Source organism: Nicotiana sylvestris, chromosome 11 (assembly GCF_000393655.2).
Source record: "Nicotiana sylvestris chromosome 11, ASM39365v2, whole genome shotgun sequence".
Lineage (NCBI taxonomy): Eukaryota > Viridiplantae > Streptophyta > Magnoliopsida > Solanales > Solanaceae > Nicotiana > Nicotiana sylvestris.
In genome coordinates this window covers 110832167-110904255 of record NC_091067.1, presented here as the reverse complement: position 1 = coordinate 110904255, position 72089 = coordinate 110832167, and the positions used below count along the sequence as shown (strand labels likewise).

Genomic DNA, 72089 nt, shown 5'->3' with positions numbered 1-72089 from the left:
GGTTAGCTTTAACATACCCGGAGTAGGGAAAAATCTGTATAATATTCTTGGAAAAGGTTTTACCGTGCTCTCTTAGAATCACAAGATCCCGTTACGATTACATAGTGTAACTTTGTATGAAAATTGGCCCCAACTCCGTCACTTTGCTAAAAGTTAGTTCACGTTTCTTGTGAATTATAAGTCTTATAGATCCTTGGAATCTCATGTAAATTAAAAAATAGAGATATGATTCTTATGTATTTTAGACATATAATGTTTCTGTCTCTTGGAATCTCATGTACATTAGAAAATGGAGATATGATCCTTATGTCTTTAAGACATATAATGTTTCTCTTTTTCCAAAGTGATATATGACTCACTTTATAAGACTTGTCCAATTCCTACAATTTAGTCTTGCCACCTATTTAAATTACTTAAGAGTCATACAAGGGATGGAGGGGGGCTGCCATGTAAGCGGTCACAAGACTTATCCAAAGTCATCCACTTAATTCCTTAATCACTTCATTAATCCTCCACTGGTCCAATAATTAACCAATTATCTACATAATTAAGAGTTATCTCAAATACATAAAATTATACTCACTTTTAATACACTTTATATACCTTACTATCATGGCCATGGGGGTACTATGTATGGTACTAGTCCATAAATACCGGGTATTTTAGCTTGGTCCGTATTTTACCCCAAAATGTCAAACTTCGACAAAATTCATTTTCTTTGATTTGCTTACCCTCTCACCTTCATGAATTTACTCGTCACTTGTTTGAAAAAGCATAATACTTATAATCTCCAAATAATCTTGTCCTTGAACTGATGTCAATTATCTTACGACAAATTTAACGTACATTACTGCATGGCGTAATAATGTTGTAATATAATACTGTAGGGCGTTACATCATCGTAATGTAATACTGCAAGGCGTAACATCATCGTAATATAATACTGCAGAACGTAACATCATCGTAATATAATACTACGGGACGTAATATCGATGTAATATTGCGGGCCATAACATCATTCCCCCTTTGGAACATTCGTCCGCGAATGTTGACTGATGCTCTTATTATTTTCATAACTTATAGCTCTTGTGAATACATTAATACTCTCCTTGCCATTTACGTAGTTGTTCTATGAATAAATCTAAAGGCCAGGGCATTGCCCCTTTAGGTCTCTTTCCCATGCCATGACTTGTGATCGAATTCTTTCAAATCTCGTAACTGTTGCTACCTTCTATCATGCTACCTCTACGATACTGAACTTGTAAGTGTGCCTATAAGACTCTTCTATCCTTTTTCGTCCAGTTTTTAGCCAATCTCTAGGCCTTGCTTTGTAAACATATACAAGGCTTAATAGGATTCCTCTCTGGGCATCTACAGGTGTACTGAAGTTCTTCGCTCGGTACTTTGTAGAACTTGCAAATATGCCTATATCTTATTTCATAGACCTGATTATCCATTCGTATGATTTTACTGCCTCTACATTGGTCACACTATACTATAATTCTTACTTCGATTTATCATTACTGAGGTCTGCAACCAACTCCAGGTTACTCTCGTTGCTTATCCTTAAAACTGATGGTGTAACCTAACCTCATACTATTGGACTTTTATCAATCTACTGTTGATTCACCTTAAGTTGACTCATTATCTACCACTGATAACTTGATCTTTTATGTAACACCGCCACTAGGGCTCGCGTCTCATCGGGGACATCAAGAGTAATTAGGTTGATCCTAGGGGTGATACTATACTTCCATAACCGCACTTTATAGCATCCCAATGTGACTCACCTTATATGGGTATTTTAGCCCCTTACAATTTATGCAATCCTCTTCAAGTCATTACTCAATCGAAGGCCCGAACGTTATTCTTTATCTATCACAATTACGCCCTTATTCCACTACCAGGGTAGCATTCTATCTCTTCTAAATGCTACTAGTTTTAGACTCCTTTGAGTTCATTCTGGCTATACTGAGCCTTCTATAACTTAGAGAATCCATCATCTCTCTTATTTTCATGAGCTTAATCTCAAGAACTTATCCATTCTTATCACCTTTTCACTTACCTTTTCTTATCCTTACTCCTGTTTTCCTAAAACTTTATCGTTCTATCATACTTTAGCTTCGATTGATTCTCTTATGCTTTTCTGGAACATCAAGCGAGACATTGAATCATCTCTAAATCTTCTTTTACTCTCTGATTAGACCTTTCGGTACTTAAAAACCGTAGGCTAGAAGATATGCCACTGACAACGTTGCTATCATTCTTGGGTACTAAATCCCAACACTTCTAGTCTTTTACTTGAAGTATGGACCGCTCTCATCCTTCTATACTTGAGTATTTCGTACGTTGTTTACTTTTGTCGTACTTACTTTAAAATATCACCTCATATTCTTCTATCTCTCTTCCTCCCACACATGTATAAATCATGTCCACCATTTGAAGCTCTATTATAATACTTGCACCTCTGGTGCCTATACATTCTGGTGGGAGCTCCATACTGAATTCTTATGAGGCTGGTATTTTTAAAACTGGCTTTATCGTAGAGCCGTTATAGAATATGGTTGTTGTGCTATCTTTCTTGCACCTCTAATAATAAGAGTGATTCTTCTATGTTCTCAATCATGATTCCTATAACTTCTGAGTCCAATAATCGGATTCATGATTTACTTTGTTGATGTAACTCTTTAGTTTCCTCCTTCTTTCGATCGACCTTTATGTCGGCTTAAGTTATCTCCCGTTCTGTGTTTCATGGTATTAGTTATTACTTTAGCCTTCCATGGACGCTATGGAATACCCATGATACAATCTTCTAACAATTCATTCCTTTGTCTATGACCTGGGCTCAATTCTTTCTTTTAACTTATACCAGAATCTTTTACGGCTGTATGATTGTCGACATATATGTTTCTTGGATAATACTCCGAACTCTTAAGTGCGTTCATAACGTAACCAACTCTGGATCACTGATCGAATGATTCTTTCGTTCCTTCTCAGTTTTCTTTAAACGTAAGCTATTACTTTTCCTTATTTTTCTGCCCTCTTGTTGCGTCAATACTTAGCTTATCTTAGTGCCCATATATTCCAGAGTTTTTGTGTAACTAATATGATCTCGAATATTACTTTTAATTTTACTTCCCGTTCATTAGACACGGTAGGTGCACTTTCCTTTGGAGTGCTTACAATGTTGTTGTGAGACTGTTGTTATAAGACCATTTCCTCTTTAGGTCACTGAGTTTAGGTTGTAGCCTTATTCCTTATTTTCCTTAGCTAGTCTTTCATTGTATTACTTAGGGAGGACCCTCCGACTCTTGTAAAGCTGTGAGCTTACTACATTGTCTACTCAATGAACCTTCTGATGTCCTTCCTTGCCTATACTTATCCGTAGTTACTTACTTCCACCACCTTGTGCTTGTAGAGTTGCTTCTGAACTTGTTATTTTGGACTGTCTTCCCAGTGGCACCTTTTTTTTTCCAGTAACACTCATATGGTACCTTTATCTACCCCGACTCCTTATCTGAATATTTCTCAAGTATTAAAATATCATTACTGCGGGGCTGAATTCACTATATTAGGCTTTACTATATTTATCTTGCACAACCTGCTGATTTGTTGGTATCCTCTTGACTAGCCATAACTAGGCTCTTCCTGAATCAACTACTAAGTACTCGTTGGCCCATTCGCATATCATTACTCTTCATAATCTTTATTGAGTTATTTCCTTTGTCTTAACTTACATCTTGCACTGGCTTCTTACTTATCAATGACATCCTAGGCATAAACCTCGACTTCATTTCCTTAACATCGTGCTTGCATAACGTTCTGGAATTATAACATATCTGTAGGATTTGAATAAGTGCAATCTCATCCCTTTCATTTTTATCGCATTCTTCCTTTACCATTCCATAGTTACTAGAACCACTTAATTTTGACTTAATGTCACATCACTCCATATTCCCCCCTTTAGGGGAGTACTAAGATCTAGAGCTATGATGATTTAAGTGTAGATATTTTACTTCATCACCTTTGGCGTCTTTTCACATCATCGATGACCCTTACTCGCCTTGCGGTAATCCTTCTGTACCAAGGATAACAAATTTCCTTAATCACGAGGGTGACACTTAGTGTAATTGGCACACATAGTCCCTTAAGCTTAACTTTGCTCACATTGGTTGCTTTAGGAAAGGGTCTTCCCAAATGACCTTTAAAGATTATTCTTTTGTTGTCCATTCTATTATTACAGAATGCAATACCTGAAATTCTCATGATGCCGACTATTATAAAATCACTCGGTCCCTAGTTCATGTTTAGTATATCTTGTTCACCAGCCCATACTGATTTCCATCACTCTTGGGTCTAAATTTTCCTTCTGGTAATCACATTAGAGTCACGAAGTTATTTCTCGAAATGAAGATATGACTTTATGGCCTATATTCTTTTGTTGTCTCGAGGCTTGTCACCTCTCGTCTCTCCCTTCACTTGACTATAGATTCTGTGTCAAGACCCAAAGTCATGTCAATTTAATATTCCGGTTAATCCTTTACAATTCAAACCATGTATCAGGTAAGTCATCAATAATAATTTCACATAAATATCAGGAGCAAGTCATGGTCGACGGCCCGATCCAACATAAAAAGAAACTGTACACTGCCAGAGGGTCGAATGACGCGAACTATAGATGCATTTATTTCTACCGAGGCGGTTGGCCTGATCCATAAATATCAATTATCAATAGAAAAGTATAAGAAGGCGCATTTACATTCAATTAAACTCTTTCAAGTGCTTAATACAACATATCTTCACTTATGTTCATTTCAAATTCTCCAGCATATCCTAAATGATCACATTATTAAGAAGACATATAACATGGGCAAATATAGCATGATACGGGTCCTAAACTACCCGGACAATTACATGATAGTAGCTACGCACAGACTCTCGTCACTTAGTGCGTACATAGCCCCCGCATTTAGTGTCAAATTATACAATTTTTACTCATATGGGTACAATTCTCTCTTACAACATTAGAAAGGAGACTCACCTCGCTCCAAAGTGCACTTCCAATACCAAGAACGAGCCCGAACTTCTCAATTTAGAGCCGAACGATACAAAACTAAATAAATGGGGTAAGAACTAGTCAATATAAGCTCACAAGATCACATTCTAACTATTAAAGCAATTTTCCAACCTTAAACACAAGTTTCCTAAAATCCGACCTCAAGCCCACGTGCCCGGATTCCGAAATATTTCGAAGAAAGTTGTTCTTTATAACCCAAGGATCAATAATATATGATTTCTAATTCATTTCATAGCAAATTTCGTGGTCAAATCTAACTTTTGTCAAAACCCTAGATTTTTGCTCTAACCCCATGATTTTAAATCATTGTGTGTTAATCTACCCAAGACTCAAGTATTAAACTAGAAATATATAGGATAAACTTACCTCAAAATGGTAGGAGAGGGTCCTCTCTCAAAAGCTCAAAAATCACCCAATGGATGAGTGAAAAATGGCCAAAAATGACTTGGAGCCCGCAATAAATGAAGCTCACTGCTTCAGTGATTTCCGCATCTGCGGTCAGGGGACCGCATCTGTGAGAAGGTGGCCACATCTGTGGAATTGGCCAAGCAGGGCTGGGACCGCTTCTGCGGTCTTGAAGCTGCTGTTGCGGCTTAGGAGCCGCTTCTGCTATTTTGGGCCTGGCCTGCCTTGGCCGCATCTGTGAGAGGATGACCGCTTTGGCGGTCTCGCACCTGCGACTGACTAACCGCAGGTGTAGTTATGACAGAAACCAGATGCTTTAGCTCTTTTCAACTTTTCCAACTTCACTCGAGCCTCATCCTATTGACGCTCGGGGCTCCCGAGCCATGCCCGAATATACCGACAAGTCTGAAATCATGAAACGGACTCGCTCGAACCTTCGGAACACCCGAAACAACGCTAAATCTATGAATCACCCCCTAAAACCAATTGAATCAAATTTATGAACTTCAAGTTCTTAAATTCACTTCTAACGTGCCGAAACGTGCTTATACTACTCGGATTAACACCAAATTTTGCGTGGCGGGTCTTAAATGTTATATTGGACATGTGCTGGGCTCCAGAACCAACATACGAGCCCGACACCAATGGGATCAATCATTATTTAGTTTCTTTAAATCCTTAGAATTTCAGTTTAACAAAATCTAATAATAATTCATTACTCGGGCTAGGGACCTCGGAATTCGATTTCGGGCATATGCCCAAGTCCCATATTTTCCTACAGATCCTTCGGGACCGTCAAAACACGAATTCGGGTCCGTTTGCTAAAAATATTGACCAAAGTCATACTTAGCCTTTTAAGAAAATCTTAAGGAATCAAATGAGCATATTTCAACCCAAATTCATTCCAAATCTCAAACCAACAATCCCGGCGGGTCGTAAATTAGTTAAAGCAAGCGAGGGAAGTTTTTTTTTAGGGGGACGGGGTTCTAAAAAGCAAAATGACTAGTCGGGTCGTTACATTCTCCACCTCTTAAACAAACATTCGTCCTTGAACGGAGATAGAAAAGTAAATGAGGTGCTTAATAACTGTGGGTATCTGCTCCGCATGTCCTACTCGGACTCCCTGGTCGCCTCCTCGACTGGTTGGCCCCTCCACTGGACCTTTACCGCTGAAATCCTCTTGGATCTTAACTGGCGATCCTGTCTATCAATAATGGAAACTGGCTCCTCGTCATAACTCGGGCTCTCATCCAACTAAATAGTACTGAAGTCCAACACATGGGACAAGTCGGCATGATACCTCCAAAGCATAGACACGTGAAAAACTGGGTGAACTCCCAATAAACTGGGGGGTAAAGCAAGCTCGTAAACAACCTCCCCAACTCGCCTCAACACCTCAAATGGGACAATAAACCTTTGGCTCAACTTGCCCTTCTTCCCGAACCTCATAACACCCTTCATTGGAGAGACTTTCAAGAGGACCTTCTCGCCATCCATGAATGATACATCACGCGCCTTTTGATCCGCGTAACTCTTCTATCTGGACTGAGCTGCGTGAAGCCTCTCCTGAATCAACTTTACCTTGTACAAGGCATCTTGGAACAAATCTATACCGTATAATTTACCCTCACTAGGCTCAAACCACCCGATAGGAGAACGACACCGCCGACCGTATAAAGCCTCAAATGGAGCTATCTCAATGTTGGACTGATAGCTGTTGTTGTAAGAAAACTCTACCAAAGGCAAGAAGTGATCCCACTGTCCTCCAAAGTCAATCACACATGCTCTGAGCATGTCCTCCAAAATCTGAATTGTCCGCTTCGACTACCAGTCGGTCTGAGGATGGAATGCTGTGCTAAGTTCTACAGGGGTCCCCAACTCACTCTGAACGGATCTCCAAAAATAGGAAGTGAACTGAGGGCCCCTATATGATATGATGGAAATGGGCACACCGTGCAGCCTGACTATCTCCCGAATGTAAATCTGGGCCAACCTCTCTGAAGTGTAAGTAGTCACAACCAGAATAAAGTGCGCCGACTTGGTCAATCTGTCAATAATGACCCATACCGCATCAAACTTCTGCAAGGTCCGGGGCAATCCAACTACGAAGTCCATAATAATGCGCTCCCACTTCCACTCTGGTATAGGCATCTGCTGAAATAGGCCACCCGACCTTTGGTGCTCATACTTAACCTGCTGGCAATTCAAACACTTAGCCACATACTCCACAATGTCCTTCTTCATTTTCCGCCACAAAAAATGCTGCCTCAAGTCACGATACATCTTCGTCGAACTAGGATAAATGGAATACCGTGAACAGTGTGCCTCCTCTAATATCCTCTCCCTCAGACCATCAACATTAGGAACACATAGGTAACCCTAGAGCCGCAAAACCCCATCCTTGCCAATAGAAACCTCCTTGGCACTGCCCTTGAGCACGGTCTCTCTGAGAACCACCAAATGTGGATCATCAAACAGCTGGGCCTTGATCTGCCCCAATAATGAAAACTGAGCAACAACACACGCGAGAACTCGGCTGGGCTCTGAAATATCCAACATCACAAGTCTATTAGCTAATGACTGAATGTCCAAAGCCAGTGGCCTCTCCTCTACTGGAATGAATGCCAAGCTACCCATACTCTCTGCTTTCCTGCTTAAGGCATCTGTGACCACATTTGCCTTGCCCGGATGATAAAGATTGGTGATGTCGTAATCCTTCAGCAACTCAAGCTATCTACACTGCCTCAAATTGAGATCCCTCTGCTTGAAAAAGTGCTGTAAACTGCGATGATCAGTATAAACATCATATGATACCCCGTACAAATAATGTCTCTATATCTTAAGAGCACGAACAATCGCGGCCAACTCCAAACCATGCACAGGATAATTCTTCTCATGGATCTTCAGCTAACGTGAAACATATATAATAACTCGCCCCTCCTGCATCAATACACATCCCAATCCAATGCGCGAAGCGTCAAAATATACCGTATACATCCCCAAACCGTAAGGCAACACAAGAACTAGTGCTATAGTCAAAGCTGTCATGAACTTCTGAAAGCTCGCCTCACAATCATCGGACCAATGGAAAGGAGCACCCTTCTGGGTCAATCTAGTCAGAGGTGATGTAATAGATGAAAAACCCTGCACGAATCGTCTGTAATAACCTGCTAACCCCAGGAAACTCCTGATCTCGGTCACTGAAGTAGGATGTGGCCAACCCTGAACTGCCTCGATCTTCTTGGGATCCACCTTAATACCCTCTCCTGACACCACATGCCCCAAGAATGCCACCGACTCTAGCCAAAACTCACACTTGGAGAACTTAGCATATAGCTTATGCTCTCGCAAGGTCTGAAGCACTACTCTCAAATGCTACTCATGCTCCCCCAGGGTACGTGAGTATATCAAGATATCGTCAATGAATACGATGACAAAGGAATCAATATAAGGTCTGAATACCTATTCATCAATTCCATAAATGCTACTGGGGCATTAGTCAAGCCAAATGACATCATCAGGAACTCATAATGGCCATATCTAGTCTGGAATGCGGTCTTCGGAATATCCGAGTCCCGAATCCTCAACTGATGGTACCCTGACCTCAAGTTGATCTTAGAGAACACCCTAAAACCTTGCAACTGGTCAAACAAATCATCGATGCGAGGCAATGGATACTTGTTCTTGATGGCGACTTTGTTCAACTGGCGGTAATCAATGCACATCCACATAGTCCCATCCTCTTTCTTCACAAATAACACTAGTGTACCCCAAGGCGATACACTGGGTCTAACAAACCCCTTTGCTAACAACTCCTCAAGCTTCTCCTTCAACTCTTTCAACTCTTTCAGAGCCATTCGGTACGGTGGGATAGATATAGGTTGGGTGCCTGGAGCCAAAGCAATACAGAAATCAATATCATGATCCGGTGGCATACCAGGAAGATCAGAAGGAAACACATCGGCGAACTCTCGAGCTACTAGAACTGAATCAATCGTCGGAGTCTCTGCGGTGGTGTCCCGAACATAAGCCAAATAAGCCAAACACCCCTTCTCGACCATTTGCCGAGCCTTCAGGAAAGACATAACTCGGCTAGATGTATCAACTGTGGAACCCTTCCACTCCAACCCTGGCAACCCTGGCATCGCTAAAGTAATGGTCTTGGCATGGCGATCTAGGACATCGTGATACAAAGATAACCAATCCATGCCCAGGATGATCTCAAAATCGATCATATCGAGCAACATGAGATCTGCTCTAGTCTCGAAACCACAGAATGTGACCGCACAGGACCGATAGATCCGATCCACAACCACAGAATTACCCACAGGAGTGGACACATGAATATGAGTACCCAAGGGCTCAGGAGCAATAACTAGAACACGAGAAAATAGAGATGACACATACGAATAGGTAGACCCTAGATCAAATAATATCGAAGCATCTCTACCGCAGATAGAAATAATACCTGTGATGATGGCATCTGAGGCCAATGCATCTAGCTTAGCTGGAAGAGCATAAAATCTGGTTGGAGCGCTAGCTGGATGGCCTCCACCTGACTGAGCAGTAGCTGACTGACCTCTCCTTGCCTGGCCTCCACCTCTAGGACAGCCCCTACTAGTTTTCCTTCCACCTCTAGGTGGTGGGGAAGACGATGCTAAAATCATAGGCAGCTGACCTTGCTGTATGCCTTGCCCCAAAGCCTGGGGAAGTATCTCCTCATATGACCAAGGTCTCCGCACTCGAAACAACCCTGTGGTGCGATGACCTACTGCCTTGATGGCTGATCCTAATGTCCTATAGACCCACTAGAAGAAGCCTGAATAGTCGGTGGATGGTATGAGCTCTCCGGCATAGCACTGAAATAAGAACCAGAAGAACCCCGAGGACCTCAATACCCGCCGAAGGAACCCTGAATAGCTGGTGGGCGGTATGAACTCTCCGGTATCGCACTGAAATAAGGTCTCACTAGACCACCTCGGGGAGGTGGTGGTGGTGCTGAATACGGGGACCTGCTGGCCTGACCGCTCCTTGTGTTTCCCATACCCCTGGCTGGGGCACCTCTGAACTCTCTAGAAAATCGGGCCCACTTTTCCTGCTGAAACTGCTCTCTATCCCTCTGGCGATAACCATCAATCCTGCGAGAAATCTCCACTACTAGTTGATACTCAATACCCATCTCTACCTCTCGGGCCATGCTAGCTCGAATACCGGGGTGCAACCCCGGAACAAATCTCTGCACTCTCTCTGCATCCGTAGGAAGTATCATGAGTGCATGGCGAGACAACTCAGAGAACCTCGCCTCATAATCGGTCACAGACATCTGACCCTGCTCAAGATGATCAAACTGATACCGTAGCTCTTCCCTCTCAGAGGGTGGAATATACCTATCCAAGAATAACTATGTGAACTGACCCCAAGTGAGGGGAGGAGAACCTGCTGGCCTGCCAAGAATATAGGACTACCACCATCTACGGGCCCTGCCCTCCAACTGAAAAGTTGTGAAGTCAACTCCATGCGACTCTAATATCCTCATGTTGTGCAGTCTGTCCCTGCACCTATCAATGAAATCCTGGGATTCTCATGGTGCTCACCTCCGATGATAGGAGGGTGAAGTCTAGTCCATCTATACAATAACTTCTATGGGTCACCATCCGCAGCTGGTCTGGGCTCGGGCACCATTGCAGCAACTGGCTGAGCCCCAACTGTGGGTAGTGCACCCGAAGTCTGATACACTGTAGCTGCGTGACCAAGAGCCTGAGCAGCAGGGGTCTGTGCTCCCCCTCCTGCCTATGATGTAGCTGGATCTGCTGGAAATAAACCAGCCTTAGTCATGGTGTCCATGAACCATATCATACAGCCCATGACCTCCTGGAAACCCGGTTCTATCATAAAGTCCGCCAGGGTAGGCTCGGTTGCGGGCACCTCGCCCTGCTCCTCAACGATAGGATCTCCCGCAGGATCTGCTGGTGGTGCTACTGGGATAGTTCTGGGATGCCCTCGTCCCCTACCTCAGGATGGTGCCCTCCTCCAGCCTCTAGCAATGGGGGGAGTAGCCCCTCCCGGGTCTGGAACATCTGTCGTGCGTGTCCTCACCATCTAAGAGAGAATAGAAGAGAGAAATTTAGTGTACCATCCACTGCACGATAGGAAATGAATAAAGAGTAGTTTCCTAACACCCTATAGCCTCTCGAAGATAAATATATATGTCTCCATACCGATCCGCAAGACTCTATTAGGTTTACCCATGACTTGTGAGACCTACGTGAACCTAGTGCTCTAATACCATGTTGTCACGATCCAAATTCCACTTCAGGTCGTGATGGCACCCAAAATCGTTGTTAGGCAAGCCAATGCAGAAGTATAAGTAAATCTTTATTTTTCTTACCAAAGCAGTTACAATATTTTTTTCTTAATTTGCAATTAAAATAGGTGATAATAGGCAATATTCAATAATAGATATACAACCTAAAAGAACTGTTTACTAAAGTGTGTGCCAAGACCTGGTGTCACAAGCTGTGGGCAACTAGTAGAATATACAAAAAATAATAAATCTATCCTACTGTCTGAAACAGGATAGACAGTCAAAAGTAAGAAACACTCCATCCAGCTGTTGATCGGCACAGGAAGGGAAGAAACTCACCGTGGAAGTATCGGACTATGATCAGGGATGCGCACCAGTTTGATAGCCAGATGTACCTGCCTCGGAGCCTATACAATTAAGTACTGAAGCATAGCATGCGTACATAAACAATATGTACCAGTAAGTATCCCGTTTAATCTCAAAGAATTAGAGATGAGAGGTCAACTCGATACCTACTAGGGCGAAACAATATATAATATGATGTTATGCCAGACATAATGGTCACAATTATATAATAGTTGAAATAAGAATTTCTAAGTCACGTCAATTTAATATTCCGGATAATCCTTTACAATTCAAACCATGTATCAGGTAAGTCATCAATAATAATTTCACATAAATATCATGCTCACATCAAGTCATGGTCGACGGCCCGATCCAACATAAAAAGAAACTGTACACTGCCAGAGGGTCGAATGACGCGAACTATAGATGCATTTATTTCTACCGAGGCGGTCGGCCTGATCCATAAATATCAATTATCAATAGAAAAGTATAAGAAGGCGCATTTACATTCAATTAAACTCTTTCAAGTGCTTAATACAACATATCTTCACTTATGTTCATTTCAAATTCTCCAGCATATCCTAAATGATCACATTATTAAGAAGACATATAACATGGGCAAATATAGCATGATACGGGTCCTAAACTACCCGGACAATTACATGATAGTAGCTACGCACAGACTCTCGTCACTTAGTGCGTACATAGCCCCCGCATTTAGTGTCAAATTATACAATTTTTACTCATATGGGTACAATTCTCTCTTACAACATTAGAAAGGAGACTCACCTCGCTCCAAAGTGCACTTCCAATACCAAGAACGAGCCCGAACTTCTCAATTTAGAGCCGAACGATACAAAACTAAATAAATGGGGTAAGAACTAGTCAATATAAGCTCGCAAGATCACATTCTAACTATTAAAGCAATTTTCCAACCTTAAACACAAGTTTCCTAAAATCCGACCTCGGGCCCACGTGCCCGGATTCCAAAATTTTTCGAAGAAAGTTGTTCTTTATAACCCAAGGATCAATAATATATGATTTCTAATTCATTTCATAGCAAATTTCAGGTCAAATCTAACTTTTGTCAAAACCCTAGGTTTTTGCTCTAACCCCATGATTTTAAATCATTGTGTGTTAATCTACCCAAGACTCGAGTATTAAACTAGAAATAGATATGATAAACTTACCTCAAAATGCTAGGTGAGGGTCCTCTCTCAAGAGCTCCAAAATCGCCCAATGGATGAGTGAAAATGGCCAAAAATGACTTGGAGCCTTCAATAAATGAAGCTCACTGCTTCAGTGATTCCCGCATCTGCGGTCCCACTTCTACGAGAAGGTGGCCGCATATGCGGAATTGGCCAAGCGGGGTTGGGACCACTTCTGCGGTTTTGAATCCGCTTCTGCGGCTTGGGAGTCGCTTCTGCGGTTTTGGGCCTGGCCTGTTTGGCTGCATCTACGAGAGGCCGACCGCTTTTACGGTTTCGCACTTGCGGCTGACCAACCACAGGTGCGGTTATGACAGAAACCATATGCTTCAGCTCTTTTCAACTTTTCCTACTTCACTCGAGCCTTGTTCTATTGACGCTCGGGGCTCCCGACCCCGCCTGAAATCATAAAACGGACCCGCTCGAACCTTTGGAACACCCAAAACAAAGCTAAATCTATGAATCACCCCCTAAAACCAATTGAATCAAACTTATGAACTTCAAGTTCTTAAATTAACTTCTAATGTGCCGAAACGTGCTTATACTATTCGGATTGACATCAAATTTTGCGGGCAGGTCTTAAATGTTATATTGAACCTGTACTGGGCTCCGGAACCAACATACGAGCCCGACACCAATGTGATCAATCATTATTTAGTTTCTTTAATTCCTTATAATTTCAGTTTAACAATTTCTAATAATAATTCATTACTCAGGCTACGGACCTCGGAATTCAATTCCGGGCATACGCCTAGGTCCCATATTTTCCTACGGATCCTCCGAGACCATCAAAACACGAATTCGGGTCCGTTTGCTAAAAATGTTGACCAAAGTCAAACTTAGCCTTTTAAGAAAATCTTAAGGAATCAAATGAGTATATTTCAACCCAAATTCATTCCAAATCTCAAACCAACCATCCCCGCGGGTCATATATTTGTTAAAGCAAGCGTGAGAAGTTTTTATTTAGGGGGACAGGGTTCTAAAAGCTAACTGACCTGTCGGGTTGTTACATTCTGTAATACTGTCATCTTTTGATCTACCGTTTTTCATCCATGTACCACATCTTATTAATAATGCTTCATTATCTCTCTTCTTATTTCCCTGCTAACATTTATGCCTATCACTTTATTCTAAAAACTCGAACAAGACATTCTTTTGCTTTTAGCTCCCCTTTGCTCCATCTAGTGGCTCTTCGAGTTGCTTAACGTTCTCACTTTTCTAGGGATGCGAGCCACACTAAGGTAATATTTATCCCTTCAAGGCTTCCAGTATCTATCTTTATAGTATTCATATCTAGCTGTACTATTTTAGAGTGCGCTATCTAGGTGTCTCACAAGGAGATCTATTAGCACATTTGCAATATCCTTCGGAAATGTCAACTAACGCAAATAATAAATTCACCATTTTGGGTTGCACTAACCCCAGTCGGATCCTGATATCCCGTCATTTTCTTAATCTACACATGTTATCCCCCAATAGGGTATAATTGAGATGGGTGTGGTCAATCATACATACCTCTATTACTGTTGAGGTTAACTCACAATGCTTATATTTTTTTGCCAGAAAAGGTAATACTGATAATCCTCATTAACTGGGTGCCTCGTACCCTTCTTCACCTTACTTCTTTTGCTTGCTGAAACTTATGTCTCCCTCTTTATTCCTTTTTACCGTAAGAATGGATGGACATTCTTGCCTTAGGGATCTTATCAAGAAGCTTACACATCTTAGTATACACATGATCTGCTGAACACCTCACATTTACTTATCATAAGCATGATGCAAAGTCGAGTTCCTCTGACTCAACTCTTCCACAGTCATATCTTTTACCAACCGTCTTTCAAGATGTAGGCATCATCGTACTATAAGTAAGATAGAGTTTAGGAAATTGAGTTCTTACAACTGAGCTCTACCACACGATCTAGAGTAAGAAGAAACAGTGACAGTCCTAAATGCCCTGTAGCCTCCTACTTATAAGTGTGGTGTACGACACACCCACGAAAGAGACTCTACTAGACACGACGTGTAGACTCCCTAGGATAGAACTGCTCTGATACCACTTTTGTCACTACCCAAACCGATGGGCCGCGACGGGCACCCGATACCTTACCCAACCGAGTACCAACATAATGTATCTTTTCATGTCATACTTTCATAGATAACTGAGCCGGAAGGCTGCCGTGAGTTAAGTAGAATACAACATGTGATGCCAATTTATACATAAGACATACGGGCCTATAAGGCCAAAATAACCACTCATATATTGAACATAGGACGACAAGGCCATACAATTGTTTACGTACATGACATCTATCTACAAGCCTCTAAGAATACATAATGTTTATAAAGAACAATACACGTCTAAATCATACCAACCAAACAAGCAACTCCGTAGCGAATGGAGCACACCAACACCTTCCGTTGAGCTGATACCCTACTTGGAGGACCCTCTACCTGTCTATCGGGACCTTCGGGCATGAAATACAGCATCCCCAGTCAAAAGGGATGTCAATACGAATAATGTGCCGAGTATGTAAGGCACATAAATAAGTACATAACAGACATGGAAGAAATATGGAGTAAATGTCTCAGCCTGTAAGTTTGGATAATTCTATAATTTATGAAATAATTATACTGTCATGCATATGCATATGAGTGTCATGTCGTGCGTAGGTACATGTTTTATAACATCATCAGGCCTCTGAGGGCATCCCATTATATCCTCGATCACTGTGGGCAAATCATCAACGTATACCAACTGATCAGGTGGTGATGCGTATATAACACCATAACCTTTTTCCATATCCCATATATATATATACATACATACATATATATACGTATATAAAGCCTGGTCATGGGTCAATGTACATGAATGCATTGCATGGGAAGTACATCAATAAAATCTTTCAGAGTGTCATAAGACCATTTTTCCTTTGAATAATACCATGAAGTAAACTTTATCAACTTACGTATTTTCTGAGACCCATGAACAAATGATAGAATAATATGATGCATGGGGAAGTAAGAACATAATCATCTCTAATATTTCTATGAATAGAGTCATTTATGGAAATTATGCATTTGCACATTTTGTTTGTGTCGTATAGATCATGCCAAAAGAAAGAAGGGATAGCCTTAATATACCTGGAGCAGGGAAAAATCCGTATAATATTCTTGGGAAAGGTTTTACCGTGCTCTCTTAGAATCACAAAATCCCATTATGATTACACAGTGTAACTTTGTATGAAAATTGGCCCCAACTCCGTCACTTTGCTAAAAGTTAGTTCACGTTTCTTGTGAATATAAGTCTTATAGATCCTTGGAATCTCATGTAAATTAAAAAATAGAGATACGATTCTTATATATTTTAGACATATAATGTTTCTGTCTCTTGGAATCTCATGTACATTAGAAAATGGAGATATGATCCTTATGTCTTTAAGACATATAATGTTTCTCTTTTTCCAAAGTGATATATGACTCACTTTATAAGACTTGTCCAATTCCTACAATTTAGTCTTGCCACCTATTTAAATTACTTAAGAGTCATACAAGGGATGGAGGGGGGCTACCATGTAAGCGGTCACAAGACTTATCCAAAGTCATCCACTTAATTCCTTAATCACTTCATTAAACCTCCACTAGTTCAATAATTAACCAATTATCCACATAATTAAGAATTATCTCAAATACATAAAATAATACTCGCTTTTAATACACTTTATACACCTTACTATCATGGCCATGAGGTACCTTGTATGGTACTAGTCCATAAATATCGGGTATTTTAGCTTGGGCTATATTTTATCCCAAAATGCCAAACTTCGACAAAATTCATTTTCTTTGATTTGCTTACCCTCTCACCTTCACAAATTTACTCGTCACTTGTTTGAAATAACATAATACTTATAATCTCCAAATAATCTTGTCCTTGAGCTGATTTCAATAATCTTACGACTAATTCAACGTATATTACTTCAGGGTGTAACATTGTCGTATTATAATACCGCAAGGCGTAACATCATCGTAATATATTACTGCAGAGCGTAACATCATCGTAATGTAATACTGCAAGGCTTAACATCATCGTAATATAATACTGCAGAACATAACATCATCATAATATAATACTACGGGATATAATATCGACATAATATTGCAGGGCGTAATAATTTTCCTGTTATGTTAATATAGATTTGCTGTAGTATTTTCTCTATTTGTTCAACTACGTTATTATTGTTGTTGGTTGAAGAGCTCTCAATCGACTGTGTCTATTTAGTGTGTATTACTCGGGAGAGAGTACATATTCAGGTAGTTGTTGAACAACATCACTCCTAACGTATATGAGGGATAAATACGGAGGGTTTAAAGGTGGAATTAGGGATAACGAAACCTTGGATGCGATCCGAGTGAGCCGTACTTAATGCCAGCTAGCGTAATTTGGGAGAATATGTCTATTAAATTGTGATAATTACTCGGGGGAGAGTTACGACAGTCAGAGCACTCATGATCGGTAGAGAATACTTAGGCAAATTTATAGAAAATATAGCGGGATGAATTCCGATAATAAGGGAAGTCATAACTCTAGACCTCCTTAATCTGTCTCTAACCCTTAGTATCTTTAGTTGTCAATTTACTATTTTAATTTGTTAGTTAATCAGTTAAACAGAAGAATATTAATATCTATAAGTTAGGAATTGTTCAAACTTGTCTTCTTGGTGATAGTGAACAGTTGTAGCTAAGTCTTAGTTCTCTGTGGGATTCGACTTCGGACTTGTAAACCGGATTATATTTGCAGTGACCGCTTAGTCCTTTTTATAAGGCATAGTTGGACGTGATCAAATTTTGGCGCCGTTGCTGGGGAACTAACGGTGTAGCTGTAGGTGTACATTTTTTTTGGGCAATCCGCTAGGCAAGTGCCTAAGGCTAGTTTTTATTTATATAAAATATGAAGAAAACAATAAAGTGCCTTAATGTTCTACGAAATGTAAAGAATAAACCTTGGAGATTACATGTACCCTATTATCAAAGTTGAGTAGTGTACTCAAAGTTGATATCATAACATCACTACTAAAAATTGTATAATACAAAACTAGTCCATGAATGGATCCGTGATTCATTTAATGTCCAGTCCATTTGTGTGGCGTTACAGCCCATATCTGGTGGGCCAATTAGATTCACCCGTTTCCATTTCATTGAAACCCAAGTTTGTCTTCTTGCTTCGAATTGGCCCTTTTGTCAAATGTAACACCATTTCATAGGCGTGCATTTGTTCTGTCGAGCATTTTGCAATAACTTAGCATCTTGTAACGTTCAAATTTTCCAGAGACACAGTCTGCCCAAAGCTTAGTCCCTCCAGGCATGCATGTGCTGCTTTGCACGTTATCCTGTGTGCATGTGAAGCATAAATCTTTTGACCCAGGCGTGCCTAATTGAGGTCCTTATTGTCTTCCCCAAGTGATTAAACAAATATCAATGCTGGTTCCTCCCATGTGCAGCCATTTTGCACCATGTGCAGCCATTTTGAACGAATTTGCACCATGATTTTTTGAACAAATAAATGTGTTAATTATCCATTGTTTTCCACCATAAGCATGTGCTTTCCTTTGAAAAAAGAGCTGCTGCATTTGGTGAAGGCGTGCACTTTGTGCAATATTTTAATTCCCATACCTCTTGGAATCTCCCCTTGCACTCCCATGGAGACAAACATCTCGAGCTGTGTATACAAAGCAACGTGAAAGCTTTTCACGCGTGAGTTGTGATCTGTATTCCTCGAAAGTGAAAGTTGTTCACGCGTGAGCTTTGTGATCAGTGAATCACTTTTAGGATTCCCCATGTGCATGCCTTCCTATTCTATCGAAGAACAACTCCCCATTTGCGTCAGATGGAGAATAAAGTGAAAACTTGCATTGAGCAGCTGCATTTTTCCATTTGTTGACTGAAGCCTCCATGCCTCTGCGCTCCAGCACGTCTTTAGAGACAAGCGTGCCCAACAGTACTATTCCAAGAAGCATATGTCGAATTAACAACAGCATGCTTGACAATAAAGTTGTCCATAGGAAGTGCTCCTTGATACTTTAGGACAATGGAGGTCAAAGTTAAACCCTTGGTAATTGCCACCACGCCTGAGTTCCTTTTGTTTCAATCGAGTCTGATTCCTCGATTCTTTCCTGTTGCTTATATTTTATTCTTCAAATGAGCATGCTTGTGTCTACCTTCAGCTTTCTGTCCGAAAAATAAGTGTACAACACTAACACTACCAACTTTGAGTCCATAAGAAAATAGGGCTTTAACACATAATGTGTACCTGCAAGAAAGTAAACAATGTTAGCTTTAAAATTTCTTACCAAACTCTCCTCAAGAATGATTCGAGTATGGTAGAGAATTGTATCCTCTTTTCCTCCTAATTCCTTGCAACCTTCACTCTTATGTAGGGACATTGCATCTTATCTTCATTAATAATCCTCCCTCCTTTTGAGTCCATATCCCAGAAACCATGACATTTAATATTTCCTTCATCTAGAGCATAATTAGCAAGGTGATCTACTAGTGTATTCCCTTCTCTAAATATGTGTGTGACCTTGAAGATACTTTGTTCCTTCAATCTTAAAATCTCCTCTACATGATCAGTAATACACCAAGGAGGCTTCCATGATTCCTCTAAAATGTTCTTTAGTAGTAGGGAATCTGTCTGCAACCATATCTAAAAATAATTAAGATTTTTGCACATCTTCAATGCCTCCACAATAACTACTGCTTCTGATTCATTATTTGTTCCTTCAGAAATCTCCCTTCCTTCTGTGTATATCAAATCACATACCTCATCGCTTATGCAGAAACCAATTGAACTCCTCCCTGGGTTCCCTCTACATACTCCATCCGTATTTACTTTGATCCACCCTCTTGGAGAAAATTCCCATAACACCTTTTCATATTTCAATCGAGGTGTGTATTGCTCCATCATTGTCAGTAAGTCCAACCACTTTTGAGGCACATGCAGTCCAGGTTTTTTCAGTTGGACTAGAGCTTGCAGAGTAGATGACACCTGGTAAATAACTCTGCTCACTAACACTGCTTCTCCATATTTCAAACTGTTTCTTCTCTTCCAAAGTTCCCATACAATGCATGCAGGTAAAGCTTGTAAGACTGGCTTCAATCTGGGAAAAACTGGTGCTGTCCAACACTTCATAATTACTTGTTGTAATGATAACCCTTCTAATGCAATTCCTGCTCTCCTCAGGAAATAATTCCAAACACTCCTAGCTGCATTGGATGTGAAGAACAAATGTACTAATGACTCATCCTTAGAATCAGCACAACACCAACATTTAGATGGCATGAAGTATCCTATTTTACGCAAGAAATCATCAAATGGCAGTTTGGCTTTCCACACCTTCCACAGGAAGAAAGATATCTTGAAAGGTAAGCCTTTGACCCATATCATCCTGTAAGCTAATCTTGGGTTGTCTCTTATTCGCAAGTAATCCCATGCAGACTTCACTGAAAAATGAACTCTTATTTCAAGCACCCAGAATGGTGTATCTAACTCTGCACATTCATTTGGTGGTCTAATATTCTGCACAATATGGTTTGCCAACTCTTCAGGTAGAGTCTGAAATAATTTTTCCAAGTTCCACATACCATTTTCAACCAGATCATTGACATTTTGAATATCCTCATCGATACTAAACTCTGCAGGCACTTGGAAATATAAGGCTCCCAGCTCAGTCCAATTGTCGAACCAGAATTGAGCTGATCCTATTTTCGGTTTCCAGTAGATTTGATGCTCAATCAAGTCCCTACATTCTAGAATTTTCTCCACACATTGGATCCACGCTTCCAAGGTACAATTACTGGATTTAGTTTCTTGCAGTACTTTTGACTAATAAATGCACTCCATAAACTGGGCTTTGTCCTGAAATTCCACCACAATTTACAGAATAGTGCCTTGGATACATCATGTAGGGACATGAAGCCTATGACTCCCTCCTCATAAGGCATACAAAGGTTAGTCCACGATGACCAATGTCTAGAGTTGCCTCCCACATTGCTGCTCCAGAAGAATTTGGCAAAAATGCTATGTAATTTTTTGATCACATAAATTGGTGGATTAACTACTGACAACATATGAATTGGGATACTCTGCATGACATTTGCAATCAATACAGCTCTGCCTCCTACAGATAGGAGTTTGCCTTTCCACGACTGCAGTTTGTCCATAACTTTGGTGATTAATACCTGGTAATAGTCACTCCTTCTTCTTGCATAAAAAATAGGGCAGCCAAGATAGGTCATAGGGAAACATTGTCTTCCTATACCTGTAATCCTTTCAACATTGTTAATCACCTCATTATCCGTTATATGATGCAGGTATATGGCAGATTTGGCTTTGTTCACCAGTTGACCAGACAATGATTCATAAGCTTGCAAAACCTCCATGACAAGTCTCAGTGAACTTTCATCAAATGAGGAGAAAATGATTGTATCATCAACGTATGAGAGATGATTTATTTTTTGGGATCCATTTTGGCATTCCAAATCCACAGAAATACAGGTTAGTGTGTAGTGAATTCAATCCCCGAGACATTGCTTCTGCTGCTAGAATGAATAGGGTTGGTGCCAAAGGGTCACCCTACTTAACTCCCCTCGAAGATTTGAAGAAACCATTTGGCTGCCCATTTATAAGAATAGAGTACCAATTATTCCCAATCAAATCAAAGATCAATCCAATAAACGCTTTAGGAAATCCCATCTTCTTTAGCATTTTGGTCAGGAATAGCCATGATAGCCTATCGTAAGCTTTTGTCATGTAGAGCTTAATCACAACATTTGGGCCTTCTTTTGTTCTCAACCTGATATCCGTAATGATTTCTTGAGTTAACAGTACATTCTCAACTATACTTCTTCCCTTCACAAAACCTGCCTGTTCCTGTGAGATTAAGTTTGGTAAAAATTCAACCAACCTTTCATGAATAACCCTCGAGAAAATCTTGTTAACAAAGTTGTTGAGACTGATTGGTCTCATGTCTGCAAAGGTCATAACTTCTTTTTTTTTTGGGTAATAAAACCAGGTTTGTGTGTGTCACACTCTTTGGCAATTGCTGACCTCAAAAGAAAGCCTTGACCATGCCTACTACATATTCTTCAATGATTTCCCAACATGTTTGGTAAAAGGCTCCACTGAAGCCATCCGATCCACCTGCTGAGTCCCCATTCAACCCCATAATTGCTATCTTCACTTCTTCATTGGAAGGAAAAGCCATCAATCTTTCATGTTGATCACTATCTACCATTGAAGGTACATGATTGAGAATATCAAAAGCATTAGGAACTTTACTCTCAGTAAATTGATCCTTGTAGAACTTTAGTGCTTCTTCTGCTATTAAGTGATCTTCTTCAATCTAGTTACCAAGCCTATTCTGGATCCTTGATAATTTCAGTTTCTTCCTTCTCCCATTAACTTGAGCATGGAAGAATTTAGTGTTTCTATCGCCATCTTTGAACCATAACATGCCAGTTTTTTTGTCTCCAGAATTCTTCTTCTAGTGCAAGATATTTAATTATTTCAGCTTGTACCTATTGTAATCTTTGTCTGTTCATCTGTTTAGTATTGACTTCAAATTGCCTTTCATGAACCAAGACCACCTCCTCCAGGCTTGCAATCTTCTGGAATATATCCCCATATGTAGCTCTGCTCCATGTAGATAGTGCTTTCTTAAGCTTCTTTAACTTGTAGTTAAAAATGCAGAAATGGTTAGCACTAAAATCAGCATTCCAATTCTCCTTTACTACATCTTTGAATGTTTCATGCTTAGTCCAGAAGTTAAGAAATCTGAATGACTTCTTAATTGGAGGAGTTTCTATATCACATTTCAGCATCATTGGGCTATGATCAGACCCAATTTTGGACAGGTAAGTTTCCTCCAATCCAGGAAAGGTCTGTTGCAATTCGTGATTGCCAAAACATCTGTCCAATCTTTTAAAAATATAGTCTTCCTCTGATCTTCCATTCCACCGTGTAAATATGCTTCCTTTAAATCCCAAATCTGTCAAGTTGCAGGTATTGATGCAGTGCCTAAAGTCATCTACCTCAATGAGAGAAACTGGTAAGCCTCCAAATTTCTCTTCCTCATCCCATATCACATTAAAGTCGCCTCCAACTAGCCATGGTACTATCATATCTGATGCCATTGAATACAAAGAATCCCATAGTTCAATTCTTTCAATGCGATCACATTTGGCATAAACTAGTGTAAGGATGAGCTCAACATGTGTTTCAGTGTGCGTTAATCTCAAAGTCAGCTGTTGAGTCATGTTATATAGAATAGTAACCTCAAATATTTCATCAATAAAAGCCCAAATCTTGTTTGATACATTCACCACAGCCTGTTCCAAACCAATTCTTGCTCTATACCTCTCCATTTTGTGAGACTGTTGCATAGGCTCAAGGATTCCTATGAACTCAAATTTCTGTGCATTGTAATCAGCCTTTCAAATGCTTGCATTGTATTTACTGACCTAACATTCCATATAATTGCATCCATTAAATGTTTTGGGGTTTGGATAGTGTTCTCCTTGTTTGTACTCCACTGGCTGGGACAGTAGAAGTTTGTTTTGACTATTTCTTTTTTCCTTTTGTTGCAGATTTTACTATATCAATAAGCCTTGGCGATAGATCACCCTGCTTGGCAACATTAAGGAAATTTTGTGTAGTGGATTCCTCATCCATGTCTCTACCTTTATGTTCTGCGTGGCCAACTTGGTCATGTGCTTCTATTGCTTCTTTTGATGTCACAACATCATATGCCTGATTGGTAAGTTCAGCATCTTTTTCTTGGTTGGTAAGTTCAGCAGCTTTTTCCTCATGTTCATTGGTCAAAAGCTGTGTATTGTTCGATGGAACAACACTTCCTGCTTCATCCTTCACTGTGCTCAATAGTACAACACTTCTTGCATAGACTTGCACTGTCTTCTCTTGGTTCTTGTCTGAATTTTTCTCTTGGTTCTTGTCTGAATTTTTCTCTTGGTTCTTGTCTGCATTTTCAGCTTCTTTCAAGACATTACTAACATCATTATGTAAAGTCCCTCCTGGATCTATAATATTGATGTTCCCCTCTTTTGTCTTTTCTGCTGCTGGATTTGTGCATTCACTTATGCTTTGAATATTGATTGCATTGGCATTACAGTTAACACTTTGATCTTCATCTTCCACTTCATTTCCTCCAATTTCTTCTTCACTATGCATTGTATCTGGAATCTGACCATCTGCTAAGACTTCCTCTATTTGGTTGATCCATAATCTCCCTCCTGCCCATTTATCTTTTTCATTGGTCCTGAATTTCTCAAAATCTATATCTTCAATTAATTCAATTTCTTTATTGTTTGCTAAATGTTGTTCAACTTTGGTGTCCTGTGAAGGAATGTCTTGACATGAAGTATTGACCTGAACTACATTATTTTTGAATGCTTCTTGAACCCATTGGGCAGTTGAGTAATTGTCAAAATGCTGCTCATTCCCCAAATGTTGTTGTACACAATCTGCTATTGATTCCCTATTTGCTGCATGATTTCTTATTGCTGTAGGATTGAAAGTAGGTGCTGCATGGTTCAGTTTCTTGGGTTGTGTCTTAGATGATTGTCTCCTAGAAGAGCTAGGAGAAGTTACCTTTTGTACCATTTGTCTAGTTGAAAAATCAAATTCCTGCTCCTCTAACTCATTTTCCACACCTGCTGTGCAATTATTTTGCTGAATATCATTGTTGCCTGTGGTTTTTTGAACAGGAGATTCCTCTACAACTGCCAGTTGGTTACCTTCATTAGTCTCACCATTTTCAATTTCTAAGACTGCAAATTGGTTGGTTGTTTGTATTTGTTTTGTCACCGGGGTATTGTTAACAGGAACCATTTCTTTACCTTCTTTATTAGAACCTTCAGTTTGTTTGCCTTTGTTTAGTCCCCTATTATCGCGAACTTCCTTCCATTGAGGGCCTACATTACCAACTACCTTACCACTAGTAAGGATCATCACATGCACATCATGTTTTGTAGGTTTCTTATTGCCTTGTTGCACAATTGCCACATTTTCCTGCTGTTGTACATTTTTGCTTTCCCTTAACTCAGGATTAATTCTCCAACATTCAATCCTATGATGTCCTTGTAACTTGCATTCTTTACAGTATTTTGGTAGGTAATCGTATCTAATCGTCACCCACTCAGTTCTCACTTCCCCAGTTGGCTCATTAACAATATCCATACGCACTTTTTTAGGGAGATCAGTTAATAATCAACTAATACCTTAACTCGTGCACAACTTGGCCTTGTCTTGTTAATAGTATCCAAATCAAGATGCATTGGCTTTCCCACAGCATAAGCCAATGAAAACAGACATTCTTTCACAAAATAAGTAGGCAACAAATTTGGAAACGAAATCCAAGCCATTACCTTAGGTGTTTCCTCATCGACTTTGAATTTTGCATCATATATCAACGTTCGCAATTGATATTCATTTTCAGCCTTGTCTTTTATATAATAAACACTCTTTGATGAGAATTCAACAAAATCTTGTCATAACGTCAGTCTTATCAACACATGCCTATCACGAAGGTGTCCAAAAGTACACTCGCCTTTGATTCCACATTGAATCGGGACAATTCGACGTAATTCATTAAGATCAGGCCAACCATACGAAAATTTGCATACTACAACATACTGCAAATTTTCAATCTTATTCATTCGATCTACCTCGGCTTCAGTGAAACGTATCATTGGTTGTCCTTGTAATAAAACTGGTCGACGCATTGGAATAGGCTCGACAGTACATTGTCCTTGAACTGGTGCATTGATCGTGGCTGGTTTCAGAAAATTTGAATAATCTAGAGGCTTGGGTATTGTTGTGGTATATTAGGGACGGATTGTGAGGGCTAACCAGCCATTGGAAGTAACTGGTCACCGGCCATAGAGGCCATGAAAGACCTCAATGCAGCTGCTCGATTATTTTTCACTTGAAACTGCCCAGATTTTAAGTTCACGTAAAAGAAACAAGCTGGCTGCTTCAACTCACATAACCCTTTATGGAGCAGAATAAAATAGTAGCGTTGTAGTGTCTGCTTGAGCACTAAAATAGTAACGGTCTTCTATACTCTAAACAAATCACATTACAGAAGTTAAAGCAGCAGAAAGTATGCAACAGTAATTTCTAAAATATTTTTAAAGAACTATTGATGAATTTGGCTTCAAACCAGTTTTGGTCTTTGTTGAACACCACAGTAATTTCAAATTGAACTTTACGAAAGTCCAATGAAAATTACAGTAGAAGATCAAAATTTTCCAGTTGATGAAACACTACAGTAAATCGCAATCTTAGAATTAAGATCTAGCCCAACTGGTTAAGGATTTGACTATTAAATCAGTTGTGGATTGTGCACAAAGAAAAGATGAGTCGTTTGGTACCAAGTTTGTGAAGTTCCACCACCGGATTTTGGAAAAAATGACGATGAATAGTGACTAAATCACTATTCACCCTTCTTCCTAGAGAGAAGGGATATTTATTATGATATATGTGCATAAAGTTTCAGGTATTTTCTGTTCGTTTGTGTTCATATTGCTAGGTTTCAAGTTTGAACTTTTATTTTTATTTTTTGTATTTGATTTATTTTTATTTTTGTTTTATTTGTTGATTTAAAAAAATATGGCATCTTGGAATTATGAGAGTTTTGATGTTGGTAATTCTACTTTTAATCTTCCTCATGCATATTGTGAAGGAAACCACCCATTGAAAAATTGTGAAAGTATTCCCAAGAGCGAGTTGTGTGCACCCCTCAATCTTATATGTGATGTATGTATGATATGTGTGGTGGTCAAGATGGTCACTTTCATAGTTGTGCTTATATTTCTTTTCTTCCCCCATCCCCATACTTTGATGGTTCTTCTTTTTCTTATGAAGTTAATAGGAACAAAGAACCCAGGGATGATGACTCGAAAGAGATCAAAGATATGTTAAAGTGTTGCATGGAACTATATGATAAGAAACCACTGCAGATACAAATGCAAGAGGCAACTATTCACAATTTGGAGGCTCAAGCGAATAAATTAATTGAACCTTGTAAAGCGCAACAAATTGACATTATGGATAGTAGCCAATATGAGCATGAATTGGCTGCAGAAATTGCTATTACTATTAAAGATTTAAAAAAATATGGGGAGGAGCTAGAGGAGAAGGCCAGAGAAAACACCAACAATCAATCGAACTAGATTTTCAGGATGCTGATGTCGTAGAAGAGATGCTAGAGTCAACCAAGGATATTGAGGATACATATTTAGTTGACTCTAGTATCATTAGTGTTCAGGATGATGACAATCCTAATATTTATGTAGCTGAGCGCATTGGTCCACACTCCAAGAATTTTTCCACATTGTGTTTGGATGATGATATGGAATAGAGTCGTCCAAGCCACTTGAGGAGTCAAGGAGTAAGGAACAAGATGCCTACATTCTTGAATTTTTCTTGCCAAAAAGTCGGGAATAACCATCTCATCCAAAGGCCAAGAAGTGCAGAATACTACATTGTTTTATTGAGCCAGTCAGATTCGTTCTACCTCCCCAAGAGCATGATCACAGAGCAGATTCAAAACTTGGGGTCCAATTCATAAATTCAAAGTGGAGGCAGAAAGTGATTCGTGTCACGCCGCAACGTTAAATCAAGCGCTTGTTGGGAGGCAACCTAGCTTACTGCTTTCTTTTATTTTTTTATTTTTTTTAATTGTATTATGTTTGTAGTGTCGATTTTTGATTTTTTAGGAGCATGGAAAGCAAATCTATTGGAAGGATGCAACAACAAACCAGATGGTTGGAACTAAGTGTGAGGTACACGCACGAAGGACCAGGCCTGGAAGAAGTCTGAGTACCCCATGAGCTGCTAGTTCTTCGGCCTTTGGCCTACCAGGGAGTTTCTTTTACCCTCTTATTAGTATGGTGTGCATTGGGGACAATGCACAATTTTAAGTGTATGGTGAGGAGATTTTTTGGGTGACTTTCTATGTTATTTTAGTTGTGTTAGTTTAATTGAATAATTTGTTTTTTGAAAAACGAAGAAAAAAAGATTGGACTTTTCCTGACGATGGATCTATTAGACAATTTTCTTGAGGGATTTAAGTCTAAAAAAAGAAGAACAAAAAGATTGTATTTGTAGGTAGTGTAGTAATTCCCCCTTGGTTTTTCTTTGTGCCGTGGTTCTTTTCTAAGGGTTTTGTTTGAACCGGGTGTAGTTAGTTTTTTTAGGAATAGGAGCCATTGTGCTGTGTGTTGAATTGAAGCAATATCTCTTGACTTTGTTATTCCTTGAGAATAGTGAGTACTTTGGTTGTGACGCTTAGGCTCAGTCTTTGACTCTTGCATAAGTACCTTAGCTGCTTTGATTAGAGTGTCTTGATGAACCAATCCTGAATGAGTTATGTGCCATGTGGGTATAAGGTTTTGTGTTATTCAATGCATTGCATTTGATGTCTAGAACTTGTCACGTATGTTTGCAAAGCGAAATAGTAGTCTTGTTTAGTTTGGGAAGTGATATAGGCATATCTTTGTTGAACCATATATACAATTTATCCACCTAATTGTTATGTATCATAGTTAACCCCATTGAGCCTATAATCCTGTTTCTTTAGCAACCACATTACAAGCCTTACCAATTTTTTTGAATTAACCATCTATTTGAACCTTCTAACCTCTCATGAGCACTTGAATTGTTTTGAACTTTGTAAAAGTTAAAGTGTGGGGTGGTTGATTTGGCTTTTGAGTGGAACTAATGAAATAAGGAGAAAGGTGCACTGTTTTGAAAAAGTAAGAGCCACTTGAATTGGAAAAAAAAAAGAAAAAAAAATATATAGTTGGATTGTTGTGAAAAATATTCCTTGATAAGTGATGGCTGTTGATGTAATTGTGCTTAAATAATTTAGGAGTTGATGTATATTGATGTGAAGGTGGAGTCATGGTTTGACATAAGTGTGGGGTTTTAAATGTTAAAATGTATGTATTAAAGTGCTTAGGGAGGTGTGGTCACTCTTATATCTAAATGTATCCTACCCGTCCCGCAGCCTACATTACAACCAAATAAAGTCCTACTTGATCCTAGACTGAATGAGCTCTACTAGTAGAGTAGTACACTCCGGGCAAGCCTATGGTGCGTCTTTTGTGGCATATGAATGTTATTTCTGAGAGTGAGTGAATTCTTTCTATCTTGAGTTCCTAATTGTTCTTAAATTTTATTTTGTGTGTGGAACTACTCTCTTTTGTATTGTGGGGGCACTTGATTCATGAAGAAAAGATAATGTCAGTGACCTCTATGTTAGAGTAAGTGTGTGAGTTTTGAATAATGCGTGGTACTTGTGAGTCAAATCTTGAGGTGAAGATGTTACGCTTTTGTGCTTAGTCCATTTTAAGTATTCTTGGTGTGACGAGTTAGGAGAATTGTCTAAAAAGGTCGTGCCTATATATAGTGTAGTTTAATTGATCGAGGACGAGAAATGGTTTATGTGTGGGGTGTTGATAATAGGCTCTAATTCCGTATTTTAGTTGCTTATTACACTCTGATTTACTGCACATTAATTGAGTTTGAGCTTTACTCGCTAGTATTTTGCACTAATTATGTGTTTTATGCCTTGTAGGAGTGATTTCGAGCTATATAGATGTTATGGAATGAATTCAAGTGATTTGGAGCTTTGAAGTCTGAGTAAAATCCCAAGGAATTAAGTCGGGATCATGCTCGGGGATCAACGGATGATAGTTAAGAACGAACGAAGAATCGAGTAGGCATATAAAATGCACATAATTTTTCGATCAAAACTCCATTTGGGCTCTACAATATATGGTTGGAAATATAATTCAAAGGGCTACAACTTTTATGTTTTACGTTTTTTCAAATTCCAAATAGTCTGTGGTCAGGTCCGCGGTCGAATCCGTGGCCACGAACTGAACACTATGCAAAATCCACGGTCAGATCCGCAGCCGCAGACGTCCTGACCTGGAAAATTGTCCTTTTTAGCGTAGGAGAAGGTTTAATTGTTTGGAACCGACCCTATTTGGTATATATACATGGAAAATGGTATTTTTAGAACCTTTGACATACCTTTGACATAATTTAGACCTAAGGAGGCTAAGGAGATCGAGGATTCGACTATGGAGGCAAGAACACACAAGGAACAAGGCGGAAAATTCTTCTATGAGTTTTTCACTTCCTTCTTCCTATTTCCATTATTGGTTATGAATTCTAGTATTTTAGTTTTGCATACTATTATGAATAACTAATTATCTAGGGTTTTGATGGAACCTATTGGAGAATGATTTTCCTGTTACGTTAATATACATTTGCTGTAGTATTTTCTCTATTTGTTCAACTACGTTATTATTGTGGTTAGTTGAAGAGCTCTCAATTGACTGTGCCTATTTAGTGTGTATTACTCGGGAGAGAGTGCATATTTAGGTAATTGTTGAACAACATCACTCCTAACATATATGAGGGATCAATACAGAGGGTTTAAATGTGGGATTAGGGATAACGAAACCTTGGGTGCGATCCGGGTGAGCCGTACTTAATGCCAGCTAGCGTAATTCGGGAGAATATGTCTAGTAAATTGTGGTAATTACTTGAGAGAGAGTTATGACAGTCAGAGTGATCATGATCAGTAGAGAATACTTAGGCGAATTTATAAAGAACGTAGCGGGAAGGATTCCGATAATAGGGGAAGTCAAAACTCTAGACCTCTTTAATCATGTCTCTAACCCTTAGTATCTTTAGTTGTCAATTTACTATTTTAATTTGTTGGTTAATTAGTTAAATACAAGAATATTAATATCTATAAGTTAGGAATTGTTCAAACTTGTCTTCTTAGTGATAGTGAACAACTATAGCTAAGCCTTAGTTCTCTGTAGGATTCGACTCCGGACTTGTAAATTGGATTATATTTGCAGCGACCGCTTAGTCCTTTTTATAAGGCATAGTTGGGCGTGATAATTATATAAGTAAAGCATGTTTAAGCAACAGGATTGCTAACAAAATTAAACATCAAGGATAGGCTAAAATGTGTTAGTAAGTTGCAATACTTAGGCTATATAAGCCTGAAAAAAGAATCTGATTAACTCAAATTAGGTTTAGGCATGTCTCAGATTACCAACATATTAAAGTTAAAGATTAGAGAGAGACCTAAAATTGAAGTAAAGCAATCAGAATTGCATACAAGAACATCCCAAAAAACACATTATACTACAATTTCTAGAAATGAAAACATATGCAAATGTCAGGAAAGTAGGAATGAAGTGACAAAAGTTCAGCAACTCACTAGTTAAGCGAAAAAACAAGAAAGAACAAAGTACACAATAGCAAGGACCCAGAGTTTCTGGTCTTGGCTTTCAGCCGGCCAAGAACCAGAATATAGAACAAGAGTATTAGAGAATAAAGAGTAGTAACTTAAGTTTTTTTTAGTAAATCTCTAAATGATTCCAGTCTGTCTAAAAGGGAATGGGGAAGGATTTATATAGTAGTAGAAATTAAACAAGTAAACAAGGAAATACTATAAAATCAAACGTAAATAAGGAAGAAATATCACGCAAAAATCAATAAAAATCGGATTTAAGAAAAAAATAGGTAAACCCTAGTTTTAGGGAAAACAAATATCGACAGAATATACATAAAAACAGTAGCATAGGATGAATATAGATACAAATAACACTAAAATCAGAGAATCAAACTTATTTTGGCTCGATTAAAAGAGATCTGGAAACCCTACTTTGGGGTAAGTAAGAATCAACAGAAGATATAGAAATATTCGTACTTACAATAGAGCACATGATGAATATAGACAGAATAATCAGAAAAGTCAAGGATCTGAACCAATTTTGGTTCAATTCTTATGAGATCTGCTTGCCATGTCTAGGCAAGCAATATAGAAAAGTACCCAGTACTAGGGAGAGGTCACATATGGCAAGAAACAGCCATGGAATCCCATGTTAGGTGAGATTAGGAGAGGGATTTGGGGGGAAGACGACTAGGGTTTAGGTTTGAGAGATAAGAGGATTCAAGGCGGCAGACGGTGAGAAATGATTTAGGGTTAGGGGTTTGGATATAATTAAAAGGGAGGGTGTAATGCGGGCCATTGATCTCAGAGATCAACGGCCACGATTTAAAAGGGGTTTGGTTCAGGTGGTTAAACGAGTCACGACCGGGTAATAGATAGGGTTGTTTGGTCTTGGGCCATGGGTAATTGGGCTAATTTGGGTCCGAATTTGCTTTTAAGAATGGACTATTATTTAAATACCCAAAATTCAACAAAAAATTATTTATAAAAATGCTTAATAAATAAATAAAATTGTTATTTATGCAAACATAATTATACGAAAAAAGTAAAATATTATGAAACATATGCGAGGATTAAAAATAGTAATTTGGATGATTAAGTCATCACAAAATAATTTAAAGGAATAATTAATAATTATTCAAGTAATTTAAAAGTAGAAAAATCAATTTAAAGCTCTAAAAATTATGGAAAATTATAGAAAATGCCTGTATAGGTTTCTAAACTAAATGATGATGCAAATATACTATTTTAAAAGTATATATATACAATTTAAAAATAAGAGGGAAAATTTGGTATCAACAGCTGCCGCTCTTTATCCGAGAATGATGAAAGAATTATCGGGTAAAGTAATGATGACCGATTTGGACTGAATGGGATGATTTTAAAAATATAGGCTGAACTAGCATTTATGAGTTGCCTACATAACCCTGATTTTATAGGAATTAGGTCATGTGTAGTTTTGGACCCAACGGTGAATGAAACCGATGGAATTGTTATAGGAATGATCGTGTGTTTCGGAAAAGGGTTCTTTTAGGAAGGATAGTATCAGATGCAGAGTTATGAATGTGAATCTGAAATGTAACAGATGTGTTATAGAGCAAGTATCTGAATAGCCATAGAGAAAAGTGAGTAATTGATGGGGGTCGATTACGTTTGAAATAATTGTAGGATGTGAACGTTATAGGGAGAAACTGGAGCGAAGATTTCTCCTGTTTGAAGAATGATTACTTCCTTAATTACCTGCAAAACTTAACATACGATGCATGCAAATATATATGGGTTATTGTGAGAATTTAAAAATGATGCAAATTCCCTTTGGACCATGTAGGTTGTCTTTGGATGGTGAGGATGATGTCCTGGGCCATGAATAGCATGATAAGAGATTCGCAGTCTATGAAATGATTTTCTCGGGCCATGGAAATGGTGCCTATGAACTATGACTCCTTTGAATAATGATATGCAATATTGAGAGATCCTTAGGCCATGGAATGATATCTTCCGGCTATGAGGATGATGCCTTTGGATAGAATGGCAGTATTACAGCCCATGAAATTCAAGAATATGATGCTTGGCCACATGCAAAATGAAACAACATAAGGCTTAGTCTTGTGTAAGATGAGGACAGTACTTAGCACCATGTGAATAGAGGATAGTGCTCATTTCTAGATAGCGTGGTGGAGATAGTATTTAATCTTGAGGGAAAGGCAGTGCTTAGCCTTACACAATTAAGGAGGCAATTCTTAGCCTCATGCAAGTAAGAGGATACAATGCTTAGTCTCGATGCAAGGAAAAGCAGTGCTTAGCCTTATGCAATTAGGGAGGCAATGCTTAGCCTCATGCAGGAAGAGGAGACAATGCTTAGTCTCGATGCAAGGAAAGGCAGTGCTTAGCCTTATGCAATTAAGGAGGCAATGCTTAGCCTCATGCAGGAAGAATAGACAATGCTTAGTATCGATGCAAAGAAAGGCAGTGCTTAGCCTTATGCAATTAGGGAGGTAATGCTTAGCCTCATGCAAAGAGGAGACAATGCTTAGTCTCGTTGCAAGGAAATGCAGTGCTTAGACTTATGCAGTTAGAGAGGCAATAGTTAGCCTCATGCAAGGAGGAGACAATGCTTACTCTCAATGCAAGGAAATGCAGTGCTTAACCTTATGCAATTAGGGAGGCAATGCTTAGCCTCATGCAAAAAACTCTTAATCCCATGCGGGAAATGCAGTACTTAGCCTTATGCAATTAGAGAGGCAATGCTTAGCCTCATGCAAAGATGATAAAATGCTTAGTCTCATGCAAGGAAAGGCAGTGCTTAGCCTTATGCAATTAGGGAGGCAATGTTTAGCCTCATGCAAAGAATATGAAGAAAAGTATTTCTTAGTTGAAGACGTTTGCGCTAGATAATTTGTTGTCTTGAAGGCGGTGTCTTGATGTATCTGCGAATATCATTGTATTATTATTCTTGCATACAAAGAAAAATTATGAGTTCTGTGGGGGAAGGTTGGTTCATGCAAAGAAAAATATGTATGCATTTGATAAATATAATTGTTTTAAAAATATAGTAGTGTGCGATATCAAGTTAGTTACATGAACCAATGACTATGACATATTTTAGAGACATCGCAACCTCCTTGCATTAGAATTTTGAGGGTCCTCCTTAAAATTCTGTCGTAGTTTGAACACGGTTCTTTGACTATTCTTTGCATGACAAAATTAGTTGGACTCGCCTCCTCAAAATTCTGCCCCAGTTTTTTACCATGGAAAAATGAAGATTTTATTAAGATGTGACCGAACCCACATGGCTGCCTATGTATCCCCTCTTAAACGGGAATCAGGTCAAGCGTAGTTTAGTTACATCAAATGAAGAAATGTAAACAATCTAAACAGAGTATCTCTTGAGTGCGTCTGAATTGATAGATTTTGGCCAAATTTCTCCGTCCATTTTTGCAAGTATGAGTGCTCCTCCTGTTAGTACTCTTTGAACCATGTAGGGTCCCTATCAATTAGGTGAAAACTTCCCTTTGGCTTCATCTTGATGCAGGAAGATTCGCTTCAGCACCAACTGCCCCGGTGTGATCTGTCTAAGTCTGACCCTTTTGTTGAAAGATCTGGACATTCTGTTTTGGTAAAGTTGACCATGGCATACCGCATTCATTCTTTTCCCGTCAATGAGAGCCAATTGTTCATAGCAACTACGTATCCATTCTGCATCATTGAGTTCAACTTCCTATATAATTCTTACAGAAGGAATTTCAACTTCGGCGGAATGACAGCTTCCGTGTCGTAGACCAGCAAGTAGGGGATTACCCCGGTTGATGTGCGAACTGTGGTACGATATCCTAATAAGGCAAATGGTAATTTCTCGTGCCATTGCTTGTGATTTTCTACCATCTTTATCAGTATTTTCTTGATGTTCTTGTTGGCGGCTTCCACAAATCCACTCATTTGAGGCATGTATGTTGTGGAATTCTTATGCTTGATCTGGAAGGTTTAACACATAGATTTCATTATGTCACTGTTGAGGTTGGCAGTGTTGTCAGTGATAATGGATTCTGGCACCCCAAATTGAAAAATAATACGATCTTTGACAAAATCTGCAATGACTTTCTTAGTTACAACTGTGTAAGATGCAGCTTCTTCCCATTTTGTGAAGTAATCTATGGCCACTAGAATTAACCTATGCCCATTCGAAGCGGCGGGTTCAATCAGACCGATGCCATCCATTCCCCAAGTGGAGAAAGGCCAATGTGCACTTGTTGCATTGAGTTCATTTGGTGGCACTCGTATCATGTCTGCATGTACTTGGAATTGATGACACTTTTGAACATACCTGATGCAGTCCGTTTCCATAGTCATCCAGAAATATCTCGCTCTTAATATCTTTTTGGCTAAAACAAAACCATTCATGTGTGGTCCGCAGGTTCTAGCATATATCTCTTCGAGCAGTTTAGATGCTTTCTTGGCGTCGACACACCATAATAATCCTAGATTTGGAGTCCTTATGTCTAGAATTCCTCCACTTTTGAAGAAATGGTTGGCCAATCTTCGGAGTGTGAGTTTCTGAGTATGACTTGCATGCTCCGGTTATTCTTATTTTGCCAAGTATTCTTTGATATCATGGAACCGCGAATTCCTATCCGTTTCTTCTTCAACATGAGCACAATAAGCCGGCTGACTTTGGATTCCTACCGGGATAGGGTCGATGAAATTATTGTTTGGGTGTTGTATCATGGAAGAAAAAGTAGCCAATGCATCGACGAACTCATTCTGAATCCTTGGAACATGTTTGAATTCTATCTTTGTGAATCTCTTCATCAATTCTTGTACATAGTGAGAACATATCAATATCTTGGTATTATTTGTATCCCATTATCCTAGAACTTGATGTACCAAAAGGTCTAAATCACCAATTACCAGTAGTTCCTGAACGTTTATATCAATGGCTAATCTGAGTCCTAAGATGCAGGCCTTGTATTCTTCCATGTTGTTGGTACACGAGAATCTGAGCTTTGCGGATACTGGATAGTTCTGACCTATTGTTGATACTAAGACAGCTCTAATACCCAATCCTTTGAAGTTTGCAGCTCCATCGAAAAACATTCTCCAACCATCATATGTTTCGGTGATATCTTCTCCTATGAGCGATACCTCTTCATCAGGAAAATAAGTTTTTAGTAGTTCGTATTCTCCACCTACAGGATTTTCTGCAAGATGATCCGCCAATGCTTGCCCTTTGATCGCCTTTTGAGTTACGTAGACGATGTCAAATTCACTCAACAGTATCTGCCATTTTGCCAACTTCCCCATAGGCACGGGTTTCTGGAAAATGTATTTTACAAGATCCATCCTTGATATGAGATATGTGGTGTAGGCACAAAAGTAATGCCTCAACTTTTGAGCTATCCATGTTAAAGTGCAGTAGGTGCATTCCAGCAAAGAATACCGTGGTTCATAGGGTGTGAACTTCTTACTAAGATAATATATGGCCTGCTCTTTTTTCCCGTCTCATCATGTTTTCCCAAGACACAACCTAAAACCCCATCTAGTACGGACAAATAGAGTAGCAAAGGTCTCCCAGGTTCCTGCGGGACCAAGACTAGTGGTGTGGACAAATATTCCTTGATTTTGTCAAAAGCTCTTTGACATTCTTCAGTCCAACTTGTTGCAGCATCATTCTTCAACATTTTGAAAATTGGTTCACAAATCACTGTTGATTGCGCTATGAGTGTAGTTGAGACGCCCTAAGAAACTCATCACATATTTCTTGCTCTTCGGAGGTCACAAGTCTTGGATAGCTTTGACCTTTGACAATTCCAATTCAATCCCTCGGTGACTGACGTTGAAACCTAGCAATTTTCCGGCAGGGACTCCGAAGGTGCACTTTGCAGGATTCAGTTTCAGATTGTACCTTCGAAGCCGATTAAAGAATTTCTTCAAGTCTGTTATATGATCTGTGCTTCTTCTGGATTTGATGATGATGTCATCCATGTACACCTCTATTTCATTGTGAATCATGTCATGGAAAATGGTTGTCATGGCTCTCATATAAGTGGCTCCAACATTCTTCAGGCCAAATGACATCATTTTATAATAATACATCCCCTACGAAGTGATAAAGGCTATTTTCTCGGCATCTTTTTCATCCATCCAGATCTGATGGTATCCCGCGAAGCAATCCACAAAGGATTGAAGTTCATGCTTGGCACAGTTGTCAATCAGTATGTGTATATTGGGTAACGGGAAATTATCTTTGGGACTTGCTTTGTTTAAATCCCGATAGTCGACACATACTCTAACTTTCCCATCCTTCTTCGGAACTAGCACGATGTTAGCCAACCAAGTAGGGTATTCAACCACTCTGAGAACCTTAGCTTTGATCTGCTTGGTGACTTCCTCTTTGATTTTCAGACTCATATCCGGCTTGAACTTTTTGAGTTTCTGCTTTACAAGCGAACACATCAAATTAGTAGGTAGTTTATGAGCCACTACGGACGTGCTCAAACCAGTCATATCATCATAAGAGAATGCAAAAATATCTTTATACTCCTTCAGGAAACGACTGTACTCTTCTTTCTCTGATGGTGACAGGTGAATGCTTGTGCGAGTTTCTTTGTCTGTTTTAGAATCTTCCAAATTGACTATCTCGGTTTCGTCCAAATTGGACTTAGGCTTGTTCTCAAAATTTTCCACTTCTCCGAAAATTTCCTCATGTATTATATCTTCTTCCTCTAAATCACTAACCATATGTTGCGTTGTCTCATTACAAGTCACAATCATCGGTTCATCAGGATAGGTACTAAGAATGCTGTGGAGAGCAAATGTAAAGGATAATAATAAATATTAAAATAACAATGCATTAGATAAATCTTGAAACATTAAAACAAGTACGACTCGATGACTTGAGCAATTATTTCAAAACAAAATATGTCTAAAACGAAATACTGAAAATGTCTTAAATGTTGAAAATTGTTTTTTTTAAAAATAAATCATGCTAATTGCCAGGCTACCCAGGAACTTGATGGGCCCGGGATGGTGCAACAGTCCAATTCTTGAGAACAACTCCCTTTCCCACGGTTTGAATTGTAAGGTGTTCCTCCTTCTCCTCCTCAACTATTGCATTGCAGTCCATGTATTCATCATCCAGAAATAGATTCCTTAGGCCAGCTAAAGCCTCATCTTCTTCAGATCCCCATATCACGTCAGTCTTTTGAACTGTCCGGTGCAGATGCGGTATTGACTGCTCAAGTGGGTAATAAGGACCACGCCATTGTGGCGACCAATTCTGATACTCGTGCAAGGTGTATTCATAACTTAGCCCAAAAGTTGTGCCATGGCGCTTTAGCTGTATTGTTTTGGTGATCCCTTGGAGATTCTTGCCAAGACCCTTGCCGGGTTCATACCCTATCTATGACAATATGCTTTCAATCTTATTACTCCACCACTTGTCTTTCTCAATTGCATTGATGCGCTCGATGTGATGGTACGTTTCTCCATCTAACTTCCTTCTATTCTTGACAATCGGAACAGTTTGATTGGTGTAAAGGGGGTTACTCCTATCCTCGTAGATGATTACTTCCTGATGATTCTATTCAAATTTTACAGCCTGGTGTAGAGTTGAGGCTATAGCCCCAGCAGTATGTATCCATGGTCGACCCAAAAACAGATTGCATGTGGCGGATATGTCCAATACTTGAAATTCAACATCAAACCAAGTCGGGTCCATCTGCAAATATAGGTTGATTTCCCCGATCGTAGCCCATTGGGACACATCGAATGCTTTCACGTTCACGGTTCCTGCTCGTATCTCATGCAGGCCTTTACCTAACCTCTTCAAAGTAGTCAACAAACAAATGTTGAGACTTGAACTGTCACGATCCTAGTTCGCCCTCCGTGAACTATCATGACGACACCTAGTCTCATGCGGAACATAAACGAAACTTGCGGAAGAAAAAATCAAAACCCAAAATAACTGAATGGAAACAATAGTTATAATGCCGCTCGGCATATACAACACAACATTCTCAAAACCAAGTACATTATCCCCAAAACCCGAAAACTCACGGAAACACAAGCCTTTGGAATATCTAACCGTCTAACTCCAGAATATCTAACAAGAAAGAAAATACAGAAGGGAATGCTTAATAGCTAGAATAGAAAGGGACTCCTCGGTCTGCGGACGCGGCAGATGTACCTCGAAGTCTCTAGAGCAGTCGCCTCCCTCAAGGATGGTAGACCTAAGTAGCGGTACCTGGATCTGCACATGAAAAACATGCATAGAAAGAGCATGGGTACATCACAACGGTACTCAGTAAGTGCCAAGCCTAATCTCGGTTGGGTAGTGACGAGGAAGGTCGGCCCTACTGAGGTTGAATAAATTATAAAGATAAATAGTATAGAATAAAATAGTATAAATAAGTGCAATAATAAAATAACACGGGATGTACAGGATAGCAACAACTATACAAAAACAAGGTAAACACGGAAAGGAAATACAGCTCAGCACCAATAATAACAATCGGGGATCTCCCAGGATACCGTCCTATAGTCCATCTCATAGTGCGCGGGGATCTACCAGAATCTCGTTCCATAGTCCCAAATGTAAATACCCAGTATTAGGGGAATCTACTGGGGTGCATTCCCACAGTTCCATATAACTGTGCAGAGGGATCTACCGGAATCTCACATCCGTAGTCCCAAGATAAGCAAACAAGGGGGAGCTACCGGAATCCCACATCAGTAGTCCCAAAAATAAATACACAGCAGCAACAGGAAAATATACATAAATGGCAAAACTTCATATTAAGGCAACAAGTGATTCTAGCCTAGCATGTTGCACATAATTCAGGTAAGGCAGGTTGAGAAAATAAAGCAATTAAGTCACTTAGACATGCTTTTCTAAGCTAACAACAGGCTTAATGGTGCAAGTAAAAGAAACAGGAAAGGAAACATACTAGTAATTACTTAAAGAAAACTGGATTCTAACAATCAGCACAAGTACGCACTCGTCACCTAACGTACAAGGCATTTCAATTACTAAATATACCAATCCTAAGGGAAAGGTCCCCCACACAAGGTTAGACAAGCCACTTACCTTGAACCGGCTCAAGAATCAATCTGAAACCACGCTCTTGCCACGAGTACTCGACTCCAAATGGCCCAAATCTATTCAATTCAATTTCATAATGTAAATAACACTTCAAGTAACTAATTCTACAATTAAATTCTAAGTTAATATGTGAAATTAGGTAAAATGACCAAAATGCCCCTCGGGCCCATGTCTCGTAATCAGGTAAAATTTATATTTTCAGAAACCTCACACTCTCACGAGTTCAGTCATATCAAAAGTACCAAAATCGGACCTCAATTTGTCTCTCAAATCATCACTCAATGGTCTCCAATTAGACAAGCCCTAACCCTCCCCCCCCAATTACCACTGATTTTTCTTAATTATTTATGCTTAAATTGATAAAAGTCATTCCAATAACGAGTTTAGGGACCAAAGACCTTACCCCAATGAACTCCTCTGAAAATCCCTCTTGAAAAGTGCTCCCCAAGCTTCTTCCCATTTTGAAAAAGATGAAAAATGGCTAAATTTTGCGAAGGCAAGAATTTATATGTTCTGCCTAGTGATTTCTGCATCTGCGGTTCCGCTTTTACGGAGCAAAGGTCGCACTTGTACTTTTCACTTAATGGCCAGGTTCTGCATCTACGACTTCCAATCCGCTTTTGCGGTTCCTGAAGAAATTCTAAAATTCCGCTTTTGCGGCCACTGAGCCGCTTTTGCGGCGCCGCACCTGTGGAACCCAAACTGCAGGTGCGGTTATGACAGAACCAGCAGCTGAAGCTGCAACTCTAACTACAAAAATCTTTCCGTCAACCATCCGAATTCATCCCGAGGCCCCCTGGATGTCAACCAAACATGCCAACAATCCTAAAACATCATTCGAACTTGTTCCAACTTTCGGAACACTCAAAACAACATCAAAACACCTATTCTTCATCGGATTCAAGCCTAAGAATTCCAAAAACTCTAAAAATATGCTTTTGATCAAAAAGTCTATCAAATCTCATCCGAATGACCTGAAATTTTGACACACGTCACATTCAACACTATGGAGCTACTCCAACTTCAGGATTTCGATTACGACCCTCAGATCAAAATTTCACTATCGAACCGAAAACTTCAAAATTCAACCTTTCAGCATTTCAAGCCTAAATTAGCTATGGACCTCCAAAACACAATACGAACATGCCCCTAAGCCCAAAATCACCTAACAGAGCTAACAGAACAATCGGATTTCCATTCTGAGGCCGTCGCCACACTGTTCCGACTACGATCAACTTTCCAACACTTAAGCGCTCATTTAGGGACTAAGTGTCCCAAAACTCCCCAAAAATAAAAACTGAACGTCTCGGCAAATCAAAATAGCAAAAATAAACTCGAGGAAAGTAGTTTATAGGGGATCAGGGCGTTAATTCTTAAGACGACTGGCCGGGTCGTCACATGAACCCCCATCTATTAGGACTTTGGCAATAAATTTATCCTCAAATTGCACTGTGATATGCAGTTCCCTATTGTGACTCTGTCCTTCTGGTGACTCTTTGTGAAAAGTGATCTTGTGGCTTTCCAACACGTGTACCACCATATTAGCCATTTCTACACTAGTGATATTATTGGGCACGTGGGCTTGGTTCAACACTTTCATCAATGCATTCCTATGCGTGTTAGAATTCTGTAGCAACGATATAATGGATATCTGAGCAAGGGTTTTGTTCAGATAATCAACCACAAAATACTCTCTTGCTTGCACCTTTCTCCAAAGATCAACTGGGTTAGTTTCAATGATAGGTTTCTTGGGAGCAAATTCTTTACTTGTTCCTCCCAAATGCTCAGGCGTGTAAGCCCTACCGGTCCTGGTCATGCCTTGTGCGACACCTGTTTCTTCTATTTTCCTTTTTCCTTTCCTTCTCGCCTCTGCAACATAGTCCCATGGTATAGCATTGGAATTAAAGGACGATGTATGTACTACCATCACGGTGAAGGGTGTGGTTACTTCCACCTCAAACGGAGTTGGTGTGGATGAGGGCGTTGTTACTTCAACCTCAAATGGGGTTGGTGCAGCTACTTCAACCTCAATTGGTAATTGAATCTGCACCATTATAGGTGTGAGAATGACTGGAGATATTTTAGGTTCATCCCCTTCACGAATGAGCCCGATTGATCCTTCCGGATCCCATTCTTCATCAGTTTCTATCACATTTACCCCTTTGCCTCTGTGATCCGGGAGGGGGTTGTTGCAGACATTTGGTGCAGACTCTTTTTCTTGTATAACCTTGGTGTCAATCAATGTCTAGATCTTATCCTTCAAAGTGCGACGTTCATCAAGAGTATGACCCTTCATGCCCGAGTGATAGGCACATGTCTTTTTCTGATTAACCCACTGGGAAGAGTTTTCCATAGCAACAACGGCAATAGGGGTGACATAACCGGAAACCTTCAGTCTCTCATACAACTGATCGATGGGTTTAGCAATAGGAGTGTATTGTTTGGGCGGTCTACGGTTGAAATTTGGTTTGGGTTTTTAGTAGTTTTTGGTGGGCTGGTGGTGGTGAGTGGTAATATGCAGGTTGGGTGTTATAGGTATGGTAAGTGGCGGTGGGTTGTTGGTATCTAGGAGGTGAAAGCCGATATGTTGGTGGTGGTGTTTGGTATGTGAGGGGAGACTTCGGACCTTAGGCTACCATTACTATACCAACTTCTTTTTTCTTAGAGATATCTCCCGACTGTAAGGCTTTGTTTGTAGCATAGAGTGCCTCAAAGTCTGTCACCATTCCACTTTTAATTCCTTCTTCTATTCTTTCTCCCAGTTTGATGATATCAGAGAACTTATGATTTTTAATAACTATCAACCTCTCATAATATTGCGGATCCTGAGCTCAAACGAAGAACTTGTTCATCTATTCTTCTTCCAGTGCTGGCCTTACCTTTGCAGCTTCCGACCTCCATCGAGTAGCATACTCACGGAAAGTTTCTGTTGGCTTCTTCTTAAGATTCTGAATGTAGAAGACGTCTGGCGCATTTTTTGTATTAAACCTAAACTGATCCATAAAATCTGACGCCATGCTTACCCAGTTAACCCATTTACCAACCCCTACAAGCTTGTCATAATATTTTCTCAAATGTACCTTCGGATCACCTATTCCGTCGAACATTTCGAAAGGAGGTTTGTAACCCGTCTGGTAGTTCTACGTTCGGCTGAATACACAAATCTTCATAATTCAAACCTTTGATTCCTTTACCACCTCCAAAACCTTGGACTCGGCTAGTAAGTTTCTTGAGTTCTTCCGCCATTTTCTTGATGAGAAGGTCCTTCTCGGCGGATTTGGGTATTTATAAGGTTTGTTGTGGAGTGTAGGGTAATGTTTCCACATATATGAGGTTGCTTTGATGGACTCCAGGAATTTGGGCATAGTGGTGGTTGTTGGTTGAGTTTTGGGGATCAGGGGTAGATTGTGGTGCATTTTGAGAAGTGTGGTAGGTGGTGGTTTTTGGCTACTGAGGCGGATGATGATGATGTTATGTAGGGGTCGGTACTGGTGGAGGATTAGGATTTTGAGGAGGTGTGGCATACTGATGAAGATTTTGTTGGTTTTGTGTGTTCTGGGGAGGTGCTAGGTTTTGGCCATTTTGTTGGTTGACATCGGGGATGTTCAGGGTAAGGGAAAGGTTTTCCAAGTTCTAGACCTGCTCAAGTTCCTCTTGTAGCTCCAGTATCTTTTTTTCCAACCGTAAGACCAAATCATTCTGTGGCGGAGTACTCCGACCATCCGAAGTTTCAACATTCTCTACATTCGTAGCGTTGTCTTTCCTGATACCACTCGCATAACCCATTCTGGCTTTTCCCTTGCTTTTAGGATCACTTGGAAGGGGAGGAGGTGGAGGACCTCTAGATCTGGTATGATATGCTGATGATGCTAGTATGCACGAACCAGCCTTAGGGGATGGGAATAAACAAATAAAGAAAAGAAGAAAACAAAAAGGTAAATAATTAAGTGAGGAGTATTAAAAGGATCTTTGCGGTATTTAAACACATATTGCTGAATTATAAATTCGCATCCTAATTTGGGGACCTCATTACGCTCGAGGTAGGCCTAAGCGACATATAGATTTGGAGAAAATTGATGCCAATAACTGCGTCATTTCATTAATATGATAAATAAAACAAAAAGAGTCACTAATTGCATTTGCCTTATTACAACCAAAGTCTAAAACGAGTCTAAAAAGTAAATAAAACATAATTCCTAATCTATTTGGTCCAGAGGGACATTCTCCATGCTCGGCCTTCTTTGCTCCATCGATCAGATTCCCCAGGCCGCGCATGTCCAACAGCAGATATTGTCGCACCTCCTTTTTCCGCCCCGCGAGGGTACATGGAGTTTTCTCCAATTGAAGGACAGTCGAAACGGGATTTGTTTATTTGTTTCAGAGTCGCCACCTGGGAATTTTAAGGCGTCCCAAGTCACCAGTTTTAATCTCTGAATCGAGGAGAATATGACTCTGTTTGTTATTCTGCGAACCAGAAATCCTGAGTAAGGAATTCTGTTAATCCGGAAGAAGGTGTTAGGCATTTCCGAATTCCGTGGTTCTAGCACGGTCGCTTAACTGTTCTTATTCTTGGCTTAATTATCTTGATTTACTAAATACCCTTTTTCTTGTTACCTGATTTTATTACCGCTTTCGTTTAGATTGTTTACAAATTAAAGATTTTCTTGAAACGAATCACGCGTACGTATATTTGCCTTGTCTATTTTTATAAACGTAAAGAATCGTGTCACGCATACGTGTACACAATAAGATTGACAATATTATTTTTTTTATTAAAATATCATACGTTTGAAATTTAAAATAAAATTAAGAACATCGTCACCCTTATATTTAAACAGTGAACTGCACATCTCGGGTTATATGAAATTATTTTAACATCCACGGAGAAATCCCTTTTATTAAATATTCGCTCGAAGTTGCGCGAACGCATAATCCGAATTGCTTATAGAAATATAATCAGGTTACGCGAACGTATCCCTAATCACAAATATATTCTTGATGGTAATATAAATTGTTTACAAATTATTTATTACATCCATATTATTTTTATGTGAAAAATCATAAGAAATCCCTATTTGAGATGCCCTTAAATTCTTTGAAAAGAATTCACAATTATTGAGTGTTGACCGCAAATTATATTTTTTCGCGTATAAATTATATTCCTCCAAGCCATTCGAATTTAAGGAGTAAAAATGAACAACGTGATTAATACTACCATTTATAGTGAATACAATATTTGCCTACTCAAATAAACAACATGTGAATTACGTATAAACATTGGGAAAGAATTGATGTAAGAAAGGAAATGATATTTTCCAAGAATTTTCATTATTCTATTTGAGGTGAATACTATTTTTTTTATATTTTTTTTAAAACAATTGTTATAATCTACAAACCTAATTACCTTCTATATTACTTGTTTTTAATCCAAAGTTGTAATCATTTGGTTAATTTGTTTACGATGGTAGATAGGCATCAAGTTGGTAAAAAAAAATTATTATTCGAATCGATTCAATAAAATTGCATTACATGCAACATAGTTGTACGCCTGAACCGTTCATAATATTCTAACATCGTAACGAGCTATATCAACTCACCTTACTCATATGATTATATATATACCCGTCATCATGCCATATATGAACATATAACTTATATCAATCTAAACAAAATCATATTTTTTACAAGATATACTAATAATGTAATTTCTTGATACTTCCATTCTACTTTACATTTAGCTAAAAATATTACGGGATGTAATTAATGGCCCATTTTTATGCCATATTCCCTATTTTGACAATTCAAATATAACTATACTAATGAGATTTCGAAATGGATAACATTATTACAAAACTTTTATACGAATTTCAAAATAAGACAATTAACTTATAGCCATCGTGTCGAACTCACTACTAGTTAACCAACATGAAACAAAGCTGAAATTTAAACTAACGAACTTAAATGAATAAAAGACAGAATTACAATTCGAGCTTCATTTATTTGTCATGTTGAAAGCTTTGCATGACATGAGTTTACAGATATGTACCTGGAAATGAAGGTAGAAGAAGTAGATTTCAGCAGTAGCAGCAGTAACAAAATCAGCAGAATACCAGTATTTCCACAGATGTGAGCAATAATACAGAACCCGAGAACCCAGACACAACGTAGAATGACTCTTTAAGAAATTTCAGACTTTAAACTCAACAATGGGATTTGAACAAATCCAGACAGATAAAACACAATATTTCTGATTTTTCAAGACTTAAGAGAAGGCAAACTGACAATTTCAATCTCAGAAATTCAACCTTAACACTAGCCTCTATTGTAGAAATCTGTTTTTTCCTGCTTCTGATTTTTTTATTTCTGTTTTCTTTCTTTTCTTGAATCAGATTTCTGTTTTCTGCTTCTGTGTGTGTTTTCCTCTCTTAAAAATCAGATCTGGTTTTTTTCTTCTTTAATAATCTGATCCTCAGTTCTTTTCTATCTTAAAATCAGATCTCCTTTAGAATCTCAATGTAAAAAATCTGGTTCCTCCCTCTTAAAAGCAGATATCAGTTTTCTTTCTTTTGAAATCTCTCTCTAAATCTCCTCCTTTAAAATTTGAGTCCCTGTATTTATACAGGTCTGTCCCTTTCCTTTTAGTGCTGCTTGGACCCCCTTTTTCTTTTAAAAATCAGAAATTCCCATTAAAAACAGCTTTTACTACTTTAAATCCCATTAAGTGATCTTTTCCTGATTTTCAGCATTCCCATTACCCTTTGTTTCCCATTATCTCATTAAGTAATAGCCATTATCACTCCTCTATCAGCACACTACTATTATCACATTACCCTACTGTTTCTTTCCCAAAACAACCCTGATCCTATTGTTATTATTGCCCTTAATACAAAAAATCAGAATATGATACAAAATAGATTTTATAATCTGTCCAGGCTTAATTATCTTTCTGATTTAAACAGCTAGAACCAATCCTAATCAACTTCTTAACATAGTTGTATCTAACTAACCCCTGTAAATTTGAATTCAAACCCAACATCACAACAACATTATACTGAATTCAACATAACAAGTTAAACTGAATTTCGGCATTGAACTAAGATCCAAACAAATACAGGAGCATTGTCAATATACTGATAATGCCCTGAAACTTATGCTCAGAAATCAACACATACACAACATCCTTTTGATGAACTTATTGAATTATAAACAAGGATGATTTAATTGACGAGTATTAATTAAACTGATTATCTATAACAATTGTCCACAAACAGTAGGTAAACAAATTGTTTCAATCAGTATTATCATAAACAGGAATTCATAATGTAACTAATCGACGAACTTAATCGAGTCGATTACACACATTGTAAACAAACATAACCAACAGAAACAATTCACACTTTGATCAAGTAAGCGGGTATGAGATAGAATAACAGAATTAAACAAACAAAAATATGAAAAATTAACAGACAACTAAAATAGGCAACAACATATGTAGGAAACAAAAGAAATAGGAAAATACCTCTGAATCTTCAATTTCATACGGACTCAAACTCAACTTGGATTCGGACCCTTTTGAGGCTGAACAGACTTTATTCGAAGAATTCTCAATTAAGAATACCTTGATTAAAGTCTCTTAGACCTCAATCCTTCACTCGAATTGGAAAAATTCCAAGATTGGAAATTTTTTAGGGTTTCAGATTCTTTGATTTTAAATTCGAACACTTCTGGGCAGATTCGAAAGAAACCAAAGATGACACAAGGGTGAGGGATGCCTAGGGGTCATTTGGTGTTAGTTTGGAACAAATCTGAGTGAGTTCATGTTTGGCTCGAACCTTCAAAAGAAGATTCGAAGAACTCTGAGGTGATTCGAGCCAAACCAACACCAGATCCATAGCTAGGGTAGTTAGGGGAAGCTACAGTGTTAATTTGGAAGTCATCGGAAAGGGTCGAGTTTGGCTAGAATCTTCAAATGAAGATTCGAGAACCTTCAGGAGGATTCGAGCCCAGTGGCTAACAGATTCGGATAGAGGATGGTCAGGGTGTTCAGGGGTGTTAAGGTGGTGACCGGCGGCGTTGTTGCCGCCGGGTTTTAGGCGATGGGGAATGAGGGCGGCTAGGGTTAGGGGTGTGCTTTCGGAGAGGATGATGAATAGTGAAGAGGGGGGTGTTTAGTTAGGGGGTCGGGGTAGGGATTTGGATTTATATAGGGATGGGGTGGATTGATACTGGCCGTTAGATCAGGCAGAATGGATGGCCAGGATCTATATGCTTACATGAACGGCGTCGTTTTGGTTTAGTTGGGGAATGGGTCGGCCCGGGTACTGGATCGGGTAGGGATCACGGGTTAGGTCAAAATCCTGGGAGCCCTTGGATCAGAAGTAATGAACGGCCCCGATCTATTGCAACCATACGACGCCGTATGGTTTGCATTTGTAATTAAATGACCGGGCATCATCAAACGGCGTAGTATTTTCCCTATACTACGTCGTTTGATGGTTTTTGGGTTGACTGACTTGGGCTGGGTAAAATGTATTGTTTTGGGCCTGAATGTTTTTGTCAAATAAATGGCCCAGTCCGTTTTTCTTTACATTTTAATCAACTCTTTTCAATTTCCAATTTTATTCTTTAATTATTAAAATCCTAATTAAAATTATAAAAACAAAATTACTCTTACAAAATATTAATTACTTTTAACAACTATTAACACATAGAAAAAACATTAATCACACAGTGAAACATTTAAAATAGAATAAATGCGTATTTTTTTTGTGATTTTATTTTAATTAACTCTTAAATGCATAATTAAATCCTAATTATGCATGCAACATGTGTGTTTTATTTTATTTTTCATTTTAACAAACAAAGTAGACATTTACGGACATAACACAAATATTTAATAAACGCCACTCAAATTCTAAAAATTGCACACTAAGCAAAAAATTGTTTTATCATTACTTTTTTTTATTTTGTTTTGGAGTAATTTTCGTGAGGCAAAAATCACGTGCTCACAGCTGCCCCTCTTTGTGCGGAAACTCGAAGAGTTTTCGTGCAAAGATAAAGTGAGCGGATACGAGCGATTTTTTGCCCGTTTAAATACTCCGTAGGAAGCATTTTTTTGAAAGATTTGACCGAACCTCTGCTTCAAAGGTTTCCTACATATCCTTGGCTATAAAGGAATCAGGTCAATGTAGTTCGGGAAGTTTTGGGTAGCTGGGACTACCATGGGACTGTGATGTTACTGCTGTTTCGTGCTGCTTTTACTGCTTGCTGACCTCCTTATTACACCTTGCTTCAAAGGTAAAACAAAAGCTAAACTAGACTATGGTATATGAATTACAGAATCTTATCTAGATCATGCCCTTGCGTTTCTTGTTGTCTTGATGTCTTGGTGACTTTTGGACATCTTTTGCTTCTGACTTGTTCTGCATTTCCTTTCATTGTGTCCCGTATTTCCTTTATTTGTTTGGGACTTCTTGTTGTTCTTGCTGGGGATTTGGTTGTAATCCTCTGCTTTATTGACTTTACGTGTGCTCCTTTCTCACATGGGCGGGCTTTTGACTTTACCCGTAATGTCAAACTATATTGCCAGTTCTTTAGGTGGGCGCCTGACTGCTGATCCTTCAATTGTATTTCCTTATTCTCCAGGTGGATGCCTGATTGCCTTTTCGATCCTTCATCCTTGTTATCCAGGTGGACACCTGACTTCTTCTTAATTTTTTCATCCTCATTCTCCAGGTGGACGCCTGATTTCTTCGTTATTTCTTCATCCTCATTCTCTAGGTGGACGCCTGACTTCTTCTTAAATTCTTCATCCTCATTCTCCAGGTGGACGCCTGATTTCTTCTTTAATTTTTCATCCTCATTCTCCAAGTGGACGCCTAATTTCTCCTTTAATTCTTCATCCTCATTCTCCAGGTGGACGCCTGATTTCTTCTTCAATTCTTCATCCTCATTCTCCAGGTGGATGCCTGATTTCTTCTTTAATTCTTCATCCTCATTCTCCAGGTGGACGCCTGACTTCTTCTTTAATTCTTCATCCTCATTCTCCAGGTGGACGCCTGATTTCTTCTTTAATTCTTCATCCTCATTCTCCAGGTGGACGCCTGACTTCTTTTTAATTCTTCATCCTCATTCTCCAGGTGGACGCCTGACTTCTTTTTTATCTCTCATCCTCATTCTCCGGGTGGACGCCTGATTTCTTCTTAAATTCTTCATCCTCATTCTCCAGGTGGATGCCTGATTTCTTCTTTAATTTTTCATCCTCATTCTCCAGGTGGACGCCTGATTTCTCCTTTAGTTCTTCATCCTCATTCTCCAGGTGGGCGCCTGATTTCTTCTTCAATTCTTCATCCTCATTCTCCAGGTGGATGCCTGATTTCTTTTTAATTCTTCATCCTCATTTTCCAGGTGGACGCTTGATTTCTTCTTTATCTCTTCATCCTCATTCTCCAGGTGGACGCCTGATTTCTTCTTCAATTTTTCATCCTCATTCTCCAGGTGGACGCCTGACTTCTTCTTAAATTCTTCATCCTCGTTCTCTAGGTGGACGCCTGATTTCTTCTTTAATTTTTCATCCTCATTCTCCAGGTGGACGCCTGATTTCTCCTTTAATTCTTTCTCCGGGTGTTTCCTGACACAAATGTTGTTTTTGCCCCTGTTTTAAATCAAAGAAAACTTTGTTAGTTTTAAAGCAGGATGGTTAACTGGGACATTCTCGCCGACGATGGGGCTTCTCTTCGTCTTTGTTTTATTGCCTTGGAACGGTTGAAAGGACTGTCTGTCCTTGTAATTGATCCTTAACTATAGGATCCCCAACTGTATGTTTTCCTTCAAACCCTTTTAACCGTAATCATATGTTCTCCTGACATTGCTGATCCGCTTTTGATTCCACTTTTCTTACACCCATATCTTATTATTTTTTATTACCTTCTGCCCATCATGGCCGTATTTTTGTCCTATGCAACCTTGAATCTTGGTAGTATACCTTGACATTCTTTCTTATTTGTTTGGAACAAAACTCATCTCAAAAGCTTTAGAAGAGTAAGATTATTAGTGACGAAAACATGATGATTTCGACAATCTAAAATGAAAAGAAAAATCCAAATTTGTATGACTGTTGGAGAAGGAATAAAGGACTTATCTGATTAGAGTCACTGGCACCAATGATCATGGTATGCATTTTGGATTAATCAACCCGGTCTTTTAATCAATCTCCTTTCAATTGTCTCATTTTGTTTTCCCAAAATTTCCATAAACCAACTTTATTTTTTCATTTTACAGACCTGTTTGACTTGCAATATCTTAAAGAGTTTTCACCGACAAACCTTCCTCATTTGTTCATTTCTTAATTCCTTTTCTCCTTATGGTGCCTGCGAAGGTTTTCACCAATAAGACTCTCATTTTACTTTCTCTCAACTTTCGTCGTCTTATGGTGCCCGTGTGGGTTTTCACCTATAAGACTCTCTCATTTTCTCTTTCTTTTCTTGTTTGTACCAGAGTGTTATGAACCATCTTTATTTGCTTGACTCAGCATTTTTCTAAGATTGATCGAAAGGTCTTTTTGGTATGTGGTTGGAAATGGAAAGGTATCAAAAATATTAAACAGCTTTGATATGGGTTTAAAATTACAACTCTTGGAATCTTTTTCTTATTTCCAATACAATTCCCGCACCAGTTTCTTGATTGGGGTCTCTTGATGTTTCTTTTTGTGAACATTATGCATATCGTGCACCCTATGACCGAGCAGTGAGGCGCCTACGTATCATTCTTTGAGGAATCAAGTCAAACGTAGTTCACTACAATAATAGTGATTTTTTTTTTTAAAAAAAAAATTATATTGTTCATATTTGATTTTCATTGATTCCAAGAGAGGGTAGGAAAGAAACAAATGTGGCTCAAAGGGGAAGCAAAGGGTATAGTGTTTGGATAGCAGAATAAATTGCCTTTGTCATTCCAATCTTCGAAATAATGCCGAATACAAACATTTAAAAGGTTATGCATAATATCTCTTTACTGCATCAGAATTGATAGCCATGTCTATGCATTTGCCTTCAATATTTGTTAAGCATAGTGCACCATTGGATAATACTCTGGTCACGATGAATGGTCCTTGCCAATTCGGGGCAAATTTGCCTTTTGCCTCAACCTGATGTGGAAGAATATGTTTCAGCACATGTTGACCCACTTCAAACATCCGTGGACGCACCTTTTTGTTGTATGCTCTTGCTATTCTTCTTTGATACAATTGGCCATGACATACTGCTTCCAATCGTTTTTCATCAATCAAGCTTAACTGTTCCAGACGGGTTTTGACCCATTCATCATCATCAATCCTTGCTTCGGCGATGATCCGAAGGGAAGGAATTTCAACTTCTGCAGGAATTACTGCCTCAGTGCCATATACCAACAAATAAGGAGTTGCTCCTACTGAAGTGCGAACAGTAGTGCGATATCCCAATAACGCAAATGGTAGTTTTTCGTGCCATTGTCTTGAACCTTCTACCATTTTCCGAAGTATCTTCTTTATGTTTTTGTTGGCTGCCTCGACTGCTCCATTCGCCTTGGGCCGATATGGGGTAGAGTTGCGATGTGTAATCTTAAACTGTTGACATACTTCCTTCATTAAGTTACTGTTAAGATTAGCACCGTTATCTGTGATGATCACCTTTGGGATTCCGAATCGACATATGATATTTGAGTGGACAAAATCGACCACAGCTTTCTTGGTCACTGATTTGAATGTTTTGGCCTCAACCCATTTGGTAAAATAATCAATGGCTACCAGAATGAACCTGTGCCCATTGGATGTTGCCGGCTCAATTGGTCCAATCACATCCATGCCCCAAGCGACGAAGGGCCATGGTGCCGACATTGTGTGCAACTCGGATGGTGGAGAATGAATCAAATCTCCGTGTATCTGGCATTGATGACACTTGCGCACAAAACTGATACAATCTCGCTCAATGGTAAGCCAATGATAACCAGCTCGGAGGAATTTCTTTGCCAACACATATCCACTCATGTGGGGTCCACAAACTCCCGAATGTACTTCAGACATGACAGCCGTAGCTTGTCTGGCATCTATGCATCTTAATAATCCAAGATCTGGTGTTCTTTTATACAAAACTCCTCCGCTTAAGAAGAATCCATTTGCCAATCGCCTAATGGTCCTCTTTTGATCTCCTGTGGCTTGTGCGGGATATATCCCCATCCTGATATACTCCTTGATGTCGTGGAACCATGGTTCACCATCAAATTCTTCTTCAACCATATTGCAATAAGCGTGCTGATCGTGGACTTGAATATGTAGTGGATCCACATAAGCTTTGTCTGGATGGTGCAACATTGATGCCAAGGTAGCCAATGCATCGGCAACCTCATTATGGATCCTTGGAATATGCCGGAACTCCACTGATTGAAATCGCTGACAAAGATCATGTAGACATTGTCGGTATGGTATGAGCTTCAAGTCTCGGGTTTCCCATTCTCCTTGAATTTGATGTACCAGAAGATCCGAATCTCCCATGACTAAGATTTCTTGGATACCCATGTCTGCGGCTAGCCTTAACCCCAAAATACAAGCTTCATATTCAACCATATTATTGGTGCAATAAAATCGTAGTTGAGCCGTAACAGGATAGTGATGCCCTGTTTCAGAAATGATTACAGCTCCTATCCCGACTCCTTTCATGTTAGCAGCCCCATCGAAGAAATGTTTCCAGCCAGGTTTTTCAATTTGCTCGATCTTATCGATATGCATTATTTCTTCATCAAGAAAATAGGTTTTCAATGGCTCGTACTCCTCGTCGACTGGGTTTTCAGCTAAATGATCAGCCAGTGCTTGGGCTTTCATTGCAGTCCGAGTCACATAGATGATGTCAAATTCTTTGAGCAATATCTGCCACTTTGCAAGTCTCCCTGTTGGCATAGGCTTTTGAAAAATATATTTCAATGGATCCAGACGCGAAATGAGGTAAGTAGTGTAGGACGACAAATAGTGTTTCAACTTCTGAGCTACCCACGTTAGGGCGCAACATGTCTTCTCTAGATGAGTATACTTAACCTCATAAGCTATGAATTTATTGCTAAGGTAGTAGATGGCCTGTTCTTTTCTACCGGTGAGGTCATGTTGCCCCAATACACAACCAAATGAATTTTCCAAAACTGTTAAGTAAAGAATCAGAGGTCTTCCTGGCTCTGGCGGGACCAACACGGGTGGGTTTGACAGGTATCCTTTTATCTTATCAAACGCCTCCTGATACTCATCGGTCCATTTGACCGCGACATCTTTTTTCAACAATTTGAAAATAGGCTCACAGGTTGTTGTGAGCTGAGCAATAAACCTGCTGATGTAATTCAACCTCCCCAACAAACTCCTTACTTCAGTTTTGTTCCTTGGAGGTGGCAATTCTTGGATGGCTTTGATTTTTGATGGGTCTAGCTCGATGCCTCGCCGACTGACTATGAATCCCAGCAACTTTCCAGATGGAACTCCAAATGCGCATTTGGCAGGGTTAAGCTTGAGGTTGTACCTGCGAAGTCTTAAGAAGAATTTCCTCAAATCCCCAACGTGGTCGGCCTGATGCTTTGATTTTATGATCACATCGTCCACGTATACCTCAATCTCCTTGTGTATCATATCATGAAACACTGTGGTCATCGCTCTCATGTAGGTTGCTCCGGCGTTCTTCAAACCGAATGGCATTACCCGGTAGCAATAAGTTCCCCATGGTGTGATGAATGCCGTCTTTTCTGCATCTTCTTCATCCATTAGAATTTGATGATACCCGGCATAACAATCCACGAAAGATCCTATATCATGCTTGGCACAATTATCGATCAAAATATGGATATTGGGTAATGGGAAATTATCCTTCGGACTTGCTTTGTTGAGATTGCGGTAGTCGACGCATACTCTAATTTTGCCGTCTTTCTTTGGTACAGGAACGATATTAGCTAACCAAACAGGATATCGAGTGACTCGAATGACCTTTGCTTCCAACTGTTTGGTGATTTCTTCCTTAATTCTCACACTCATATCAGGCTTGAATTTTCTCAGCCTCTGCTTGACAGGAGGCACCGTTGGATCGGTGGGCAATTTGTGAACCACTAAATCAGTGCTCAGGCCCGGCATGTCGTCATATGACCATGCAAAAACATCTTTGAATTCTATGAGTGCTTTAATTAACTCTTCTCGGATCCTTGGTTCGAGATGGACACTTATTTTAGTTTCCCGGATATTATTCGTGTCCCCTATGTTGATGTCTTCGGTATCACTCAGGTTAGGTTTGGTTTTTTCCTCAAAGTGAATTAACTCTTTACTAATATCTTCAAAAGCCTCATCTTCATCATATTCTGATTCATAATCACAATATATTTCTTGAATTATTATTTCAGAACCAGATTGATTTTTAAGACTGGGATGAGGATTCCTCATGCATGCCATATCACTAGAGCCAGCGTAAAAAGAACTGTACAGAAAAAGAAAAAGAAAAGAAAACTATCAGGAATGATAATGAAAAAGGAAACTGTATTTTATTGGATGATGAAAGATAACAGGGTTTGCACACTTCAAACAAACTGTAAGATAAGCATTGGGATTACAACCCTGAGTTAACCCAAACAAACTGAATGAAAATCAAAAATAAACTAACTAGACTCCTTTCGAATGGGGAGAGGAGTGGCTTTCCAATTATTAAGCTTTGTTTCTGGCCCAACGAATTGAACTTCTGCGTTGCTACAACCTTCCCCGCTTTCCACCATATTCACATCGTCAAACAATTTCTCGAATCTTTCAATTAATTCCTCCTCAGGATTGACCAGGGATTTAGGAATTGTTGTTATCGGGCGATTTTTAGCACCGGTCTTGACAAAAGATTTTGATAGATGTGGGACTGGTTTTGGAAGAACCCATGCCTTTTGTTTCAGCTTTCTGGCCTTTCTCACGTCGGTGACAGTGGGTATGAACCCCAAACCAAATGTTCCTCAGTTCTCGGGGAGAGATACTGGTTGTATAATTCCTTGCAAAGATGAGCCCAGACCTTTGCCGGGTATAAAACCATTTTTTAACATTTCATAGGCTACCATGACTGATGCAGAGGTTATCTTTGGATTCGGAAGGTACTTCCCCTCTGGAATTTTCTCTACCGACACTGTATCGGACACTTGGTATACCCATGGTCCCTGGTCATTTTCTATTCCCTCGACCGGTACAATGGCACTGCTGTGAGCATTTAAACTTTCTTCCCCATGCACAACTATTTCTTGATGATCCCATTCAAACTTGACCGCCTGGTGTAGTGTTGACGGGACTGCTTTAGCAGCATGGATCCATGGTCGACCCAACAACAAGTTATAAGAAACAGTTATGTCCAGTACTTGAAACTCCATCGTGAATTCGACTGGCCCTATTGTCAGTTCCAACACTATGTCGCCAAATGAATCTCTGCTTCCACCGTCAAACCCACGTACGCAAATACTATTCTTCTGGATCCTCTCCTCTTTGATTTTCAATTTGCTTAAAGTGGAGAGAGGGCAAATGTTTGCACTTGACCCGTTGTCAACCAATACCCGGGTTACTACGGAGTTTTCACATTTCACGGTGAGGTAAAGAGCTTTATTGTGCTCAGTCCCTTCCTCAGGCAATTCATCATCAGAGAATGTAATTCTGTTTGCCTCAAAGATTTTGTTGGATATTCTTCCCAAATGATTTACAGAGGTTTTATCGGGAACGTGAGCCTCATTCAGGATTTTCATCAAAGCCAGACGGTGCTCCTCTGAATGGATCAGTAATGACAATAATGAAATTTGAGCGGGCGTCTTCTTCAGTTAAACCACAACAGAATAGTCATGGAGATTCATTTTTCTTAAAAACTCTTCCGCTTCTTCTTCCGTCACAGCTCTCTTTATTGGTGTTGGATTATTTTTAGTTTTTCTTAACTCTTCTGGAGTAAAACATCTTCCCGAACGAGTCAAGCCTTGCACCTCACAGACTTCTTCCTTGACTTCTTTTCCCTTGTACATTACAGTCACCCGTTCATAGTTCCATGGAATGGCTTTGTTGTTGATCACTGGTAGCTGGGTTACAGGTTTGATAATAACCCGATCTATACGGGCTCCTTCCACGAATATAATGGGTTTGCTGGCAACCCCTGGTACTATCACTTTCGGCCTTTCTTGCTTTGTGGCTACTTTTCTCGAAGATCCCTTCTCGACTACCACAGATGGTTCATCATCATTTCTGTTCTGCTTAGGTACCGGTTTCTCCTCTGTTAACTGTTTATCTGGCTTGGCTTCATGAAACCTGATCATCATGACAGTTTGTGACGACTTCTTTGTCTCCCCATCAACCTGTACTATTTCTATCATATTAGCCTCCTGATGGGCTGGCATTGGATTTCTGTTGATATTGGGAGCTTCGGGGGTTTGAACCTCGATTTTATTAGTATCAATCAGCTCTTGTATTGCATTTTTTAAATGCCAGCATTTTTCCGTATCATGGCCTGGTGTACCGGAACAATACTCACAGCTAATGGTGTAGTCCAGATTCTTTGGAGGAGGATTGGGTAGCTTAGATTGTATTGGTCTTAGCATGTCCAGCTGTCTCAGCCTGTGGAACAGACTAGTGTAGGATTCTCCCAATGGAGTGTAGGTTTTCTTTTTATGTTCCCTTTCTCCCCTGAATGCTGGCCTAGGCCTGAAACCTGGTCTGGGATAGGCTCGTGGGTAAGTACCTGGTATGATAGGAGCACGCCAATTAGCGTGTGCAGGTGGATGATTGTATGCTTGTGCATGGTTGATGGAAAAATGAGGTTCCGAAGGGTGATAGTAGTGTTGAGATGAATTATGGTGGTGAGTTGATTGGTGAGGTCGATGTTGATTATAGTAAGGAGGTGAACCTCTGGATCCCGACCAAGTTCCTGAATCAACTACGGCTGCTTCCTCCCTCTTCTTTCTTCCGATTCCTCCTACCCCGCCTTGAATAGCTTGAGTAGTTGCCTTAATTGCTGAATAGCTCATGATTTTATTTGTCTTGAGGCCTTCTTCCACCATACCTCCCATCTTCACTACTTCGTTGAATGATTTCCCTACCGCTGAAACCAAATGGGCATAGTAAGTTGGTTCCAAGGCTTGGAGGAAGTAGTCTACCATTTCACTCTCCTTCATAGGAGGATCCACTCTTGCTGCCTGTTCTCTCCACCGGAAGCCATACTCTCTGAAACTTTCATTGTGTTTTTTCTCAAATTTTGTCAAAGATAGTCGATCTGGGATGATTTCCAGATTGTATTGGAAATGGTATGCAAATGCCTGTGCCAGGTCATCCCAGGTGTACCATCTCCCATGGTCCTGGCGTGTATACCACTCCAAAGCTGGTCCGCTTAAACTTTGACTGAAGTAAGCCATCAATAATTCGTCCTTTCCCCCAGCTCCTCGCATCTTGCTGCAGAAACCCCTTAAGTGGGCTGGGTCGCCGTGCCCATTGTATAGGTCAAATTTAGGCATCTTGAAGCCAACTGGTAATTGTACATTTGGGAACAAGCACAAATCCTTGTATGCTACACTGACTTGTCCACCTAACCCTCGCATGTCTCGGAACGATTGTTCTAGACTTTTGACCTTCCTGAACATCTCTTCTTCTTCAGCATTTTTGGCTGGATTGTCAATTTCGGTCGGGAGGTCAAAATGAGGAGTAGTTGAATGGATTTCGGAGGTTTTGAGAGTGGGCTCCAGGGGGTAATATTGGTTGTCCTGGGCCTGGAATGTAGGCTCACTAGGAGATTTGTGGAGTGTATTTGTGGGAGGTGTCACAAAGACAGGAGTTGCAGGTGGAGGAAAGTATGGAACTGGTTTAGGAGGGGGAGATTGCGGTGTCTGAGAGGTGGTGCCTCGGTAGTGTTGGTAGATGGGGAAATTTGGGGATAATTCAGTGGTAAGATTATCCTGAGTTTGGGCTATTGATATAGCAGGGTTAGTTGGGTAAGATGGGGGTGACTGCCCTGTAGACCAGTCCCGGTACATCTCAGCCATTTGCTGCTTGAGTTTAAATATTTCTTCTTTCATTTTCCCAACATCCATCTCCTCTAGCTCAATACCTGTGTCAACATCTGGGATAGACATACTTTCGGGTATTGGTCCTTTTGATCTCGTGTGATAATGATAATATGCCAGTATACTCTTTAGAGAAACTAACTGCTTGAATTCTGGAAATGAGCAAACTTGTTAGTTTTGAGAGTTTAACACATATATAATTACACGTTGAGATGCAATGCTCCTAGACAAATAACCCATTTCTATTATGCATTTGCTTGGCTGCTTGTGTCATCCCAGCTTTTCTTGGTCTTTTTATTGTTACTCACTCTTAATTTATTTTATATATTTTTTATTGTGGTCGAATCTTATAGAGATTGCCTACGTATCATGTCCCCGCATGAATCAGACCTTGCGTAGTTCGGTCATAAGGCAAACACTTTTATTCATTATACAAAGATGGAACAGACATTACATTTGAAAACCTTTATAAGAAAATGGTTTGAAACACACACACTCAAATCAAAATAAAAGATACAACTCTTAACATCTCACAACATGCCCCACTTTCCACTTTTGTTGTCAATCATTGGATTATCTGCTCAATGTGGGGCTTGACCTGGATGACCTCCCAGCGTACGATACATCCTTTCCAACTCCATTGCTAGATGACGGGCAAAAATGGGTGCATGCTCTGTAAACCTTTCATAATCCATTCCTTGGCAGTTTACATAACTTTGAGAGGTGTAGACCGCCAGGTCGTGGATTTGTGCCCTGAAATCTTGGAGACGTTGGTCTTGGTTCTGTAATTGCTGTTGGCGAGTGGTGGCTATATCTCTGACACGGTCTTCACGATCTAGAGCTGACTCTAATAGAGCTCGGAGTCTGGCCTGCTCTAATCTTGCCTGCGCTCTTTCTCTGTCGATGTCCGCTTGTTGATGTTCTCTGTTGTATCTTCTTGCCTCTTCTAGTTGTGCACGAAGTTGGTCTTCTGATCGTATCCAATGGTCTTTTTCCTTCTTGAATTGTGCCCTGTCTTCTTCGGATTGCCTTACTTGGCGTTCCTTATTAGATCTGGCTTCTTCGTTTAATTGTTGGATTCTTTCTTTTGCTTTGCTCAACGCCCTTTCGTTTTTAGCAAGAATGGAATCATAATCTTGCATTCTTTCAAAAAGATTGGCGATGGTTTTTTGATCCTTCCAACTCCTCATTGGTGTTTCAGAAGCCTTTTTCATTTTTTGAAATCGAGCATGAAGATTTTCCTTCTCACAAGCTAGACTCTTCTTCTCGCCTTCGGCTTCTTGTGCTTGCAAATCTTTCTCCAGACTGAGGCTCCTCAGATTTTCCTTTAGGGCATGGATAGTTGCTTTGTACCCCTTTTCCTTTTCTCCCCAAATCAACCGCTCTTGGATTTTATCATTAAAGTTTTGAACATGGGGTGTTTTTGTTGGCCTACTTAGCTCGGGTTCTGGTACATCATCCACGCGAGACCGTTTCTCAAACCACCTTGCATACCCAGGATTTATTTCACCCCTTGTAGTGTCTGGGACTTGAGTATCACTTTTCAAGTATCGACATCCATTCCACATCTGCTGAATTAGAGCCTCGGGAATAGTGGCTTCAGGGTGTAATTCGATTACTTGCATACTCAAATCTTCATCATCAGGAACTACTTGGTATCTCCCTAATTGACTTAGGACTCTTAGTGGCACATATGGCTGGATGTTTCTCAATCCCAATAGTAGCAAATAACTATTTGAGGTTGACATGTGTATCACTTCCCTCATCGGGAGCCATCCCAAAGTCCACTCAATTTGATTTGCCGTTAAAGCCCTTAGATGAGATACCCATGCTTCTATCCCTTCTGGGGACTTATAATCTTTTATTCTTTCCTCATAACTCTCGATGCAATTATCATTGCTTGGCCCATACTGTATGATCTTGGGCTGTTGTTGGAGATGTTCAATCACCCACATTTGCAACAAAATTTTGCATCCTTCGAAGACTTTTGCTCCTGATTTACATAAAGTCAACGCCCGATAAATGTCTGAGAGAATGATTGGGACAAGGGTGTGATTTTCCTTGGTGGTGAGGACCTGTACAACTTTCGCGGTGCGAATATCAATTGTTCGCTCTTTGTTTCGGAAGACCATGATTCCTAGAGAAGCCACTATGAAGGCAAAGCGACGGTGAATCTGCCAAGTGTCTTTGTTTTGCTTGTTAGTAAGGCCTTTCTCATGAATTTCAAATCCATCTGGCTTTCCGAACCTTGAATATAAGAAGTTGAAAGAACAACATCCGTTGATGACATTGCTTTTCCTGATTTGATTACTGATGTTCAGAAGACCGAAGAATCGATGTACCGAGGGAGCCTTTGTGAATATCAGGTTTTGATTTCTTAGACTTCCGTCAAAACCAGCATATCCAGCTATCTCCTCTAATGTAGGAGTAAGCTCGAAATCAGAGAAACGAAAGACATTGTGAACAGGGTCCCAAAAAGTTACTAATGCCGCAATCAGATCATCACGTGTTTTAACTTTCATAATATCCGTGAGATTTCCCAAATGCTTGACGACCCATTTTTGACCATCTTCGCCTAACTCATACCACCACATTTGAAGCTGAAATAAAAACTCGTCTGTATTTGTGGATGGGAGGTTTTGTGTGGTGCTCATTTTGTATCTGAAACTTAATTTTAATAAAATCAAGACTCATTTTGAAAATATACACTAAAAAAAATCATTTTCAATTTTTTATTTATTAAACACTTTTTATTTCAAGATTTAAAACTATTTTTGGGAATTTCTTAAAACAACCCATTTTATTCCTCGACCCTCACAATGATTTCGATTAAGCTGGTCAACAAGCAAATCCGAGGCAAATGAATGCACAGGTAGCAAGTAGGATGCATCAGGATAGTCTTTTCATTTTGGGTTCACCTGTCCTAGACAGACCCAACCCCTGTGTTGAGTCTCCAAGGCCAAATGTACATGATGCAAATAGACGTTCCTACTAGGGATCCAGTACATGGCTGAGTTATTCTAGGTGAAAAACCTGAGGCATATTGTTCTAAACCTGGCTCACCCAAACGGACAGTTTGAGCCGAAGTGGGGGCAACGTACCGGGAGAACGAAAGTCTACCCGGCCTAGTTACTTGTCCCAACTTCGTCTTATTTGGTATGACCTTTAACAGAAAGGTGGGCCACGCGCACGTGTGCACCATAAATTCAGAAGACTCAGAAAGAAGGGGGTTTCGTAGCAATTGTATATGCACAATTCAAATAATATTAAAGCAGTAAAAATTTCATTTAGCATATTGAGCATATAATCATGTAAAAATCAAATAAAAAATAAAGCCAACTATAACAGTTATTTTAAGCTCAAATTCTTAAACCCTGAACCAGTGGTTCTGGGTTACAGTTTTCACCAAAGTTGGTCCCCAGCAGAGTCGCCAGAGCTGTCGCACCTCCTTTTTCCGCCCCGCGAGGGTACAGGGAGTTTTCTCCAATTGAAGGACAGTCGAAACGTGATTTGTTTATTTGTTTCAGAGTCGCCACCTGGGAATTTTAAGGCGTCCCAAGTCACCAGTTTTAATCCCTGAATCGAGGAGAATATGACTCTGTTTGTTATTCTGCGAACCAGAAATCCTGAGTAAGGAATTCTGTTAATCCGGAAGAAGGTGTTAGGCATTTCCGAATTCCGTGGTTCTAGCACGGTCGCTTAACTGTTCTTATTCTTGGCTTAATTATCTTGATTTACTAAATACCCTTTTTCTTGTTACCTGATTTTATTACCGTTTTCGTTAAGATTGTTTACAAATTAAAGATTTTCTTGAAACGAATTACGCGTACGTATATTCGCCTTGTCTATTTTTATAAACGTAAAGAATCGTGTCACGCATACGTGTACACAATAAGATTGACAATATTAATTTTTTTTATTAAAATATCATACGTTCGAAATTTAAAATAAAATTAAGAACATCGTCACCCTTATATTTAAACAGTGAACTGCACATCTCGGGTTATATGAAATTATTTTAACATCCACGGAGAAATCCCTTTTATTAAATATTCGCTCGAAGTTGTGCGAACGGATAATCCGAATTGCTTTTAGAAATATAATCAGGTTACGCGAACGTATCCCTAATCACAAATATATTCTTGATGGTAATATAAATTTGTTTACAAATTATTTATTACATCCATATTATTTTTATGTGAAAAATCATAAGAAATCCCTATTTGATATGCCTTTAAATTCTTTGAAAATAATTCACAATTATTGAGTGTTGACCGCAAATTATATTTTTTTGCGTATAAATTATATTCCTCCAAGCCATTCGAATTTAAGGAGTAAATATGAACAACGTAATTAATACTACCATTTATAGTGAATACAATATTTGCCTACTCAAATAAACAACATGTGAATTACGTATAAACATTGAGAAAGAATTGATGTAAGAAAGGAAATGATATTTTCCAAGAATTTTCATTATTCTATTTGAGGTGAATACTATTTTTTTTATATGTTTTTTAAAAAAATTGTTATAATCTACAAACCTAATTACCTTCTATATTACTTGTTTTTAATCCAAAGTTGTAATCATTTGGTTAATTTGTTTACGATGGTAGATAGGCATCAAGTTGGTAAAAAAAAATTATTATTCGAATCGATTCAATAAAATTGCATTACATGCAACATAGTTGTACGCCTGAACCGTTCATAATATTCTAACATCGTAACGAGCTATATCAACTCACCTTACTCATATGATTATATATATACCCGTCATCATGCCATATATGAACATATAACTTATATCAATCTAAACAAAATCATATTTTTTACAAGATATACTAATAATGTAATTTCTTGATACTTCCATTCTACTTTACATTTAGCTAAAAATATTACGGGATGTAATTAATGGCCCATTTTTATGCCATATTCCCTATTTTGACAATTCAAATATAACTATACTAATGAGATTTTCGAAATGGATAACATTATTACAAAACTTTTATACGAATTTCAAAATAAGACAATTAACTTATAGCCATCGTGTCGAACTCACTACTAGTTAACCAACATGAAACAAAGCTGAAATTTAAACTAACGAACTTAAATGAATAAAAGACAGAATTACAATTCGAACTTCATTTAATTGTCATGTTGAAAGCTTTGCATGACATGAGTTTACATATATGTACCTGGAAATGAAGGTAGAAGAAGTAAATTTCAGCAGTAGCAGCAGGAACAAAATCAGCAGAATACCAGTATTTCCACAGATTTGAGCAATAATACAGAACCCGAGAACCCAGACACAACGTAGAATGACTCTTTAAGAAATTTCAGACTTTAAACTCAACAATGGGATTTGAACAAATCCAGACAGATAAAACACAATATTTCTGATTTTTCAAGACTTAAGAGAAGGCAAACTGACAATTTCAATCTCAGAAATTCAACCTTAACACTAGCCTCTATTGTAGAAATCTGTTTTTTCCTGCTTCTATTTTTTTTATTTCTGTTTTCTTTCTTTTCTTGAATCAGATTTCTGTTTTCTGCTTCTGTGTGTGTTTTCCTCTCTTAAAAATCAGATCTGGTTTTTTTCTTCTTTAATAATCTGATCCTCAGTTCTTTTCTATCTTAAAATCATATCTCCTTTAGAATCTCAATGTAAAAAATCTGGTTCCTCCCTCTTAAAAGCAGATATCAGTTTTCTTTATTTTGAAATCTCTCTCTAAATCTCCTCCTTTAAAATCTGAGTCCCTGTATTTATACAGGTCTGCCCCTTTCCTTTTAGTGCTGCTTGGACCCCCTTCTTCTTTTAAAAATCAGAAATTCCCATTAAAAACTGCTTTTACTACTTTAAATCCCATTAAATGATCTTTTCCTGATTTTCAGCATTCTCATTACCCTTTGTTTCCCATTATCTCATTAAGTAATAGCCATTATCACTCCACTATCAGCACACTACTATTATCACATTACCCTACTGTTTCTTTCCCAAAACAACCCTGAAATCCTACTGTTATTACTTCCCTTAATACAAAGAATCAGAATCTGATACAAAAGAGATTTTATAATCTGTCCAGGCTTAATTTTCCTTCTGATTTAAACAGCTATAACCAATCATAATCAACTTCTTAACATAGTTGTATCTAACCAACCCCTGTAAACTTGAATTCAAACCCAACATCACAACAACATTATACTGAATTCAACATAACAAGTTAAACTGAATTTCAGCATTGAACTAAGATCCAAACAAATATAGGAGCATTGTCAATATACTGATAATGCCCTGAAACTTATGCTCAGAAATCAACACATACACAACATCCTTTTGATGAACTTATTGAATTATAAACAAGGATGATTTAATTGACGAGTATTAATTAAACTGATTATCTATAACAATTGTCCACAAACAATAGGTAAACAGATTGTTTCAATCAGTATTATCATAAACGGGAATTCATAATGTAACTAATCGACGAACTTAATCGAGTCGATTACACACATTGTAAACAAACATAACCAACAAAAACAATTCACACTTTGATCAAGTAAGCGGGTATGAGACAGAATAACAAAATTAAACAAACAAAAATATGAAAAATTAACAGACAACTAAAATAGGCAACAACATATGTAGGAAACAAAAGAAATAGGAAAATACCTCTGAATCTTCAATTTCATACGGACTCAAACTCAACTTGGATTCGGACCCTTTTGAGGCTGAACAGACTTTATTCGAAGTATTCTCAATTGAGAATACCTCGATTAAAGTCTCTTAGACCTCAATCCTTCACTCGAATTGGAAAAATTCCAAGATTGGAAATTTTTTAGGGTTTCAGATTCTTTGATTTTAAATTCGAACACTTCTGGGCAGATTCGAAAGAAACCAAAGATGACACAAGGGTGAGGGATACCTAGGGGTCATTTGGTGTTAGTTTGGAACGAATCTGAGTGAGTTCATGTTTGGCTCGAACCTTCAAAAGAAGATTCGAAGAACTCTGAGGTGATTCGAGCCAAACCAACACCAGATCCATAGCTAGGGTAGTTAGGGGAAGCTACGGTGTTAATTTGGAAGTCATCGGAAAGGGTCGAGTTTGGCTCGAATCTTCAAATGAAGATTCGAGAACCTTCAGGAGGATTCGAGCCCAGTGGCTAACAGATTCGGATAGAGGATGGTCAGGGGGTTCAGGGGTGTTAAGGTGGTGACCGGCGGCATTGTTGCCGCCGGGTTTCAGGCGATGGGGAATGAGGGCGGCTAGGGTTAGGGGTGTGCTTTCGGAGAGGATGATGAATAGTGAAGAGGGGGGGGTGCTTAGTTAGGGGGCCGGGGTAGGAATTTGGATTTATATAGGGATGGGGTGGATTGATACTGGCCGTTAGATCAGGCAGAATGGATGGCCAGGATCTATATGCTTACATGAACGGCGTCGTTTTGGTTTAGTTAGGGAATGGGTCGGCCCGGGTACTGGATCGGGTAGGGATCACGGGTTAGATCAAAATCCTGGGAGCCCTTAGATCAGAAGTAATGAACGGCCCCGATCTATTGCAATCATACGACGCTGTATGGTTTGCATTTGTAATTAAATGACCGGGCATCATCAAACGACGCAGTATTTGCCCTATACTACGTCGTTTGATGGTTTTTGGGTTGACTGACTTGGTCTTGGTAAAATGTATTGTTTTTGGCCTGAATTGTTTTGTCAAATAAATGGCCCAGTCCGTTTTTCTTTACATTTTAATCAACTCTTTTCAATTTCCAATTTTATTCTTTAATTATTAAAATCCTAATTAAAATTATAAAAACAAAATTACTCTTACAAAATATAATTACTTTTAACAGCTATTAACACATAGACAAAACATTAATCACACAGTGAAACATTTAAAATAGAATAAATGCGTATTTTTTTGTGATTTTATTTTAATTAACTCTTAAATGCATAATTAAATCCTAATTATGCAATGCAACATGTGTTTTTATTTTATTTTTCATTTTAACAAACAAAGTAGACATTTACGGACATAACACAAATATTTAATAAACGCCACTCAAATTCTAAAAATTGCACACTAAGCAAAAAATTGTTTTATCATTACTTTTTTTTATTTTGTTTTGGAGTAATTTTCGTGAGGCAAAAATCACGTGCTCACATATATGCCCTTGCTATGAGCCCTCCTTCATTGCCATCCATGTTTTGATAGCCTACAACCCTATTTCTTATCTTCCCTTCAAGCTCCATCAATCCCTGCTCTAAATATTCCAACCTCTCTGTTGACTTAGTAGCGACTTCTCTCCACTCGTTGATTGCTTTCATGTCCAGTTTATGTTGTTCCAAATGCCTAGTTTCAGACTCAAAGACCCTTTTACGCAGCATCCTGTATTTGACTTGTGCTTCAGCAACGTCGTCTACAACCCTATTCTTTAGATTAATCCCTGGCTTGACATCCCCCGCTATATTATCTACCAACCATGATGGATAGAAGTGTACATGGCTGGAATGATACCAATCTGGCTCGATGGTATCTTTCTCCACAATGACCTTTTGATGACACATGTGTTGTGCCTCGAACTTGAATGGAATGGCGTTCCCCTAGAAGTCTGTCTTGTACTGAACCATTTTGGAAACTCGTGGTATAATCTGCTTTCTCCCAGCTTGCCTCATAACCCTGATAGGAGCATAAGGATAGACCCCCCCCCAATCCGATTAGCACTCTATGAGGAGTATCTCTCGACCTGATGATGAATTCACTGCAAGGGAACCACTCGAACATCCAATATACTTTATCATCAGTCAGATTGCTGAAGAAATGTGCCTAGCTCACAGCAATTTTCGGTTGCACAAACCTGTTTGGGATAAAAGTGATTCTCTTCGGATGGTGATAGGCTATGTGGTCATTCCATGGTTGTCGCGGAAGTTCTTAACAGTATTCTCCCCTCTGAAGGTATTCCAACAACCACACTTACAGCAACAGATTGTAACCTTCGAAATGCTAATACCCCTTTTTGCAAGGGTCTAAAGCCCGATACATATCAGCCAGAATTATAGGGACAATAGTGTAAATTTTCCCCTCAATCCCCTCCATTAAAGCCTTAGTGATCATAGCTAGGTGAGTGTGGATCTTTTCTCCTTGTATTAGAAATACCAGCATCCACAAAAAATAGACAATGAATGCAAAAACTCGGCGGTGAGTCCAACCTAAAGAAGTGATGACAAACTCATCATGGTAAAGGCGATATGAGTTGATGTGCCCATAACGCTCAGAAAGGAAATCGAATGGTATGTAAGACTTCTCCAGACAGACTAAATCATCGTTTTTCTTGAAACATATCATTTTCAAGAAACCTTGAGGAGTGCGGTTTTCCGGTACTAACAAACTAGGGCTATCCCATGGGAGCCCAGCGAAACCTCCTATTTCTTCTAAAAGGGGAGTCATTTCTATGTCACCAAAATGGAAAACGGCTTTCTTCTCATCCCAAAATATGGTGGCGACCTCAATTAATGCATTGTTTGGCTGAATGTCTAACATAGAAGTAAATTCCTGAGGAGTCTTTTCACATGGTTTTTGTCACTTGGTGCGAGATTTTCCCACCAATCCAGCAGCAAAGGAGGGATATTTCGAACCATGCTGAACCTAGGGACTTCGTGCCTCATTTCTACAAAACAAATAGAGTTAGCCCTTTCGCCCTCTAGATTTGGCTATATACACGTTAATGATCAATATATTGGCATGCTTTCTTCAAATAATGCACAGATCGTGATTGTTCCCATTGGGATTATGGAAATCCCGATGTACTTTGGATAAGGCTTGTCTTAGAGAGTTATTACACGGAAAACGTTCTAACTCATACTAGGTTTGGGTATGATGTATGCATAGTTAATATTAGAGTGGGGGCTTCTAAAAGAGTCTAGACTGGTACCCGCAAGCGAACAATTTGAGAGGGAAAGGCATGGAACTGTAGACTGCACCGCTGATCGACTAGTTTTACCGCAAATAAATCTTTCCAAATTTAAAGGGTGATTTAGGAAGAGTGCGGACACTCATCAAGCGCACTATAATATTAATTACGCACGAGTGGAATATGATGTGGAGCATGCTTTATGCAAAGATAAAACAACACGTTGTCAAATATTTTGCATGATGCAAACAGTAAATGCAGTATTGAATGAAACATAAAGACATAAAAAGAAAGAAAAACAAGGTAGAAGTTAGTTCTCGCACTGTGGAATCATAATAAAGTATATAAGGGAATGATGGTGGGGAGAGACGTGATGTAGCAATTCTAAAAATATGTCTAAAGGAAGGCGCATGCTATGACCAAATTGAGTAGAGATTTGCATGTGAATTAAAATAAAGGGAAAACAGGAAAAAGGTGTACATGTAGCAAATAAAAGGGAAAAGGGAGTGGGATATTCATGTAACAGCAAATATAATAAAGACACACTTATCAGAGAAGTCTAATTCATAAAGATCAAGTTCACTTATGGTAAGAGCCTAAAAATCCCCAGCAGAGTCGTCATGCTGTTGCACCCTTTTTTCTCGCGAAATCGGGTTTCGACACGTGACAACTCTTTTAAGGAAGGGTGTTACAAGGGAGAGTCGCCACCTAACGAGTTTAAGGTGCATTAGGGCACCTATTTGCAAATAAATTAGGTTAACCAGTTTGCATCACCAAAGATCAGGTAAGGGCTCGAAGTTACCTCGAAGAGAAGGTGGGCCGAACTCGAATTATATGATTTAGTCTATGTGATCAGAGACAAGAAAAATAAGGAGTTTGGGATGTTCATTATTGAACACAAATAATTAATTTAAAGACAATATTGGGGGGGGGGGGTTCTACATTTTTTAGCCTAAAAGATCACCTCGTGCAACATAAAAAATAATTCGTAACTCCCTCAAGATGGGGTGTTACTCGTATTATTCAGCGGGCACATACTATCATTTCCTACTACCCGCTTACTATCTTTAAGTTGTTACCTAAAGCGCACTAGTTGATTCTAAACCGTTCCTTATGCGTGCACTACCCGTCCCATGCCTATGATCGAGGAGGCGTTCGAACCTTTATTTTGGGTGGTTCTAGACCTAACTTAGGTTACTCAAAAAATGAGAAAAACTAAGAGACATACAAAACAAGTTGGACTTCACAAAAAAGCAGTTAAGGGCTTAGGTTAGACTCTACACTTAGACAACAAATGCATGCAAACGACTTAGGTATTTGACAGTTTTAGAATTGAGGCGATTAAAGCCATTAAGCCCTATGGACATGATTTCTATGTCACTTTGGAATTCAAACGTGCAGGCAGTTTCAGATGCACAGTGTTATTTTAGAGGCATGCTTTCTGAATAACTTTATATTTCAGGGAGCCTAGTATTGCGTACTAATTACTAAAATTACAAATTATAGTGTTTAAAACTATAGAGATGATATCTAGATGCAATAGTTGGAAGTTATAACCATGGAAGATATTCAAAATTACTTAATTTGATCCTATAGGCTTGCTTTCTAATAGTGGCAATGAAACAATATTGGAAGTTCAATATCAGCACTTAAAGCGAGTGGCTTACCATATGTAGGATTTCTAACGATTAGTGATTTAAACTAATTTTTTATATACTTAGCTCCTATAGGCATGATTTCTAGATGAACGTAAGCTAATAGAATCCTATGATCATGATATCTAATGAACCTGCTTCAATTGAAAGATTGGTCATTTTATTTCCTATAGGCATGATATCTAATAAAACATATGGATCAAACATGTTGAACAAACTGAACATTAAAGTCCTATAGGCAGGTTATCTAACACATAGATAAGCAAAATATGTTCAAGCAATTAAGTAACTATAGGCAGGAGTTCTACCCGTTTCATGCAAGCATTAGAATAAACCCATTTTTCCGATTTTACTAACACCCCAATTATTATTACATCATTATTACAGGCCCAATAAATGAAATAAATTAAAAAAATAACTATAGTGGGCCTACAGTAGGCCCAAAGTATACTTGACAAGGCCAGGCCTTTAATTTCAAGTCCACATAGTTCACAACAGCCCAGAAGTCATAGCCAGAATCCAATAACCATCAAAGATTCGAAAACAACTATGTACACAAGCCCATTGGCTTATTCATCAAGTGAAATGGGACATAATTGAGCAATTAGCACAAAGTGTTAAGGAACCTTGGATCCTAGTGTGTCAGAGTTCCCAAGGGCTTCAAGAACCCAGGGTAGTTCTTACACTAGGGAGGTTAATA

The 72089-nt window shown here is 39.1% G+C and overlaps 5 protein-coding genes across 5 annotated transcripts; all 5 read right to left on the bottom strand.

Moving 5' to 3' along the window:
• Positions 1-22446: 22446 nt before the first annotated feature.
• On the bottom strand, positions 22447-23761 carry LOC138881488 (uncharacterized). The gene is made up of 2 exons (XM_070161719.1): positions 22976-23761; positions 22447-22740 (listed from the first exon to the last, which is right to left on the bottom strand). Exons 1-2 carry the CDS (start codon positions 23759-23761, stop codon positions 22447-22449), a joined length of 1080 nt encoding a protein of 359 aa, XP_070017820.1.
• A 196-nt stretch (positions 23762-23957) lies between these two features.
• Positions 23958-25592, bottom strand: LOC138881487 (uncharacterized). The gene has a single exon (XM_070161717.1). It carries the CDS (start codon positions 25590-25592, stop codon positions 23958-23960), a length of 1635 nt encoding a protein of 544 aa, XP_070017818.1.
• A 9581-nt stretch (positions 25593-35173) lies between these two features.
• On the bottom strand, positions 35174-35964 carry LOC138881486 (uncharacterized). The gene is made up of 2 exons (XM_070161716.1): positions 35754-35964; positions 35174-35379 (listed from the first exon to the last, which is right to left on the bottom strand). The coding sequence occupies exons 1-2, from the start codon at positions 35962-35964 to the stop codon at positions 35174-35176; spliced, it is 417 nt and encodes a 138-aa protein (XP_070017817.1).
• A 579-nt stretch (positions 35965-36543) lies between these two features.
• LOC138881485 (uncharacterized) lies at positions 36544-37020 on the bottom strand. The gene has a single exon (XM_070161715.1). The coding sequence runs from the start codon at positions 37018-37020 to the stop codon at positions 36544-36546; it is 477 nt and encodes a 158-aa protein (XP_070017816.1).
• A 432-nt stretch (positions 37021-37452) lies between these two features.
• On the bottom strand, positions 37453-43797 carry LOC138881484 (uncharacterized). Its single transcript, XM_070161714.1, has 8 exons — positions 43660-43797; positions 42185-43007; positions 40119-40131; positions 39866-39928; positions 39736-39781; positions 38682-39079; positions 37966-38479; positions 37453-37737 (listed from the first exon to the last, which is right to left on the bottom strand). Exons 1-8 carry the CDS (start codon positions 43795-43797, stop codon positions 37453-37455), a joined length of 2280 nt encoding a protein of 759 aa, XP_070017815.1.
• Between the last annotated feature and the right edge of the window lie 28292 nt (positions 43798-72089).

Bases quoted from the DNA above. Each gene is read 5' to 3' on its own strand.
- LOC138881488 (XM_070161719.1), bottom strand. From the start codon at position 23,761: ATGGAGAGGTATAGAGCAAGAATTGGTTTGGAACAGGCTGTGGTGAAT. The intron at 22,741-22,975 runs GTTCATGAAAGG...CTTGGTAACTAG, and splicing joins GCCTGGAGGAGGTGGTCTTG to ATTGAAGAAGATCACTTAAT.
- LOC138881487 (XM_070161717.1), bottom strand. From the start codon at position 25,592: ATGGATATTGTTAATGAGCCAACTGGGGAAGTGAGAACTGAGTGGGTG.
- LOC138881485 (XM_070161715.1), bottom strand. From the start codon at position 37,020: ATGGATCTTGTAAAATACATTTTCCAGAAACCCGTGCCTATGGGGAAG.
- LOC138881486 (XM_070161716.1), bottom strand. From the start codon at position 35,964: ATGATACGAGTGCCACCAAATGAACTCAATGCAACAAGTGCACATTGG. The intron at 35,380-35,753 runs GTATTATTTTTC...TCAATGATGCAG, and splicing joins TGCAGATTTTGTCAAAGATC to AATGGATACGTAGTTGCTAT.
- LOC138881484 (XM_070161714.1), bottom strand. From the start codon at position 43,797: ATGGCGTCAGATTTTATGGATCAGTTTAGGTTTAATACAAAAAATGCG. The intron at 43,008-43,659 runs GTAAGGCCAGCA...ATTGACACCAAG, and splicing joins GGAGGTCGGAAGCTGCAAAG to GTTATACAAGAAAAAGAGTC. The intron at 38,480-38,681 runs GTAGCCTGGCAA...TGCTCTCCACAG, and splicing joins CGGGCCCATCAAGTTCCTGG to CATTCTTAGTACCTATCCTG.